General features: G+C 53.6%; 5 protein-coding genes and 1 long non-coding RNA gene across 14 annotated transcripts; 1 reads left to right on the forward strand and 5 right to left on the reverse strand.

Moving 5' to 3' along the window:
- Window positions 1-5,677: 5,677 nt before the first annotated feature.
- Window positions 5,678-8,716, reverse strand: LOC308610432 (homeobox protein Hox-B2-like). Its single transcript, XM_081259571.1, has 2 exons — window positions 7,463-8,716; window positions 5,678-6,697 (listed from the first exon to the last, which is right to left on the reverse strand). Exons 1-2 carry the CDS (start codon window positions 7,842-7,844, stop codon window positions 6,033-6,035), a joined length of 1,047 nt encoding a protein of 348 aa, XP_081115697.1. The 5' UTR covers window positions 7,845-8,716; the 3' UTR covers window positions 5,678-6,032.
- On the forward strand, window positions 6,736-16,936 carry LOC308610433. Of its 9 annotated transcripts, XR_014014546.1 has the most exons (6): window positions 8,769-9,617; window positions 11,390-11,468; window positions 12,935-12,993; window positions 13,407-13,469; window positions 16,130-16,343; window positions 16,542-16,936. It is a non-coding gene; the product is annotated as an uncharacterized lncRNA (long non-coding RNA). The 9 variants fall into 9 exon arrangements; XR_014014544.1 differs by lacking the exons at window positions 8,769-9,617; window positions 16,130-16,343; window positions 16,542-16,936 and adding exons at window positions 6,736-6,937; window positions 13,996-14,081 and having other exon boundaries at window positions 13,407-13,457; XR_014014545.1 differs by having other exon boundaries at window positions 16,130-16,936.
- On the reverse strand, window positions 13,401-36,620 carry LOC308610431 (homeobox protein Hox-B3; the record flags this gene model as incomplete). Its single annotated transcript, XM_081259570.1, has 4 exons — window positions 36,454-36,620; window positions 18,592-18,679; window positions 15,079-15,675; window positions 13,401-14,230 (listed from the first exon to the last, which is right to left on the reverse strand). Exons 3-4 carry the CDS (start codon window positions 15,524-15,526, stop codon window positions 13,401-13,403), a joined length of 1,278 nt encoding a protein of 425 aa, XP_081115696.1. The 5' UTR covers window positions 15,527-15,675; window positions 18,592-18,679; window positions 36,454-36,620.
- A 710-nt stretch (window positions 36,621-37,330) lies between these two features.
- Window positions 37,331-41,030, reverse strand: HOXB4 (homeobox B4). Its single transcript, XM_081259576.1, has 2 exons — window positions 40,442-41,030; window positions 37,331-39,614 (listed from the first exon to the last, which is right to left on the reverse strand). Exons 1-2 carry the CDS (start codon window positions 40,896-40,898, stop codon window positions 39,316-39,318), a joined length of 756 nt encoding a protein of 251 aa, XP_081115702.1. The 5' UTR covers window positions 40,899-41,030; the 3' UTR covers window positions 37,331-39,315.
- Window positions 41,031-53,928: 12,898 nt separating this feature from the next.
- On the reverse strand, window positions 53,929-56,454 carry HOXB5 (homeobox B5). The gene is made up of 2 exons (XM_081259569.1): window positions 55,798-56,454; window positions 53,929-55,120 (listed from the first exon to the last, which is right to left on the reverse strand). The coding sequence occupies exons 1-2, from the start codon at window positions 56,357-56,359 to the stop codon at window positions 54,873-54,875; spliced, it is 810 nt and encodes a 269-aa protein (XP_081115695.1). The 5' UTR covers window positions 56,360-56,454; the 3' UTR covers window positions 53,929-54,872.
- A 2,024-nt stretch (window positions 56,455-58,478) lies between these two features.
- On the reverse strand, window positions 58,479-61,024 carry HOXB6 (homeobox B6). The gene is made up of 2 exons (XM_081259575.1): window positions 60,338-61,024; window positions 58,479-59,311 (listed from the first exon to the last, which is right to left on the reverse strand). Exons 1-2 carry the CDS (start codon window positions 60,750-60,752, stop codon window positions 59,052-59,054), a joined length of 675 nt encoding a protein of 224 aa, XP_081115701.1. The 5' UTR covers window positions 60,753-61,024; the 3' UTR covers window positions 58,479-59,051.
- Window positions 61,025-67,448: the final 6,424 nt, after the last annotated feature.

Consider the following 67,448-nt stretch of genomic DNA (forward strand, 5'->3'; position numbering starts at 1 on the left):
GTTGGGTATTAGCCAGAACTTCCTGACCTTCCAAATTTTGGAGAAAAGTTTTCTAGATGTTTTCTCTCTTCCCTTGAAGGGTTTAGCTTAGAAACTGTCCTTCCAAAGGTAGGGGTTGAACCTGACTTCTGTGATGTCAGAATAGGATATAAACTTTCACCTGGAGGGAAAAGTAAGTCAGAGAGTCGGGATCTTTCTAAAAGGAAAGATTAGAGAAACATGAAGAATTGAAATAACTTTCTACTTAATTGGGTCTATCCAGGTATGGTGGTTGCGGCCAAAATACCCACGGTGGAGAACTTACTGAACACCCATCAAGTTGAATTTGTATCTGAATGACTGTCCAGACTGTGATTTTTCTGTGGTGGTTGGGAATTAGAGAAGGATTTAGGAAGACACTTTTACTGTTGACTCTCTCCTCAGAGGAGGAAGCAGTTTGTTAGATCTCCTTCAGGCACCAAATATCTGCCTCACCACTGAGTGTGGAGAGGGATGGGGGTGGGGGAGCAGGAGGGCAGAGCTGGGCTGCAGAGGTCAGTGGAGGATTTGGGCCACACCAGCCATAGCAGGTGAAGGGAATGATGTAGGGCCCGAGAGTCTCCTTTCTGCAAACTGAGGACATGTACTTGATAGACCATATTTCAGGAAGAGGTACAGTGGGGCCAGCGAGTGTTTGTCAGAGACCTGGAGGAAAGGTGGGCAGGGGGTTCAGCAGAGCTCTTTAGGGAGACCCAGAATTTGTACCTATGCTCTGATACCCTAGCAACCAGATAAAACCTGACTACAGGGGACTCTTTTTTTGTTTGTTTTTTGTTTTTGCGGTACGCAGGCCTCTCACCGTCGCGGCCTCTCCCGTTGCAGAGCACAGGCTCCGGATGCGCAGGCCCAGCGGCCATGGCCCACGGGCCCAGCCGCTCCACAGCATGTGGGATCCTCCCGGACCGGGGCACGAACCCGCGTCACCTGCATCGGCAGGCAGACTCTCAACCACTGCGCCACCAGGAAGCTTCTACAGGGGACTTTTAAAGTCTAGTATGCTGGGAATTCCCTGGAGGCCCAGCGGTTAGGACTCCATACTTCCGCTACAGAGGGCAGGGGTTCGATCCCTGGTCCTGGTCCGGAAACTAAGATCCCACATGCCTCGTGGAGTGCTCAAAATAAATAAATAAACGTTTTAAAAAATAAATAAAGTCTAATACACCATGGCAAAGAAGTTTGGTGCCTCTTTTTGTATAAAATGTCCTACTCTTTTTCAAACAAGAGTAAACATAACCAAATGTTGGGGAAAGTGGCAGAGAATGAAAGCCAGAGGAAAACATGGCTAGGACACTTTTTTTGTTTTGTTTTCATTTATTTTTATTTTTTAATTAACTGTTTTTAAAAAGAAAAGTTTAATTAAAGACCAAGTTTAGTTCAGAAACAATGTTCATCAGGCAATAAATTAAGCACCCTGTATAGTGGACCAGAAATTCTATTTCTCTGCTGCCTTTACAGGAGTAGCACCACAAAGGTGAAACTGGTAGCATGTAATGCTCGAGTACTTGGTTCACATCTTGCTGAGTGTCGTGTCCCCCGTGCCCAGCTCAGGGCACATAGTGGATTCTCATTAAACACCAGGAGGAAGTGACTCTTGGGTCTTGATGGAAGAGTGAGAGTCAGCCTGCAGGATCCTGAGACTTAAAAGGGCCGACCCTTGAAATCAAGAACACTGTCTAGCTACAGATGGTTCAGAGCTCCCTGTATGATGCTTATTCTCCTCTTTTAGCCCATCAAAATTTGCATTCTTGGTCCTCCTGCTGTGGGAAAATCCAGCATCGCTGAAGTGTTGTCCAAATACTACAAACTGCATCACATTAAATTGAAGGATGTCATTTTTGAAGCCATAGCAAAACTGGTAACACTTTTAACTACTTTATTGGGAATTTTTAGGACACTTCTTAATACTCATATTCATTGAATACCTGGCACCTGGCACACAGCGCTACAACCAATTACATGCTTGTTGAAAAAATTTCTCTCCCTGCTTTTAAATAGGGATTGGGGCATGATTGTTTGTGTAAAGATACAAAATAAAATTTGTTAAAATGGCTGGACCAGATACTTGGGAGGTGGGTTATCATCAAACATCAAGAGTCACCACCTCCATTTAAAAGCACGTGAACCAGCCATGATAAATATTTGATACATTGTTTGTGAAGACTAATGAATATACTTTTGGCGTATACTGATGCAGAGAACATTAGAGGCATTAGGTTCTTCCATTTATTTTATAGTTGGAGAAACTGAGGTCTGGGAAGGGGAAGGGACTTACCCAGGCATAAGTTAAAAAAAAAATTTTAATGACTCATGGTTATCATGATTGCAAATAATTCCTCAATCTAACGGTCTTTTGCTTTCACCATAATATTAATGGGCCACTCTTCTTAAAAGAATGACTCACCAAGAGCAGGGCAGACTGACCCGCAGCTTCAGGACTGCACTGAAGCCTTCCCGCTCCAACCACAGCCAGTTTATAACCAGTCTGTGCTACATACCACTCAAGAGGAGTCCTGCCCCATCAGGATAGGATGAGTGAGTACAGCCACCTGGCACTGCCCTCTAACCTGCCATCACTGGGGGTGGGTCTGCTGCCTTATCTGGGAAACCATCCTCTTCTCCTTCCTTCTCCATAGCCAGCCTGGAAAACTCAGGTTAAAGAGGATGACCCTAGAGACGAAACAAGGAAAAGGAGCTAATTTGGAACACAGGCATCCTGAATCCTGGCCCCTTATGAATCCTAAATTGCCAGACATTCCTTTGAATTTGAAATTGGTTGGGATAGAAAAGAGGAGTCACTTCCTTTTGGAAATACCTTGCCTCTTTGTTCTGCTCTGGTGGCATCAGAGATGGTGAGTTTCGTGAAACATGGGACAGAAGAAAGAGAGAGAGGCCGTGTGTTGCCTGTAAAAAGAGCTCTAACTCCTCTCTAATAATCAGTCAGGGGAAATGCTGGACCTCCTGATTCCCTGGATTGGTTGCTTCTCACCCCCAGGACACAGAAAGTACCTGGATCTAAACAGGTAGATTGAGCCTTTCGTTGGGCCCTCCACTCACTTTGGCAGGGAGGATCAGGGAATGACGCAGCCTCAGGCAGGAGCTGAAATTCAGTGCCCTTTGGGCCACTGGTTTGGGTTGAAGTAGATTGGAAGGCGTGGTCAGGTAAAGTGGGTCAAAAATTCTTAAGCATGGGAGGAAGGCAGGAAGAAAGGTGGCATTATGATCCAGCAGTACTTCTCAAACTTTAATGTGCATATAGATTACTTGGGGATCTGCTGAATTGAGATTTTGATTCAGAAGATTTGGAGTGGGGCCTAAGATTCTGCATTCCTGACTATCCCACAGATACTGCTGATGCTGCTGGTCCATCAGGTCTCTTAGAGAACTGGAACCTCAGAGGCCCCTGAGTACTGCAGACCAAGCCATGATGCCAGGAGGTGAATTCTCTCCAGCGGAGCAGATCCTGCATTTTTGGCATTGATCAAGGGTGCTCTCCTTTTGACCAAAGAAAGCTGGAAGGTGGGCAATCAGCAAGATCCTTCTGGTATTCTTGCTCTTTGCTATAGCTGAAAGAGCATTTTTAACTAGACCAAATTATCCAGTTTGGCTGTCCACAGAAATCAAAACCCCAGCTGAAATGTCTTTATTTTGTTGGCGTAGAGGTAGCCATGTGCTGTGATTTTAGAGATGTTAAACACTGTCTATGGGCATATTTTATGGAGGAATAAACACACAGCCCAATGAGATGTATAGTGTGGTTTTAATATATTATATGTTCACTTATTTATGGGGAAAATAAACACACAAGCCAATAAGCTGTGTATTATTACTTTAATATATTGAATTTATTTCATACCTATATATTTTATGAGGGAAAATAAACTAATAAGATACATGATATCGTTATTAATAACACATCTAATTGTTCTATATTAATTTATTTATGACAGAAATAAGTGCAATTTAACGTGACATAACATTATTTAATGCAGGAGATGAATTCTATATTAAGACAGTTTAAGGGATTAAATTCCAGCGGAATAAGATGTGTGTGCTTCCCACACTGAGGGACCAGGTTAAAAAAATATGCAAGGGCCTGTCTAGTCCTATATGTCACGACCTATGTTGGCTCCTGGCTTTTCCTGACAGTTGTTGCCTCTCGGTGCCCGGGACTCCAAGTCCCCGTCCTGCTGGTTCAGGGGAAAGTCTGGGAGGCCTGGGAAATAAACTGCTTTTCAAGAACGGCAGCATCTGCTGGGGAGGTAGCCCTGCGGTGTCTGTTTCTGAGCCCGAGAAATATTAAATAAACCTAAGGAGGATGGATGGCTTTCCAGGGCCCTTTAAATCTCCACGTTCCCCGGAACAAACCAGGAGGCAGATGGGGCGATCGATCCTTCTTTCCCGCTTACCGGGTTTGCAAGAAGCCTGGCAAGGTGCGGTGGGGGATAGGAGATAGTGTTGAGATGGCAAATGAACTTCTGGGCAAAGACAGGTAGGTCTGCACTTGGAGAAAGCTCTGGCCGGGCATCAAATCCCAGAGCGAAGGATCAAAAGTCAGATTCGGCTAGGCAAAGCCGGGCCAACAAGATCCGCCTTTCACCCCCTCCCACTCCCACCCCCTCGCGGACTCTCCGTCCATCTCGCGTCCTTAGCATCCGTTGGGCTGATTTTTTAAACAATACAAAAACCAAAAGGAGGCTCCCTGGCTCCCTTTCTTCACTGGCATCTGGATGATCCGGAAAGGCGAAGGTGGGTGCGGGGACGGTCCCCGGGGCTGGCCCCGCGCATCCCGAGGCGGCTGTCATGGCGGCCACAACCTCTTCCCTCGCCCTCCCTGCCGCCCGGCCCCAGCGCCATTTTGAGCATCTTCCTTGCTTCCCTGTCTGCCTCCCGCGTTCCTCGCTCCTCCTTCGCTGCCTGCAGGCCAAGCGCCTCCCAACGCAGCCCGGGCTTCCCGGGGCTTGTCGCCCGGCAGCTCTTCGGACGCTCCTCCCAACTCCAGGAGCCTTAGGGTGACTGAGGGGCCCGAAGAGCATTGGTACCCGGCCCCCGCTACATTTTCCACCCGGTCTCCTTTCTTGTCCACTTGGAGGTCAGCTACCATCCCTGGGCACAGGCCCTGCTTCCCAAGAAACCCCCCGACCGCACTCCACTCCTTGGCCCTGCCCACGACCCCAGGAGTCGGGTCCCCAGGCGTCCTGGGAAAAGCTCCTCCACCCCAATTGGGGGCACTGAGGCGAGAAGCCTAGGACCCCTCCCAATCTAGCTGAACCTCTGCGCCTCCCACCACGACCCCGAAGCCTCTTCTCCTGACACCCACTTCAGTTGGCAGGGCACCCTCTCCCCCTACCTTTATTTTTAAGCAGAGCCAAAGGCTATCTGTTAGGGGGTGGCAACAAACGCCCACTCTCGTCAGAGCTGCGGGTGGAGAGGCGGGCGGCCAAATAGGACCCCTTTTGTACCACCCGGGCTTAGTCGGCCCAGGGCCAGACAAACCTGGCGCTGGCCCTGAGGGAGGGAGGGCCGGCCTAGGGGGTGCGGGGAGGAAAGGGGCTGGGTCCCAACACAAACACTCGTTTTCATATTATAAAGACATTTATTTAATCTATGAAAATAATGTACAATAAATACTTTTCCCTTTTCCTATTATTAAAGAATTTTAATAAATAATCTACGATCTAAAACTTAAAAAAAAGAGGAAAATAGGTTCCTCTAGCTCCTTTTAAGAAAGCACACCCCTGCCCCCGCGCCAGAGTTTAATTATTCCTGAGATTTCGTTGGAAGGACTCTACCAAACGGATTTTTTCTGTGTGATTTTTAAAAGACGCCCGAGTGCCCAATATTTTAAAGAGAGAAGAAAGGAAGTGGATTAAACGGTAATTCAATAATACCTGAATTTTAGCAAAACACATAAAGAAGTCTACACGGCTTGGGGAGGGGGATCCTCGGCAGCCGAGGGGGGCGGGGGTCGAGGGCCGGGAGGAGGAAGCGGGTTATCAGGAGAACTGCAGGTCGATGGCACAGAGGGTGCTGGTGAAGAAGTCCAGCTCTTCCTCGGAGAAGGGAACCGGGCTGTCGAGCGAGCCCTGGAGGCTGGGGGAGAGGCCTCCGGACAGCTGGAGACAGGAGTCGGCCGCGAAGAAGCTGAGGTCGGGCAGGAAAGGTGAATCCTGCCGCTCCGGGAAGGCGTCTTCTGGCAACGGCTCCGACCGCAGCGCGCCGTCCGGCCTCCGCGCGCCCGCGTCCTCCACGCGAGCTGCCAAAGGCCGGGGGCCCGAGGCGCTCGGAGGCCCCGGCGCGACCTCAGGCGGGTGACAGCAGGCTTCCCGCGCCGCCTGCGAGGCGGTGGGGCGGCCCGGGCTGGTCACGGGCTCCTCGGCGGGCTCGCCGGTGTCCTTCGGTGCGCCGGGGCAGGCTGGCTCCCCGTCGGGCGGCTCTCGGTGCTGCGTCTGCCGCTTGTGCTTCATGCGCCTATTCTGGAACCACACTTTGACCTGCCTCTCGGTGAGGTCCAGCAGGGCCGCTATCTCCACGCGGCGCGGCCGGCACAGGTACTTGTTAAAGTGGAATTCCTTCTCCAGCTCCAGCAGCTGCGTGTTGGTGTAAGCAGTGCGCAGCCTGCGCGCCCCGCCGCCCGCGGCCTCCTGCAGGCCCGGCCCATCTGCAGGGAAAGCGGGCTGGGCGTCAACGCGGGCCGTGTCCTTAACCCAACCTCGACTTGGTTGAAATAAAGACTACCCCATCAGCCCAAAACAATATCAGCAGCACCCCCCGCCCTGACCGCTTACCAAAGCGGCTCCCTCCCAAGGCCCTTGCCTTCTTTCCCGTTCCTGTCTCGCCTCCAGACTCGGCCCGGGTCAGGGCACAGCATTCAGAGAGCCGCCCACGAGCCACGCATGGGGTAGGAAGCGGTTCCCTTTCTCCCCCAGAACCTCAGAGCCCCCTCCCAGGTCCTCTGAGTGGACCCCTAATTTCGGCACTTTCCACCTCAGCCTGGGGAGAGGGTTCATAAAGAAAGGTTGTTCCTCACCTTCCCTCCCTAGCTCCCTAGGTCTCAAATTCCCCCTCTTTTCCTAGAGCTGGGGTAGATGGGACCGAATCTTTTCCTGCCTCCAGATTCGACCCCAGCCAACAACACTCCTCCACACAGATAAAGGTGAAACCTCAATCAAAAGCTTTTCTTCTAGCAGAAAAAAAATGCTCTTCCCCAACCAGCTTCCAAAATCTGCTGTAGAAAGAAAAAAAAAAAAAAGTGCAGGCAGCGGCCAGGCCTGAACCCCAGCGGTCTTTTCTGCTTCCTCGTCCCTGGAATCGACGGGGGCAAGGCACCCCAACAGGCTCGCCAGCTTTTCTCCCTCCCCCATCGCTCCTTCTCCCCGCTTTCTTTCTAGCTGCCCCTCACCCCATCCCTACCGCGCTTACCGACCTGCGGGCGATCCGACCCCGGAGGCCGGGACGGAGGAGGCGGCCGGGGGAGACGTGGCGGATTGGCTGGGTTTCTTGGCGGATTTCTTCTCTTTCATCCAGGGGAACTCAGGGGCCAGGGGGGCGGCGGGGAACGGCGGCGGCGGCGGAGCGGGCCCATCTTCAGCTCGCTTTTGGCTCCCGGGTCTCTGAAGGGTGGAGGCGCCGGGCTGGAGGCTGGGGAAGGTTTGCTCGAAAGGAGGAGGAGGAGGAGGAATTAATGTCGACTCCTTGATTGATGAAGTTTGAAATGTCTCCAAGACAGCGGGGAAGGAAGTCAGACACTCGGCGAGCGATGGCTGGCTGTTTATAAACCCAATCTCCCTCTCAAATTCAAAATTCATGGCTTTCAATGGTGGGGGAGGGGGCCTGCTGGGGGGGCGTCAGGAGGGAGGATCGGAAGGGACCCCCCCTCCTGCCCCCCCCCAGGTCTGTGTGATGGAGCGATTTTGGGAGGGGAAGATTTTGCTTTTTTTTTTTTAATTTTGGGCCTTTATAATTGTATATTGCTGATAAATACAAGCGTATGGGGACTCTCTCTATTAAACCCAGGACTCCGGCGAAATTGCAGGGAATTCATGGTCACGGGACCGGCCTTGGCCAATCGCTTGTCTGGGCCTGGTGGAAAACAGAGAGCGTTATTTGCTTTAATTGATTCAAAAACCCTAGAGGACCATGACCTGGACACCATGAGCCCCCCAGTCCTACACTCCCTCTCCCCATGCCTCCCTTTCTCCAGAAAAGCTAAAGGAACCTTTTCCTCATCCCCTTCAGAGGATGGGAGGTTCTGGAATCACAGGAAACAAGAGAACCTAAGGGAGAAATCGTCCTCTTCTGCAAATATTTTTAGTAGAGTAAATTAAAGCTTTCTTTACAAGGCCAGCAGCATTCTCTTCCCCTCCTCTCCCCCCAAAAGGAAGCTGAGTGAGGATCTCAATGTGAGAGGAAGAGTTAGTAAAAAGAGGCTTTCGCCTTTGGGAAAGGTGGGTGTTACCGTGCAGTAAGGAAGAGATTTGCACGCATCAGCAGCATCCCCCACCCACCCCCCAAAAGCAACAGATAAATCTTGGGAAATCGACAAGCACCCCTAGGCTGACACAGAGGGGTGAGAGAGATAGTGAGGGGCCCTTTTGCACCTCTGGCCTACATAGCTCTGTGGTCTCAGTTGCCTTCTCTGCCCAGCGTTTGCAGCACTACCCCTGCCCCTATGTCTACCTGCCTCCTCACCTGGAGGCATGTGCACTCCTCTATGACACCCCCAACAGACAGGGTCTAAGATGCATATGCACCCACCCACTCAAGCCTCAAGCCTGTATCTGCATCTATATCCAGCAACAGGAACAAGAACCAAGGTAGCCACCGATGTAACTTAGAGAACTCACAAACCTCAGGTCAATGTATGTATGGGCTGGAGGTGGGGCTTTTCCCCCTAGGAATCCCCCTGCCATTTTTGCCATTGTATTAATTAATATCCCTGACAAGGTGGAATTCCCTGAACATTGAGGGGGTGAAACAATAATGACCACTGAGATGATATTCCATTTCTGGCCCCTGGAGGGAATTGTTGTTTATTTCTTTTCAAAGGATCAAGATAGTATGAATTTAGGGAGTGCTGTAATTTACTGGAGGGAAGGGATACAAGACTTAGGGCCCCAAGCAATCGGTGGGAAACTAGATCTCAAAACAGAAAATGAAAAGTCGATCTGGGGTAAAATTTTTAAATACGTGGGTCAGAGGGACCGAGAGGAGATGAGGCGATCAATCTTAGCCCCCTGACAGCTCCCTCGGATGGCATCAAAGAATTTGGCTCTTTGGGAAAGCAGAGGGAACAGCCGAAATTCCACATCCCTTTAAAAGGCCTGGGGATGGGGGGTGTTAGCAAAAGAGAAGGGTGATTCTGGGAGAGCAGGGAAACAGATGGGAAATGGGGACAGAGGAAGGGCGCTGGGTTGGGTGGAAAGTTTGTCTGGAGAACTCCCACGGCTCTGGCCTCCCCTCCCCCTCCTTGCTTGCTGCCTCCTAGCAAGGAGAAGGCTGGTTAGCAGAGAAATGGCAACTCGGCCGGGAGCTGGAACTAGAAACTTTCTGTCAGTGTAACAGACACGATCTGGGTGGTGGTGAGTATTCATCCGCGTGGGTGGTGGGTGGTGGTGAGTATTCATCCACGTGGGTGGTGGGTGGGGGTGAGTATTCATCCGCGTGGGTGGTGGGTGAGTAAAAAAAGACAGAGAAATCTGAGGAAAAGGGTGGGGTGGAGGAGAGCCAGGAGGAAAAAAGGGGAGCTGGAGGCGAGGGCTGCAGGGCAGGGGGTGGCAAGCTCTGGAGGGTTCAGATCCAAGAGAGCTGGTCCGAAAAACTGGGCAAACTCGCCAGAGACGGTTAGTTGTGTCCAACTCAGCTCCAAATAAAGTAATTTTTGCTACTTGGAGGAGGGGATGGGGGTGGGAGTGGGGAGTAGGCAGAGAAGAATCTGAAGAGTAGCTGTCTGGAAGTCATGCAGTGAGGCCTGAGAGGGCTCTCCCTCCGGCCACCCCCTTGAAAAGCCCTGCAAGTTTTTTCACAGCCTCCCCAGCTGGCTGCAGGGTTGAGCGCTTCTCTCCGCAACAACTCCGGCTGTCCCTGCAGGAAATACGGCTCTCTCTAACCCTGCTGACAGATTTTATGGCCAGATTAGAGAACAGCAGAAAACTTGGGTGTTAAAAGGGACCAAGAGAACCTTCCTTCCCCGAGACACCGCTTCCCTGCCCCCTTGTTGTGCTGTGAATCTTACAGCACAGATATTTCCCCCTTGACCAGATATTTTCCCCTTCCCCCTGCTTAGCTAGGGCCTGAAATACCTCAGAGGGAAGGGTAGGGGACACCAAGCCAAGGCAGCCCTTATTTTTCTTGTTTGCAATTACAATTTCAAGCCAAAGCTCTGTTTTTCAAACTTGAGCTAAACTCTCTGACTTGGCCTGCCTCTCTCCTGCTAGATAAATAATCTATCCCCTCTACCCCCGGAGCCAAACATGGCTCTTCATCTAGTTACATCATTCAGAAAATGTTACTCAGGGAAGAGGAAGAGAGAGAGAAAGACAGACAGAAAGAAAAACCCTTGAGCATTATTTGATCCCAATCAAACTTTGCACGCTCTTATGCCTTTAAATTATAGCCTGACCCAATGCTAAATTGCTTGCTGCTTAGGTGAGCCTAGTCCAGTTAAAATCCTACTTGGTGGCGGTGGGGGGGGGAGTGTAGAATTCAGGTTGCTTTTTTATTGTTATTTATTGTTGCATAAAGACTGTAATTACTAACCTTGGACTGCCAGGATGCAACATAAAAATGAAAATCAGCTCTCGCTTTAAGGCTGAGGGCCTGGAACGATTCTCACCGACACGCCCCCCCCCATCACTATCAACAAATATATGCTCCTAATTAAGCAATGTGGGCGCATCGCGTACAAGTAGAATTATGCAACTCTTCAGCAAGCAGCCATCGCTTCTCTTTCAACGAATTAGCTCCATATTTCAGCCACCCTGTCTCCTCGCTCTTATCGGCTCCAGCAATGCGGCAGTGACATTTCATCTTTGACAGACTCTCTCTATCCTCGCTCCAATGTGATAAAAGTTTTATGGAACCACGACTAAGAAATGAAGTTTTCCCAAGGATCGTGGAAACAGAGCAGCACATTAGCCTGGGGACCATTTTATTTACGCTTGGATCCAACAGCTTCTCCTACCCTTTTCCTCTCCCCTTTCCCTGGCAGTGGAAATCAAACATGCCTCCTCTCCCTTCGCCCTGAGTTTTATTTAGTGATTTAATTTCACTTTAGTTTTAAGGTTTGACCTTAGAAGTCTAGGCCTCAGATTTTTTTTTTTAGATTAATCATTTTCCTTTGTTTTCATTTTAGACCCAATGGTGGTTGGGCTTCGGGTCACGTGACGACTTCTTTGTCGCTCCGGAAGAGAACTGTGAAGTTTAGGTTGCGTGTAAGAAGCAGTAATGGGCCAGGTTTTTGTTGTTGTCCATGGGGTGGCGGGGGGGGGGGTGGAGGGGGTGGGGGGGCGGTGAGGAAGTTGTGGCCAAAGAAGCAAAAAGACAAAAGACCAATCAATGAGAAAAACTGAGAGGCAAAGAAGCCAAACAGAAAGATGGAGAGGGAGCGCCCAAGTCTCCTTTCCCCCCAAACTTGTTACTTAAATCTTAGCTAAAGAACTTGGCAGAATGCTCCAAGCTTGTGTGAGAAAAACCAAATAAACCTGAGACACAGATGGGGGAGGTAGGGGCCTGAGCAGTGGACTAAAAAGGCCAGGACAGGGTCTTCACCATTCTTCCCTTGAGGGAAATCTGGCAGTCAGCAGCCTGCTGCTCTGCTATCTAAATTGGACCACCAGGACAAGATAAAATTGATAACAGAAAGTTTATTCAAGAATTGTTTGACAGACAACCCTTTTAAGTAAGGAAAAAAGTAACTACAGAAGAACAAAGAAAGTTCCAAGAGGGAATTAACTCTAATTCTACAAATTCAGGACTATACAGTGACAATTAGGAGCTGAGTTCATGCCTTTTAGAACTAATTACACTTGCTCATAAGTACGAGTTTAACATAAATCTACAGCTCTTTTCTAGAGTACAATATAACTAAAATAGCTGGTTTTACATGACAGGGAACACAACAGCCTTTATAACAAGTAAATACTAAAAAAAGTACAATTTTTTCCTTTTTCCTCATATAAATACATAATGTAGGGGGATAAATAATACAAAAAGGAAAATATTTTAACAGGCTATAACCAATAAATATATATGAAAATGTTCACTAGAACACACACTTTTTGAGCAATGCTGGACTCCTGCAGGCCCAGGCATCTCTCACAGTTGTTTTTATATCCATTAAAATGTAAACTCTAAGTGCAACAAAAGTGTCCTGTCCCGGTTGAGCAAGGCACACAGGCCCAGCTGCAGACCCCGCCTGGGACAGACAGTTTGTTAAAATATACCCTGTTTTCACGTTAAGTCAAGAGAGCAACGGAAGAAAAGAAAAGTGTAGAACCTCGCGTCACCGACTGCTTTCTGTGGAGAGAGGGGGATGGACCTGGAGCTGAGATGCGAAGCAGCAGAATGGGCAAAACTTCAGTCCTGACAACTTGCCTGCCCTCACCTCCCAGCTTTGCCATAAAAGAAAAAAATATATATATATATATTTATAATATAGACAGCTCTGACTTTCAGGATCTCTCACCATCCCTGAGCCCTCTGAAGACTGTAATTGATGGGGGCGGGGTATAGACATTAATGTCCTAGAGCAGGAAAAGTGTGGGACTAGAAATGGAGGGAGTGCCCAATCAACCTCAAATCGATTTGACAGAAATTTGAGGATTCAGGGAAGTGGGAGGGGTACGTGCTTTGTGCCCTTGATTTTGAAATGTGTTTAAATTTTTCTTTTTTAAAAAAGGAGAATTGCCAGGAAAAAAAAAATCAAGATTTGGGGGAATTACCCAACGTAGACGGAAGGTAAGTTGGTTGGTTGGCTGGTGATGGCCTAGCCATCTTGTCTGTTTTTTAAAATGTGCTTCTCTGCCTTGTTTCCCTATCTCCTCTTTCTCTACCCCACTCTCGAGGGTGGAATTCCAACTGGGTATTGCTGGAGGCCTAGGATTGATAGGGGCATCTCCAATCTGCTGTAGATTCCTTTCCAGTGGGTTGGCAGGCAGACTTAACAAGAGCTGCAGGACTTAAAAAGCAACTTCTCAGGCCAGGAGAAGGGGAAGGAACTCCAGGCCCTTTCTTCCCGGGAAGCCTGGCTGCCACCTCCCTGCCTCCTCTTTCAGACCTCCAGGCTGTCCCGCAGAACTCCACGGCCCCCACCCTTCCTGGGTCTCCCGCACCCCAGGACCGGCCCCTCAGCCCTCCCTCTCCCATCACAGGTGTGTTAACTTGGGCGCTTCTTGGATTCTACCCTGAGGAGGAGGCGCATGGTGAGAGGAGAGGTCTGTGTAGGTGGGGTGGGGGTCGCAGGGTCCGTGGTGCTGGCTGGGGGCCATAGGAGGCGCCCCGTTGTAGTCCAGGTTCCCCGAGGGGTGGTGGGAAAGGTGGCTGAGGCCGTAGAGGGAGGGGCCGGCAGGGGGCGGCAGCGGATCCGCGTAGCCGCCCCCGCCCACGTACACCGGGCTACCCTGCATGGTGGGCGTCCCGTAGGCGCCCCCGTTGGCTTGGAGGACATGAGGCTCATAATCGGGCGCCGGGGTCGGGGGGTACTTCTGAGGGGCGCCGCAGCCTTTGAGAGGGGGCTGGTAGTTGGAGGGCAGCGCATAGGCATTCTGGTGGGCTTTGCCGAAGGCGGGCGGGGACGGGCTCTCGTAGCTGGGGGTCATGGAATGCAAGGCGTTCATGAAGCCGGCGGTGGACTGCATGGGCTGCGGGGGGCTGCCAGCGGGGGAGGGGCCCCCCGAAGACGAGGCCAGGCCCTTGGCCTTCTGGTCCTTCTTGTACTTCATGCGCCGGTTCTGGAACCAGATCTTGATTTGCCGCTCGCTGAGGTTCAGCAGGTTGGCCATCTCCACGCGGCGCGGCCGGCACAGGTAGCGGTTGAAGTGGAACTCCTTCTCCAGCTCCACCAGCTGCGCGCTAGTGTACGCCGTCCGCGCCCGTTTGGACGCCGCCGACCCAGGGGGGCTCTTGTCCCCTCCCCCGCCGCCGCCACTGCCTCCTCCGCCGCCGCCGCCGCCGCCGCCGCCGCCGCAGCCCTCTGCTGGATCCGAGGGGGAGGGGTGGGAAGGGGAGAAAATGAAATAAAAGATAATTACTGAACACGCCGAAATTGAATGCATCGTTTCTTAATAAATCCAGGCCTGGACTCGGAGCACCCGCCGCCCTCCCCTTCGCGTCCCCGCCTCCTCCTCTCCACTGCCCCCCCACCCGCCCGTCGCATTAGCGGACACTCTATAATAGTGGCATTTATTAAGAGACCTGTTCGCCTCTCGCTGCCCCAGCTTATGAAAATTTGATCATGTCACGCAGACAGAGCCGCATGGTCATTTATTTAGGGCTGGATTTTCTCGCGCACGCTTCCACCCCCTTATCCCCAGTTCCAGGTGTGGAAGACACTCCTCCCACCCCCACCCCGCCCGGTCCTGTGGACCCGGCAGGTGCCTGAGGAGAATCCCGGGGGGAGTCTGGACATTCTGGGCAGGGCGCGGAAATGTGGGGCGAGGAGGCTGTAGTGCCTGGAGGCCGGGACCCCGGGCCGCCCGAGCGACTGTGATTAATGCCCACAGTAATCATCCTTAATAATAATCAATCGTTGACGACTCTGCGTCTGCTGGCAGCGTCTGACTCTGCGGCCTTGCGAAGGGCTGAGGCCGAGCACCTGGACTTCTGGACCTCTCAGAAGCTCAGGTGGAGGGGGCTGGAGGGAGAGGGTGTTGGCGGGGTCAGGGGTCATCAGGTGGTCGGGGGTACGGGGAAATGCGCCGCTAACGCCGCCACCTGATATTGTTCCCAGGCCGCCGCCTGGGCGCCTAGGGGCTGGTGCTAGAATAACAGTGACATTCCTGGCCCGGACAAACGCTGACGACGAGGAAGCCAGAGAGCCGGTACCTGTGCCGGGGGAGATGTTTTTCAGCTTGGACGTTTGCCTCGACTCTTTCATCCAGGGGAATATCTGTTTGGTGAGGGTAGAGTTGGAGCCGGGACCGCACTTTGGGGGGCCGCTTTTGCTGGGGCCGCCCCCGTTACTGCTGTTGCTAGTGGTACTGGTGGGTGCAGCGCTGGGCGGGGGTGAGCCGGGCGGGGCGGGCAGGGGCTCGGGGGCCAGGCCGGGCCTCATGCAGCTGCCGTTGAGCTCCTTGCTCTTGGCGTGCGGGGCGGCGTTGCCCAGGGACTGCAGCGAGCACGCTGAGCGCTGGTAGTCACCCTCCAGGTGCGTGGCGGCCTGGAAGGGGGGTTGAGGGGGACCGTCGTAGCCGAAGCCATTGCTGCCAGGGTACGAGGAGTAGCCTCCGAAGAGTGCGGCCGCAGCGTTGTCGTAGTAGGTGGCTTTCTGCATCGCTGGGCGAGGCCCGGGCGGTGGGTGGCAACTTGCAAGGGCCTGATACCCTCACGACCGGACATTGGCACCCCTGGGGTCACGTGGCTCGTCGGACCCCCCTCCCCTTTCTGCCCCCCTCCTCCCGGGGTCTGTTCGTAGCGGTTGACCTGCGGGGTGAGAGAAGAGACACAGGGGGGGAAGAGGACTGGGGCTCAAATCCATCTTAGGAACTGAAAAGGGAACTGACATCAATAGGGTTTTTCTTCTCCCCCACCCAACATCTTCACAGCAGATGCTGAGGCCACTTCCTTGACCTGAAATGGATTTTTCTTATTGCAACGCTTTAATTTTAAAAGAAAAAGCCCACCAGTTTTCATTTCCACTCAAAAAATAAGGACTCTACGCCTTTGGGGACTGTCTAGATACAGAATCTTACTATTGCAAGGGACATTGCTTCTCTCCTGCCTGCACACTAGCCCCTGACCTCTCCTCTTCCCTCTCTCTACACCACCCCCCCAATCTGGGATAGGTGTGTGGTGGGGGGGTTGCAGACTCCACAATAAAAGCATCATCAACACTGTCCTCTGAGCTGAGAGGCCTCCTGTCTTTGCCTCCATCTAGGTTCCTTTCATCCAGAGTCTAGCCTGGAGAAAAAACTGAGTATCTCTGAAAGAGGCAGGAGGGAGAAGCAAGTTGAGCAGGGAACCTTCTGGTGTGAGGGATACTCTCCTTCCCCTCCCACCTCACGAAGACTGCAGCCTGACCTAGAAACTTCCTGAAGATTTTTAAGCTGCAGAGCCAGTGGCACTGAGCCTCCTCCATGGCCTTGCTGCAGGTACCAGCACCTCCAGTCTGAGTCTATTCTAGCCAAGTCTGGGACCCCACAGCCATCAGCCCCCATGGGGCCCCCAAATGGAACAGGATTGTTTTCCTGGCGGGGCTGGTTGGTGCTGTGACCATTTGGCCCAGGTCTCCCCCCACCCTCTTTTTTTTTTCATCAGGCTTAATTTTTTCCCCACCCTTTTCTTGACAGTCTGTTTCCTTTGATTTTTCTAAAGAAGACAAGAAGAAAGAAACTGGATAACTGCTGGACTTTTCTACTGAGAGATGGGAAAGTGCTTTCTAAAACAAAAATTTTCCCTAGGAAAAAAGAAAGTAAACAAAGCAATTTGAACAGTATTATTCTCTGGGTTGGAAACTGGGTGCCCCTGTTTACTGAAGTTCTCTGAGGCCAAAAAAAAATGATTATTTTAATGCAGGCTTTTAAAAGTGTGCTGGAAAAATAAAGGTTCAAGCTGTCATAGGATTTTGTGTATTTCTTCTGAAACTTCTGACTGCATCCCCCCATCTATCTTCCCAACCCCTCACCATCACTTTTCATAAAATCTTCAGACTGACCCTCTCTTCTGACATATGAGTTTGGACTACTTAAATCTCATTCAGCCCAGCTGGTCAACTCCAGAGAATACTAAAAATAGGAAAATAAAACAAAAAGGAGTGCAGGTGAAGGAAATCCCTCCCACACATAAACCCCCTTCTTAATGGCACAGATTTATACTCAAAAGGGAGCCGGGTAGCCCTGAGTTCTGATTGGGTTCTGGGAAGAATTTGTTTCTGGGAAACACGCATCGGTCTGCAAAGCAGCAGGTCCTTCCAGGGAGGAGAACTGGAGTTCAATTGACCAGGCCGACCCAACTCCTTTATTATTATTACCATTAGCCTCTGATGATTTAACCAAAATTAGCTTCGGAGCAGCCCTGGATGAAGGGGGAATTAATTAACAGGCATCAGTTTGTTATTAATAGGAGAATGAAATAAAACTGTTGGAGGGGGTTGGCTGGCTGGGCCCTGGCTTTATTTAGTCTAAATGATTGTTACAGCAGTAATGATGATGATGATGATGATGGTGATGATAAAACAATAATTTGACTAGACGCCTGGGGCTGAAATTCCTGTCGCTCCCCCTGCAATAAACTCGCAAACCATCGCAGGACGGAGGCCAGGAGAGTGTGGGAAGCAAGAAGCCAGAGACGTGATAGGAAAGAATGGAGACTCCGCTGGCGGCGAGAAAGGGCTGGGAAGGTTTGCGGACAGAGTTAGCCCCTGGCTGCCGCCGCCGGGCTGTCTCGGCTGCTGCTGCCGCGGTGGCTGGCGATGAGCTATGTTGTCCCAAGGAGGCGAAGAGAAAGCGTTCAGGACATGGAAACGGTTAGCAGCGGCCAGGTTCCAAGCACACCCGGCCGAGGGCCGAGCCCTAGAGCGGCAGCAAGTTTGGGCGCTGGAGGTAACCGAATTAAAAGGCATCTTAGCAACTCCGCACCGGGACTTTGCCGGGCCGGACTCGGCTGGAGGGCGCAGAGGCCTGGCGGATGGGACAGTGAGAAGAGGGAAAGGTGCCGAGGGCATCGGAGATCTGGGGATCCAGGAAAACGGGGGGTGGGGAGCAGCTCTACCAAGCCAAACATGTCTATTTCCCTTGCCTCCATGTTGGAAAAATCCAGGCTCCATATGGCTTCTCGGGAGAAAGGGAGGGAGGGAAGGAGACGTGGCTCCCGGCTTCCCCCCAGGGTCTCGCTGAAGAAGGGCGGTGAGCCACCCCAAGAAACCCACCTTTCCAGGCCCCCCCCCGAAATCCTGGGAGAGTAACAATAGCTGGGAAGCCCTGGGAGAGGGGATAGGCCACCTTCCAGGACTTAAAAAAAAATAGAAGGAAGAAAAATAAAACAACAAAAAAGGAAAAGAGAAAAAGATGAGGCTCTTCTTAGCAGCGGGGCAAAAATTCAGCCCTGATCTGACTGCTGAAAGAAAAGAGAAGAGAAAAGGAGAGAAGCAGGAAGAGAGAGGGAGAGGGAGAGAGGGAGGGAGGGAGGGAGGGAGGGAGGGAGAGAGAGAGGGAGAGGGAGAGAGAGAGAGAGAGAGAGAGAGAGAGAGAGAGAGAGAGAGAGAGGGAGAGTCGCTGCGTGGAAGGAAGCTTAAAGCTTGTGAACTCTTCTTGAACCGAGATTGGAGTCATATGGGCCATAAATCATTGAGACATACTCTCCGCCATTCACAAACTGATAGCCTATTTCAGTCCAGCTTACCTTAGCCACCGATGAGGGGAGAACAGGCAGACATAATATATATTCACATCGAGCCCCAGCGCGAGCGGCAGGCGAGAAATCTCCCCTCCTTGAAGGCAAAGGAAAAAAAGACCACTGTTTAAAGCGGCGTCGCCCCCTCCCCAATAGCCACCCCGGCTGGGGAGCCTGAGGGGCAGACCGGCCGGAGGAGCCGCGCGGCGTCCGCTTCAATTCACTCGGCTTAGGAGCGGGGGTGCGCAGGAGGGAGGGGGTGGGGAGCGGGGGAAAAAAATAGAAGAAGACCAAAAGGTGCTCGGGCGGCTCAGCTCGCTGAGAATCCAGCTCCGGGCTCCGGCGCGGCCAAGCCGCCCCAGTGTGGTTGCCCTATAAGACTGGTACGCCCTACTCTCCGTAACAATGGCCTCTGCTTTTGCACAGGGAAAAAAAACCACACAGACACACACACACACTCACTCACTCACTCACACACACACAAGCTCACACACACCCCCACCTCTCCCCCTTTAGCAGGCTTAGATGCCTGATAAGGAAGGAAGGTGATGGTGGTGATGGGAGAGGGGGGACATTTTGAAAACCCCCCCTCAGTTAAAAAAAAAAAAAGAGTGAGAAAGGAAAGGAGGTAGAGGTTTTGAGTTTTGTTTTTGTTTTTTAAGGACAGGTAAATTTTTAAATTCAGATTTTGGCGGGGGAGGAAGAGGAGCGCAAAGATAAGGCAAAGCCCGTGGAGTTCACAGCTCCCCCCAGCACCACTAGTAAACCCTTCCTCTAATTGGAGAAGTAGCTTGGGAGGCCCTGGGGGGGGGCGTTTCCTGGGTGCCCCTCTGCATTCATTCGCAGTGGGAACACTGGGACTTCTTTTTTTTTTTTAAGTAGCTTCACTCTTGCGGGACTGGTGGCTGCATCTCTGGCCCTCTGGCTGTCTCCCTCCTTCCGAGTCTCCCAGAGTCTCCCAGTCTCTGTTTCTTCTCTCCCCCACACCCTCTCTATTCCTCCTCTCTCCCGGCAAATCTCCTGGCCCAGTTTCCAACCTGTGGGGGGGGGTGGGGAGCCAGACCTCTCTTTTCTTTTTAACAGACCACCCCCCCCAATTTGAGAGCAGACAACAAGCGGTGAGTGATTATTTTAAAAATCCAGACCATCTTGGAGGGGGAGGGGGGTTGAGGAGAGGGTGACAAAAGGAGGACCTTGTGTTCAGCTTGAGTTCCAGACACGGCTGCCAATAGAGAGGCTGTAAGAACTGCATGAAGAAGTTTCTGTCGAGATTCTCACCTCTGGATAGGCAGAAGCGGCTAAGAGGTGATAAGGGCATTTGTACTTCTAAGAAGATGAGAAGAACCAGCAAAATGGCTTAATTTTAAATGCACTGGCAGAAGAGATGGAGGATAGTTGTTTATATTATTATTATTCAGAACAAACCTGTTAATTTCTCTTAGCTCTACAAGATTTAGGACTCTTGGAACAGGTGAGGAAGACTACAAAAGCTCAACTTTTCTTCGGGCGTGTTTTAGAAGGGCAGGAAAAGGCGAGGAGGCCTGTAGGAGGAAGACAGGGGGCAAGAATGTAGGTGTCTGCAGATTTGGGGTGGGGGTGGGGAAGAGCCGGTCCTGGAGGAGGAAAAGGACAAAAAGAGCACCAGGACTTTTCCAAAAGCAGGAGTGTCTGCAACTCTGCCGAACTGCTGACTCGGGCTTAGAGGATAAAATAGAAGGCCGACAGTCTCTCTATTCTACAAAAGCAGCTTGGAAAACTTGTTCTCTTAACTTCTCCGTAGACAGAGGCAGCCACTACCTTGTGACCTCCTGGTTAGAATCCTTGGCTTTTGCCTTCTCCCATCTGGATGCACCAGGAGAGAAGGGACTGGGAGAACAAAGGTGAGAGATGGTTTCCAGCTATTGTCTCCCCTCCAGGAGAGGGTGGCTGTGTCTGGCAAAGCTTCCCTCACACCCCATAGCTCCCCACTCACAGGCTTTTCTTTGGGCTGAGAAAGGGTCCTACTGTCTACTCTCATAGGGGGTGGTCCCTGGCTTCCTCCGGCCCCCACTTCTTTCAGGCCCACTAAGTCAGGCTTCGTGGGCTGGAGCAGCCAGTTTCCTGGGGCCCTGCTGAATGGGGGTGCAGGAGGGGACCCATGGCCTCCCTACCCTCCAGCAAGGAACTGCATGAAGAGTCTCCCACTGTGATGTCCTGAGGATCCTGCCGCCTGCCTAGAGAGTTGGTGGCTGAGGGAAGTGTGGTGGGGAGGTGAGGACGGAAGGTGGAAGCCATTTTCTGTATTTATTAGTAGCATCAAGAAAAGAAAGCCCAAGCCAGAACCAGTGCTGGTGCTCAAGCCAGGACCCTCAGAGAAAGCAGTCAGGGCTACAAAGAATCTGTCCTGAGATCTCTGGATGCCGGTTAGAGACCTGCTGGATTGGACCTTATGTAGCTTTGGGCCTGGTGGGTCAGGGACTCGCCCATGGCGGCTTCTAGAGGCTAGAGAACAGCACCTTTGGGTCTTTTCCTCCCCAAATTAAAAAGGCAAGAGTGTACCTCAGACCCTCCAACTCTCCTAGCTGTTGCTACCACTAGCTAGAGAAGGTCACTGTGAAATTAAGAGAAGAGGAGGACCTGTTCACTTGTGGGACTGCACAGCTTTGCCCCAAGGAATAAAAAGAGAGCCCATGGGGCACACAACTAGCTGCAGGCCTGCAGGAGGATCGGCCTAAAGCTGAGCTGAGGGGAGAGGAGTTTTCCAGAGACAGCAGTGGACCCCTCCCCACTGGGAGCTTCAACTCATGTGGTCCCTTCTGGCTACACAAGGAGGTGGGGTGCAGTGGGGTAGGAGCAAAAAGGAGGGCTGGGAGCAAGAGAGCTAACCTGGAGAAGAGTTTCAGAGCACACGTACCCCCAAATGTGGTAGGAAATGGGGTGGGGGCTTCTTAAGGAATTCTGAGAGCAGAGCCCATTCGAAATGCTTGCGACGCAATTAGATCCCCGTTCGGTTTCTTTCCTGCCTTTTTTATCCCCTCCTCGGCGAGTTCTGGCTGGCCAATTGCCCCTGTTTGGGGCTGGGAAGGTGGCGGGTAGAACTGGCAGCCCCAGGACACCCATTTCGTTTGCGGTGTTGCTGCAGGCTAGGGACCTTCCAAACTTCAGGGGATAGGGCAGGGGCAGTAAGGAGCCTGGGCAGGGACCTTGGGGTGGGAAACACCAGAGGGGTCTGAGGGAAGACTTGGAGGTCTGGAAAAAGGAGGAGAGAGGGATTCATCACCCCTGACAGTGAAGTCGTGATTTAGGCGCAGACTAGACAGAGAAGAGGGAACGATCTCTTCCTGGATTCAAGGAGGGAAACTTGAGCAACTTACCATGTGTGAGAGACAGAGAGGGAGAGAAAATGAAAAAGAAAAATTGAGAGAAAGATTAAGACACAGATAACTTAGTGTAATCCATTAAGGGCAGAAATTAATAATAAAGGCAAAAATCAGAGCAAATGTCCCCCTTCATAGACATTCTTTCCTCTCGGATTCAGTTTCCCCAGAGCTAGACCCTCGCTCCCGCACTCCCCTCCCCCACTCCTAATCTGTACCCAGTACCAGGGGACGGGCCCTCAAAACCCCCTTGAGGGATCACTGGGCGCCCATCCTTCTTCAGGGATCATGTCTCTCCCCCCAAAAACCATCAAAGAGCAAACGAAAATTCTCCTCTCAATAAGGACAAACTGGCTGGCTCCCTTAAAATTGATTTCTGATATCAGCCTTGGGATGACCAAGGATTCCCCACTCCCCCAAGCCCCCAGCTCAGCCAGCCCCAAATTCGCCTGGCCCGCCGGGCTCCCTGAGAACCCGAAACCTGGGAGTCGGGGGGCGGGGTGGGGTGGCGGCAAGGCTTTTAACGATCTCTTTCTTTCTGGTCCTGTCTGGGTTCCCGGTCCCACACTCTTCCAGCTTCACTGCCCAACTCTGTGGCCGCGGCAGAGTCGTGAAAAGTTCACACACACCCCCGAATCTCCATCGCTTTTAAATATTAATAAAGATTTCCAAGCTGGGTGTTGTAAAATGGGAATTGTTACTGCCAATCGCTCTTGGTATTTGGATCCCCAACTCCCACCTCTCTAAGGTGCCCGAGCGGGGAGGGAACAAAGGGGCTGAGGAAACGAGAAGATTCCGCGCCTGGGCGGAGGCCCGTGTAGACCCGGCTCAGTAGAAGCTGAGATTGAAAGAAGAAAACGGCCGCTGAGATTGGAGAAGAAAAATCCGAGCTGAACTCTCCCCTCACCCCAGGCGTGGGAGGGCGAAAAGGGGGCAGGACAAAACAGGGCAGGCACGAGGGTCTGCAAAGTCTGCTCGGTGACCAAGGAGGCCGCGCCAGTGGCTGATGGGGCTTAAGGCCAAGTCGGGAGTTGGGAGCTGGCGGCGCCTGGATGGGAATGAGCCCGACTGAATCGGGGGTCCCGCCTCATCTAGAAGCTCTGTCCTGCCCTGGCAAACCCCACCTCGGCGGATGTCGAGACAAAGGTGGGCAGAGTGGAGAAGACAAGAAGGAGAAGGGAGAATCTTGGACAGCTTGGGGCGGGGTGGGAGTGGGGTGGGGGTGGGGGTTGCTGGGGAAGGAACAGAGAAGCAGACAAGAGAGGAACAGGGCCCAGCCCAGCCCGCTGCGAGGGACTGCGCAGGTCTCTCCCGACAGATTGGATGTCTCTCCCAGTGACCTCTGTTTAGCAGACAATAACTCACCGGATTAATGACCAATCAGCAGAAGGCCTCCCGAATCGCCTCCGAATATAAAAAGTCAGAATAGGATAGGGCCAGAATCTGGGCCTGCCGGCCCTTCTGGTTTTTTCTTTCTCTCTCTCTCAAGTAGGGTTTGGGGTGAGGCTCTAAGAAATGGATTATCTGGCCAGAGACTCTGATTTCCAGAACCCCAAAGATGAATTTGTTTCTCATCTCTTCCCACTTCCTTCACCAGAATTCATATCCTTGACCACACTTCCCAAGGCAACCTGGAAGCCTCCCCTCCTCTGCTGGCCTCCTCATATCCCTGATCCTACAAGAAATCTCCCTTCTCACAACCATGCAACTTCTGAGAAAGCCCCCATCTCTTTTGAATCTTATTTTATTTTTTCCCAGTTAGGAGAAGAGATGGAAAATAAGAGCAAGAATAGGACAGGGGTCATCCACCTTGCAGGCCTTCTGTCCTGGCTGCCCTGGGAGGAGACCTGGTATAGTGCTGTGGTAGCCTGCGTGTGTCCTCTCCCAAGAAGAGGGGGCCCAAAGGCCCAGGGGTCAGGATCAGGCTGGAAGTAGTGGTGGTGGTGGCCTGCTGTCATAGAATCTAAATTCTGAAACCACAACTCAGTCCCTGGGCTATACTGCCAACAACTCCAGCCTCAGCTCCCATGCCTGGTGGGGAAAGTGCCTTGCTCTGAGAGGCTGAGCCCCTCCTTCCTTAGCACCCCCTCCAAATGCCAATCCCAGCCCAACCCACCCAGCCAGCCCCTCCCACTGCCTTCCATCTCCATTGCTCTAGGCCTGGGCTTCTCCTCTGCTGAGAATAAGGACACCTTCAGGAGGAGGAATGGTCCAGATTCCAATGGATTGCTTAGAGCCAGTCTGAGTAACCATGCACTGCTCTGGGCATATGCAAACTCCCTGTATATTGCAAATATGCATGCAGTGACCTATACCCAGATGCCCACAGAACTCCAGGACACAAAAAGGAGCTGCTCCCAAGCACTAGAGAGTTACTCAAGGTCAGAACTGGGAAGACCTCAGGGAGTGTCCTGTCCAACCCTGCCACTGTCAACGATAGAGAAACTGAGGTCCAGAGCCAGGAAGTGGTTTGTCTAAAGTCATACTTGGGATAGGCTTGGAAGTCAGGAGGCTTGGATTCTAGGTGGTCCAGATTGGCTGTGTGCTCTGAAGCAGAGAATTCACTGGGCCTCAGTTGTCCCCTTCTGTAAAGCCAGATCCTGTGTGGAGGGGAGGGCTTGGGCTAAATGATCTTCCAAGGTCCCTTTTTTGGGCTGAAAGTTTGTGGTTCTCTGTGTACTGATGTAAAAGTGAGTGACAATTAGCAGTAATAAACTGAGTTCAGACAATAATGGGCACCATCTTGGCCAAAGGCAGACTATCTCCTCTCGGAATTTAAATGCTTACAGCCCCGCAACTGAGTACCAGCCACACTCCTGGTCCTCCTTGTCCCCTCAGAGCCTGGTGCACTGGTTTTTACTGCTCTTCTGTGTCACGGGTGGATTATTCTTCAAATCAAGAGTGCTATTTTTGGACACAGCAACCTGAGCAGTAAATAATTAATTTGTGTAATTAGAAGAGGAAGGCTTAAACCTGACAATTTTTAACCAGGAGTCAATGCACCCATTGTACCAGCCTGGCCTTCTCACCCGACCAACCCCCAACACTGCCCACACACCTACCAGCTTCCCCAACTGCCTCCCTCAACTGGGAGACCAGCATTCCCAAGACTGCCAGCAGGGTTCATGGAGTCAGACTGTGCTCCCTCCCCAACAAAGTTCCATTCTCTGCCTTCTCCCCTGCAGAAATTGGTCTGCCTGCAGCTGCCCCTACAGCTTGCTTTCCCGACCCCCTAAAGCTGTGCTGGGCTCCAGGTCCAGGCTCTCTGCTCTTGGGACACATGTAATCTACCTCCCCTGCTCAAGATGCCCTAACAATTCAGGGAGTTTGCATTTCAAGAAACTCCCATTAATATCAATTTACTTCACTGAAACCTCGGGTTCTTCATCAAGTTGATGATTTATGATAAAATCAATTAAATTACAGCCACTTAGGGCCCAGCCGCTTCCTCTCAGATTTCATTGGTGCGGGGCCCAAGTGTCTGGTGGAAAAATGCAAGTTTAGCTGGAGGCGAGGAAAGATAATTCTGCGGCTGAGAAAATTTAATGCAAAACAATTTCCAGGCAAAGCCGGGCGTCTGGACAGAAATGCAAGAGCCACCAGTTGGCCTGCGGAAATAACTATCTGGGGGTCAAAATATTTTTCTCCCCACCTCCATCATCCTGCATGGCTCCTTTGCTGTGTTCCCCTTTTTGCTCACCTGTCCCCTCCCAGAGACTTTGGGGGAGTTTGAGCAGTACTGGTGGAACCCAAGCCAGCCTCAAACCAACATCCCCTACCACTGCAGGCCTTTTTCTCCCCTCCCCCTTCCCCTCCCCCATCCCCACCTCCCCCTCCTCCCCTCCCCCTCCCCTCCTCCCCCTCCTCCTCCCCACCCAGCTGTGCTCACTAATTCCTCAGCCTCCCATGGCAAAGTTAAAGGTTCAAAGTGAGTATCGGGCAGCGTGGGCAGATGGCACGCAGGGGTCAGGGACCAGGCCGGGTGGGCGCTGTTGCGCGTGGCTGTGGGAGGAAAGAAAGCACAGGCTGAAGGAGCACTACTCCATGGCAAGGACACAAGGCGGCAAAGTGTGTCCAGAGCTACCCCTTGCCAGGGTACCAAGACCTGAGAACACCGAGTCCCCCCTCCGGCTCCCTGTGTGCTCACTTGTAAAGCGATGCTGTACCCAACAAACCCCAACCCGAACACAATGTGCACTCACACAATACATAAAACACATCTACGTGTGTGTGCTTTCACACTCTCCTTATACCTCACATTCTGTCCCGGCAAAGGGACAGTTCCCACCATCTCCCCACATCTGGGAAAATAAATCCCAGCGAATCAACCTGGCACTGCCTTCCACTCCAAGGAGAGAGGCTTCTCCCGCCTCTGCTCTCTTTGGTTTTTGGTTTCCAGAGCAGGCAGGGAGTAAACACATCTTCAATGAAGCCATAAATCACCCCCTCTCCTACCTTCTCAGTTTAACACCCGGCCTCAGCGCAACCCCTTGTAGTTTCAGCTTCAAATAACCCGCGAGGTGCTATTAGGTTCTGGCCATAGGTGGCGACTGGACTGTGGGAGCAGGGCCCAGCCAGCCCCCGCCCCAGCAGATGCCCCTCACATTTGCCGCACAAGCCCGAGCTCCCAACTCCCGCGGAAAACCGTCTGCAGCCTCCAACCGTCTGCAGCCCTTCCTGAGCGAGAGCGCTCCCCAGGCCCTAAGCCGGTCCTGTCCACACCCCACATTCCTCCACACCTCCCCGCACCCTCCGCCCGCACCGCCTCTTTAACTCGCCCCCATCTCTGTCTTCCAATGTTGCGATCGTCCTCCTTCCCGACCCGGGGGCGGGGGTTTCAGGCACCCCCCGCTCTCCACCCGGAGCCCGGCCCGGCGCCCGCTCGGCACCGACACCTACCTGTGCGGCTCCGCTAGGGCGCGGGCAGCGGCGAGGGGCCGGCCGGGCCCGGATCCCGGGGCGCCAGCGGGGGCTGGGCGGCCGGCCGCATCTCGGTCCCGCCGGCCGGCGCGGGGAGAGGCCCGGAAGCGCGCCCCCAGCCCGCCGCCGCCGCCGCCGCCGCCGCCGCTTTGTTCGGCCTTCGAAGCGGCGCGCGGCCGGCCCGCGTGGGGCTGCGGGAGGCTGGCGGGCCCGGCGCGGAGCGGGGTCGCGGTTTCGCTGCGCGAGCGGGCCGAGCGGCCGGGCGGGAGGAGCCGCGTCTGCCGGGGGCACCGCGAGGCGAGGCGCGGGGAGCCGGGGGCGCCATGGCGGAAGGCGGGCGCGCAGCGGCTCTTCAATGTCACCGGCGAAATGGGTTCCATATGTCCGGCTCGGCGGAGGAGGGAGGGGAAGGGAGAGCGTTGTGGGCAGGACAGGACAGGAGGATGGGGGGCGCGATGGAGGGAGCCCAGCGGCGGCCAGGGGGTGATGGGAGGATTGGAGAGGCGAGAAAGGTTTGCGTTTTCCATTTTCCCTGGAGTTGTCTAAAGCTGCTTAGGCTGGTGGGAACTTTCCCTTTTCTTTCCAGAAAGATCGGGGAGGGAGGAGATAAGCGAGGGTAGCATCCGTTTGTTCAGACGGGGGTGGGGGTGGGGTTCAAGGGAGGAGATGTGGATTGGAGGTAAAAGGGAAAGTTCTCAGGCTGCTAGAAGATCAACTTCTTCTCCCTGTCCCCGAAGAGGGAAAGTAGAGACCAAACCCAGGAGGGGGAGAGAGGCCACGGAGGGATTCCCTGGGTCTGGGTGTGAGAGACCGACACCAGCCACCAGCCCACCCACCCAACCCCACCCCACCCCAGGGATTCAGTTTTGGGAGATTCCAACCTTTAAGTTATTGAAGATGGTGGTGGAAGAGGAGTTTGAAGTGCCCAAGACATCTTGGCCATTCCAGACACTTCAGTTCCTGCCCCAGCTGCCTCACACCTGATCTAGCACCCCCAGGGCCTACTCTAGTCCCCTTGTCTCTGGGATGGCCTCGGCTTTGGGCAGCTGCTGGTAAGAAAGCACAGAGTCTGGAGGAGCTTCCAGACCCTGTAGCCCTCTCCTCAGTCTGTGCCCACCCGCCCCTCCTCCAAGGGGATGGGCTCTTTCTCTGCATTTCTGTCTCTATTTGTTTTTCTCTCCTCTCTTCTCTTTTCCCTTCCCTTCCTTTCCTTTCCCTCTCTCTCTCTCTCTCTCTCTCTGCCTTTTCTAACCTTCTCTGTGGTCTCTGTCCCTTTCTCACAGTCCCTTTGTCTTCTCACACTCTGCTTCTCCCTTTGTCTTAAGTGAATTTGAATTGTGCCTTGCTAAGGACTTAGGAGTGTCTCCAGAAGTCACTTCTGCCCTCACTTACTAGGCTGCCCCTCTGGGCAGTGTGGCGCCCTTGGCCTCAGAACCCTGTCCTTTTGGCGGAGGCGGGGGGAAACCCATCCTTCTGCTGTGGAGACATCTTCTTCTACAAAGAAGGGGGCAAAGTGAGTGGTTTCCTTTCCACCTCCCTTCTCACTTAACTCTGGTTTTGTGAGTGTGTTTGTTGTACCCATCCAAGTTGTGGGATGTCTTCTGCCAGGACAGCCTCCCTGCCCCTCTGAGTGGCCTTTGTCTGCATTCTCCCTGTCATCCCTTCCTTGGCCTCTGCCTTGACTTCCCCCCTCAGAAAGGGATCCTGCTGCTTGTTCTCTCTCTGGACCCTCTCTTTTTACTTCAAACTCTCTCTCCTCATCTTTCTATCTAATTCCTCTGCTCATTAAAGCACTAGCAGCCCAGTTTCTTAAAGGCACAGGGATAAACACTATAATGATATAGGGAAAGTGGACACCAGCAGCGTCTGGGGAGAAGACAGAGTCAGCGGCTTTCCTAAAGCCCCTTCCATCAAATACATTCTATCCCATCTCCTGCACAGCAAACAAGCAAATGGGGTGCGTGTGTGTGCAGAACTGGTAAGAAGCAGGGTGCTTCGTAGCTAAATGAAACAAATGCATATATTAAAAAAAACAACAAACTTACTGATTTGAAGGGTAGGCCTATATGCCTGGATGGAGGGCATCAGGCCTCACATAGGGAGATTTAGCAAGGGGCCAGCGATTGACTAAAAGATAATGGGGGAGAGGGATGGTCTCTCTGCTTTTGTCTCCTGGGCAGAGTCTGCGTGTGAGTTGGGGAAAGGAAAGAGGAGGGGGTATCCCGAGGGCCAGAAGAGACAAAGACCTGAACGGGGCTGAGAGGATGGAGAGGAAAAGCGGGGGGACCAGGCCTCCACGTCACAGGCAGAGGCAGCGGGAGGAGGGGAGGTGGAGAAGGGGGAGGAGCTGGAATCACAGGGGCAGGGGCCTGTGAGACTGGCTCCCAGCTCTCCCCACTGGCTCTGGCCTGTCCCAAGAAGCACATCCTTCAGCTTTCTCCTGCTATTCCCCATCCTCCAAAACAGGTTGAATTCAGAAGCTACTAACACCCACCATTCCACCCTTCATGTCCCTTTCCTCTTCAAGGAAGAGTTAATCCTTTCCCCCTCTCTCTGGCATTCTAAGACTTGGGCCTAAATTCTGGAGCACTGGATGGGGGGTGAACTCACCCCCTCCACATTTACCCCCCTTCACTTTCCAGGTGAGGGAGAAGGAAATCCTTGCTTCCCACACTGAGTGTGTGTGGTATTCTTCAACACCCAAGGACGGGGGCCTGAAGGGTGTGGAGCCTGCTATCCCTCAGGTCTCTCCGCTGCCTCCTCCGACCCTTCCCACCCGCCCCGTGATCTCCAGCCCTGTCAAAGCTGCCCCTGAATCCAGACTCTCCCCAGGCCCTTTGAGCGAGGCCGGGTAATGTCCCCACCCATCCCAGCCTAGGGTCTTGGCCTTTTCCTTCTCTTTCTCCCTAAACCCTTTTCAACCCAGACTCCCAAATTAGGAGGCCTCACCTACCACCCACCTAAGAGCTGCCCGTTAACAAGAAGAGGGCTCAGCGCCCACTTGGAGCAGGGCATGGGAGTGAGCTCCTGGAGGCCAGCACTGGGGCCTAAGCCGCCACTCCACGACGCAGCTGATGCCATGAATAATTAACACCTGGGCGCGGCATCACTAATTTTCCTGCTCAGAGGTTTACGCTAGCAGGCAGAGTTAAGTGTCACAGATAATAGTGGCTATAAAGTCCGTTGGCCAGGCTCCAGCCAGGGAAGGAGAAGTTAACAGCCCCGACCGAACTTGGCAAAGGCTCTGTCCCTCATCATAACAACTTTGGGGTGCAGCACATAATCTCCCCAAAAGCCGCCTCTGGCTTTGCTCTCTACCAGCAGACCCTTCCCTACTGGGGAGGTACTGAGACCTCCATATGAAATCAGAGGGGAAAGTTACCAGCTCTCCCCCTCCCAATCTGTACCCCATTTGCTCCCTTTTTGGATGGGGCTTTAGTGAGAGGAACCTACCCCATGTCCTGAAACACTCTCCAACTTTCTGAGACCACCTGATTCTTGGAACATTTCTTTTCTAGAACAACTTAGAGAACTTTTCCCTCCTTTAGCCCCAGACACATATAGTCCCTCACTGCTGAGGAAACTTTCTTTGTTTCAGGAGGTCGAAGGAAGGCTACTGGGGTGTGAATTCACTTCCTTGTTTTGTTAGAGAGGAGGGTGGGAAGCCAAAGCTTTCAGCTTCCCTCCCTGCCCTTCAGCCTCTGCCTGCATTGTCTCCCCCAGTTTGGGTAGCTCCTTCCCCACCCTCAGCTCCCTGTCATATATTCAATACATCAGTCCTATAGGTCAAGCTTTAATACTATAACTGAATCCCTCCAGCCCCCTCCAGTTGCAAAGGACCTCTACTTGGTCCCCCTCGACTACAAAAATCTTTGCCTTCAACTTCAGTAATTTTTTCCCCTGCCTCCACCTCTCTTGCCCCCAGGTTCCTTCTGCCTTCAGAGTTGGGTTCTTTACCCCCAGCCGGCGTCAGAGCAACCAGACTCCTGGAGGGGAACTGCTGAAAAATGAAGCTCTGTCTGCTGCTGCAGGAATGTTGGCTCTATCAGGCTCACAAACATAATTTTTATATTAGGTCGTGGTCTTTGACTGGGTTTATATGCCAATGAGGCATTTCTGGTTTACCAAATTTATACAGATCTCACCTTAACTGATAATCACAGATGCTGCAATTTAAGACCTCCAGCTATAGAGCTTTCATATTAACTGCTGATATATTACTGAAAATCGTCTGAAATAACCAACTTCTGGGAGCGGAGCAGAGAGAGAGGACGTGCCTCCGAGAGTGACTCTCTCCCGGCCACAGAAATAGCCCAGCTTCCACATAATTTTCTGTGAGAAATGATTTATCGAAGACATGGCCATAAACAACACAACTCACTCACAAACACACGCAGATGCGCGCGCGCGCGCACACACACACACACAAACACACACACACACTCACACACACACAATGGCTGGCATGCCGGCCGAGAAGCTGACACCCATATTGCTATAAATCAAGAAAAAGGTTGGAGGAGAGGGAGAGGGAGAGAGATAGAGAAGAGGAATATTCCTAAAATCTCTATGCAATGCCTCAATGGGTATAAACACACAGAGGACCGTGTGAAGAGAAATGGCAGGAAATGAAGATGGCTATTTGTCACATTTTACGACAATAACATTAATAACAAACAATAAATTTACATGGACATATAAGACGCGGTAGGTAGTGAGAAACCCCTTCTACTTACAATACCCCAGCCCGCGGTGTGGCTCCGGCTGCGGGGCTGTTTTATTGCTGCCTCCCTCTCTTTTTCTCTCTCTCTCCCTCTCTCTCCCCCTCTCTCTTTTTTTTCTCGGGGTACAGGCTTGTTTTTCAAAGGACAGTTGAATTGCACGTCAGAAACAGGGAGACCGAGCCTGCGATTTTCCTGACGAATACATATCTATTCTGCAACCTCGGCATTAATTATTTAATGAATCACGTGACCAGGAGGGGGAAGGGGGTCTTTCGGTTTCAGGCTCAAAGGACCACTATGACCTTCCCCTTCAGGAGGAGAAATTTTCCTGCAAACTAGGTTCCCCCCAACCCACAAATGGAATAGTAGCTAGTTCTCTCTCCCACATTCACATCTGTATCTGCTGTATCTACATTCCCTAACCAGCCCCCCCAGAACACACACTTACCCACAGCCCACCTCTCCTCTCTCCCTTCTCCTCCTGCTTCTGCTTAGTTCGTGGAGGTGCAGAAATAGTCTGCAGGGGCTTCTGGGGGGTGGGGTGGGATGGGCGCAGAGTCCTTCTCCAAGCCCCTGCATTTCTCAGCAACCAGTTCCTCTCTCTGCATCCCCCAACTCTATTCTCTCCCTCACTCCTAGGGTATTTTAGTGGGACCCACTCCCCCTCTTCCTTAAATAACCAACAAAATTTCTAAAGAGACCAGCTATAAGTCCAGATTGTATATGTATAAAGAATGGGGCTTCTGGCTTTAATTCTCTTTTTAAAAAGATCTTTTGTGGTACCTTTTGAAAGGGCAGAAAAGGGACAGGGCGAAGAGATGACTCGGGAGCTTCAAGAGTTGAGAGTAACCACAAGGGGGACTTGTTTTCGTTGTGTTGTTACTATTACAGGGAACCAAATTCTACTGACTGAGGATACGTTCTAGAGACAAAAGACCTGGACTAAGTTTCCTACACAAAAGAAGTGGACACTCAGTCTCTCTGTACCTATGTCACATCCTGTCTCACCCTTCCCCACCCCCCAACACACCAGTGAAGACAGCTGGAGATTTGAACTGGAGGGGAGGAGAGGGAAAGGGAAGAAAGAGGCTTTGAAGTTGGCCTGACAGCCCCGTCCCCATTTCCCAGGTGTTAGTACCCCTTGCTTCCAAGCAGCAGACAATGGAGACAGATCAATAGGAAAAAGATGGGGGGGTCGCATATTAAAGTGTTAAACACTAGTGATGATAGGAAAAATCCAGTCCCTTGGCCTAGAGAGAGAAATGTACGCAGACTTCTTCATCTCAGATATGAACAAAACAAAACAAAATATGCCCCCAAACCTTCACATACAGCAGCTTGGCGCCAGGAAGAGCAGACCACTTACGACCAGAATCCCAGAACCGGAGGATTTGGCCACGGTGTGGGATGGGGTTGCAAAGGGAAGCAGGGAAGACATTCCTGAAGGAGCCCCTCGCCCACACTCCCAGCCTTATCTTCAGCAGCTCTGGGGCAGCCGCGGCGGCCGGTGGACCGGGAAGAACAGACGCGTTTTGGGGAGGGGGGCATGGGGCCGAGGGGCCGCCAGCGGTTTGTTTGGAGGGGTCTGAACCGAAAGCGACTGGATGGGGAGAAGGTTGAGGACCCAGGTGCCCTAACCACCCCCGAAGAAACCGCCACCCCTGGGTGGTGTCCGGTCCAGCGGTAGCGGCAGCGCAGCCCCGGCCTCGGGCACTGGGCTGGCCTGGTCCCCTCGGAATCCCTCTCCCAGCCCTCGGGTGGGGGCGCCGGCGGGCCTGGGCTCTGTAGGGGGGTGGTCGGCTTTGACTGTGCAGATACAAAACCCAGGCTGGTATTGAATTCAGCCCCGCGCCGGGCTCCAATGAGGGCAACTCCCTGCATGGTCCTGGCCAGAAATCCATTAAAACTGGTCCCCCAAAGAAAAGCAGTTCACTAAAGCCTAAAAGAAAAATACTAGGGCGTGGGGAGTGAGGGGGTGGGGGAGAGAAAAGAGGAGAGAGAATATGCTGGAGCATGGGAAGACAGCAGTCTCTGAAACGGAGAAATTATTTTTAAGGACGAGCAAAAGAAAAGCCAGTGACACGAAGGCACGCCGGGCAGGTCCTATTAAAATGCCCACACTCTTCGGATCCTGGGAATGTCCATGTTCAAATAAACAAGCGCCCGGGCGTGAGCAGAGTGCTTTCTTGCTGCCGATAAAGTGAACGTTTATACTGTGAGAAAGGCGAGATTGATTTACGAATCTGAACGCGCCTGTTTTATGGCCGATCACAAATCCGTCAGCGCTCAACTCACGCTGGGAAACTTCCCAACTCCGCTTTCCAACCAGACCCCCCTCCCGGGCCGCTGCTTCCCAGGGAGACCCACCACGGGCGCTGGGGCTGCCCTGGCAGCGACAGGCTCTGGCAGGACCCGGCAGCCCTACTCTGCCCGGACCGGTGCAAGTAGGAGCCAGGGTGGTGAGGGCCCAGGAACTGGAGGAAGAGAGGTCCAAAGATTCGGAGAATAGAGGTGGCCACTAGAATTGTAGAAGGTGAGCCCAAGGGGCTGGGGAGCGTGCCCGCAGCACTCAGCTCTGCAGAGGCTGGGGCCTGGGAGTGAGGGAGGGGGAAGGTCCCTCAGTTCCCACCTGTGGGGCTGAAACCCTCAAAGGAACCCCAACCTTCTCTTTCTATTGTTTCCCTTTGGTGGACCTCCAATCCTCACCTTGCAGAAAGCAGGTGGTAAAGACTCAGGTGACTAGATCTTTATCACCTGAGCCTCTAGAGGGCTCACAACTGGTTATCTGCCCTTATGAGTTATGGGTGCACATCGCCCCAAATATTTTCATCCCAGGAGCAGTCCAGCTTGCCTTTCTGCTCGCTCCCTTTTCTTACCAAGGCCTCCAGCCCCTGCATTTATTAAACCTCCCAGGGACAAAGGAGAGGATACCAACCAACGCCAGTTATTTCTTGCCTGAGACAGTCCCCAAGACATAGGAGACAATTTACAAAATGCAAACCAACACCCCACATATATCCCAGCAAGTTTCTTTCTCTCCTAGTCTTAACTCAAGGGAACACTTCCTTCTTCCCAGCTGGAGTCTGTCTGTGTGTCTGTCTCTCTCTCTCTTTGTCTCTATCCCCTCCTAAGAGGATGGCTGTTGGTGTAGATTTTTAAGATACAGCAAGTAGAATATAGATTTGAAAAGGCTCTGTGTTCAGAGTTCACTTCTTAGCAAATCCTCCACACATCTCTTGAAAGTTGCTGGAAACTTTGGTTAACATGGCACAGCTGCCCCTGGCAATGGTCAGAACAGCCTGCACTGACCCTTCTCCCATCTCTCTTGCTCCTCTGGTGGGGAGGTACTCCGTGGGCTCTGTGAGTAGCTGGGGTGGGATTGGGGAGTGGGGAAGGGGGTGAGAGTGATTATAGAAATAGCTTCCTAAACAAAGGGACTTCAGAAAACGGGTTAAGATTTTGTGGATTTGGATAACAGACCTCGAGAGACAGTAACCACAATGGGGGCTCTCTGTCTCCTTGGGACCCAGGGGTTTGTCCCCCTAGCCCTCTGAAGCCCCTGGACCGCTCATATCTGCCTCCCTTTGTCTTTCTTCCCTCAGCTCCCTCCAACGAAACAGGAAAGAAGGAGGGATGCACTGGACATGGATGGCAGGGTGAGTCTGCCTGAGGGAAGGAGCTCTGCACAGAGAGAGACCAGCACCCTGCTTCCCTCCCCCGGCTGAGCTAAAAAAAATTTTTGTTCCTTTTCTCCCCAATGGACAGTAACAGAAAAACAATCCAGAAATTTCAAGATAGCAAAGAAGGCGGGGGCTGGTGGGGGGTGGAGAAGATGGACATACAACAGCCCAAGGACCCCTCCCTGCGGAGGTGTGACTTTCTCTTCTGGGCAGGAGGCAAGAGCCAACACAATGTCCAGTCTCAGAGAGGTCAAGGGGTTTCCGAGGTCATTTTGTGGTTCTAATACTGAGCTAATCGCCTAGAAAACGTGGCCTCTCCATGAACTCTCTCTCCTGCCAGCCTCCTACTTCCAAAGCCTCAGTGAGCCCCAGGGAAAAAAGGCCAGCACATTCCGGTCTGAGGCACTGAGCCCCACTGGCTCCCTCACCTTCAGAAGTGGGGCCCCAGAGGGGAGAACAGAGGCCCCAGACCAAGAGAGCAAAAGGAAACCAAACTAAACTCTGAGCCTCCAGGAAGAAGGAAGGAAGCAGAATGGAAGCAAAGGAAGATTCCAGCATCAACGAACCTTGCCTGTGAACAGAACAGTTTCCTGCTCCAGAGAGTTGCAAATATTTGTCTAGAATCCCAACCTAGACACAAAAAGAAAAACGGAAGACATCCACCTATGCCCCGCTCTGAGGTTAGGGCATTCCATCCAAAACTTGCATTCCATTTTTCCAGGAGGTGGCAGTGACAACTGCTCACTGGTAAACAGACCTGTGGGACACCAGCCCCCAGTGTAGACAAGCAGAGTCACGGAACCCACGGGCCACATGTGCACCTCACTCGCCACACACACACACACACACACACACACACATATGCTGGGGCTCCCAAGGCCCTCCTGCATTTTCTAAAACCATAAAGCACTTCTGAGCTGCCTCATAAACAACCTTTTCTGGGGTTTTTCTGGTGCCTAACACCTCAGTCCCAATCAATTCAAACACTCTCCAGGTGTCAGTCCCTGACCCAAGCATCTGTCATCATAAAAGGCATCAAACCTGACCAACCGTCCACCATAAAAACCCCCGCAAAGATAGTTGAAAAAGAAAAAGAAGGAGGCGAGAGAGTGTTTCTTCTTTCCCTAGTAAAAAGAGCTCATAAAACGATTAAAAAAAAAAAAAAGCCAGCCCAGGCGGGGGCTTTGTTACCTTTGAGCCTCTCGCCTCCTCTCGCCTGAACTCCGCGGATCCCATTCATGACGAACGGCTTCTTCCAAACTGAGAGAAAAAAGTTTTCAGCTTTATGGTTCCAAATTTTTTCCCCCTTGCAGATCCGGGAGTGGCGGCTAACACTTTTTTCCCCCAACAGCCGGTCTGCGGAGATTTGCTGTTGAATAATAACAAAGGAGAGAGGATACGTATTTAAAGAAAAGAAGTGATTAATGGTTTTCTGTATAATTCTCACATTTTTCTTAGCTCTTGTCTACACAGAATGGCTGTGAACTTTAAGCTCCATAGAAATCTTTTTTATTCTATTCATACCTTCCTAAGAGCAGCTTTGATTTGGTTCTGTAGAGACATGGGGGGGCATATGCTTTTTAAGAACTATTTTCCCCTCTAGAAGGGAAGGGCCGCCGCATCCCTTGGCAGCTAAACATCACGCCGCGATTCCACCGAAAACAAAGCTCGCCACTCTCAACCTCCAGGTCCGGCCGATTTGCTACGAGTCTCCCCGCAGCATTGAAACGAGCGGTTCAAACGCCCCTTCCCGCGCGGTGGACCCCGGCCCGGTCTCTCCCGGGCCCTACCCAGCCTCAGACGCCCGGGAGCTGCACACCGGAAGAATGCAAAAGAAATAACAGTAAAACGCGCTGGTGGAATTGGTTATTTTTATTTTCTGAAGGGAGATGGGACCGAAAAACGACTTTTAAATGCATCTGCTCTCCCGAGCCCTGAGCTTTTGGGAGGCGGGATGGCTGTACCCGGAGCCACCACCGGACCAGAGCCCCGAGGCCGGAGCCCCCAGACCTTAGAACTTCTCTTGGGCTCAGCCCCAAAGCGGCCCAAGCCTGACAGAGCTTCTGAGGGTCACCTACACCCCTCCCTTCCCCCACTCCATTCTAGGGGTGACTGGGACCTCAGAGACAGAAAGCTATTTGGTCCCCAGTCATACTTTCGGTACTTTCTATGAGAAAGAAAATGAAAATTAATACAGGAGCAGGGCTTCACAAAAGAGGCCATTTGTCTTCTTGATTATCTATTTGCTTGTCAGAGTTTGAGCTATGGCACCGGCTAGCTCCTATGTAATATAAAAATACTCTGAAAACCTGCAAACACCCAGAAACATCTGTGCAAAAAATTAGACTCATTAAAGCCTTAAACACCTCAGAGGAAAACGATACCTTCTTACGCGGGAGGAAAGAGGCCGGCCGCTCAGAATCCTCTCTCGGAACTTTAATAAGCAAAGAGCCGTCTGTCTAGAAGGAGACAGCTTTAACCGCATTTTATTTGCTTATGACAAATAAATCACTATATGAAAGCCTTTGTCATACTTAAGCCTCTTGTGTTCTACAATGAAACATTTTCCCCCCATTAGGGATTGGAGTCAGCCCTCCCAGTCCTTTCAATCCATTTTTGGACTAGAGGGGAAAAATTAAAAGCCCCAAACAAAACACACCCACCCCAAAAGGAAAACAAACCAGCCACCACAATTTGGAGTCCTCTGAGATACAAATTCCCATCGGATCCTTTGAAAAAATTCCTCAGCCACATAAATGTGCAGTCGAATGGACCGGGGTGCCTAAAATATACTCTGGGAGGCATTTATCTGCATCTTTACATCAAGGTTTCAACAAAAACACGCCGTGCTGGTCACAAGAAACCAAACATTTATTTCTATTGTCACTCTGTACAGGACACACATTTTCACGCCAACAAAGGGTTCTAGACTCAGGCAGCCCCAGAACTAAGAAGGGTCCTGGTTTGGAATGTCAGAAAGAGCATAGGAGAGAGGACGCACATGACATAAAATAATTAATAATAATAATAATAATAATAATCAATGCAACAATGATAAACTATGGGAGAGGTTTCTGTAACCTCATCTCCCAGGTGGGAAGGGCATTTTATTTCCTAGTTTCACATTCACTTTCAGTCTAGAACAGGCCTCCACTGTACAACTCCAGATTGGCCAGAGGGTTGTGCCCAGCTCCCAGAACGCAACTGGCCCCTCACCCCGCCAGACACGGCTTGACCTTCCAGAGGAAGGCCCTCCTGGTCTCTGGGTCCTCTCTTTCTCTTGGACTCAGTTTCCCTGCCCTGCTCCTGCGTAGCCGAGGCACGCATCCCCCTGCCCGCCTCCGCTTGTCCCCTTCCTGTGGTCCGTACCCCAGCCCCGCAGTGCAAGGGGGTGAGCGGCCAGCGTCCCCATGAACGGGCACGGCGGGGGAGAGAGGCTGTGTGCATGTGTTTGTTACCGTGGCCAAAACACTGCGCAATCTGGCAGTCAGAGGATGCTTTCGCTGGGTTTCAGGAATGAGGGACAAAGAAAAAATATCCAGACTGTCTTCCAGCAGCGGCAGCAGCAGAGGCGGCGGCGGCGGCGGCCGAGCCGGGCCTCATTTGTTAGCGGGGTGTCGAGGTAATGGTCGCCACCGAGGCCCGTCCTCTCCTCGGCAGAGTAAACAAGACAGATGGGCCTGGGCCTGGCGTGATTAAAGATGAAACGTGGATCCATCTTCACCAAAGCTGAAAATGAGGAGTGCAGCCTCCTCCTATTTCTCTTTCTGTCTTTTTCTTTCTTCCTTCTTCTTTTTTTTAAGGAAGAAAGCAAGAGACTTGAACCTTGCTTCTGGGGGGCCTCGCCCGGCTCCATAGTGTCATTTCTATAAATAAAGCTTCCCCTCCCCCCTCCTCTGCATTTATTCGTGTAAATAGACAAAGTGGGGGGAGGGCAGGTAGGCTTTTTCGGACCCAGGCCTCAGGGTCCCCTCCCGCGTCTCCCCCAACCGCACCCCCCCGCGCTCGCAACCCACCCCCGCCCCGAGGTTCGCGGCTCCCACGTGGGGGACACTAGAGCGCGGGGGGGCCTCCGTTGGGCCGGCCAGGGGGCCCTCCGGCTGCGCCTGCGGTGCCACCCGAGCGGATCTTGGTGTTGGGCAACTTGTGGTCTTTTTTCCACTTCATTCGCCGGTTCTGGAACCAAATCTTAATCTGGCGTTCGGACAGGCAGAGCGCGTGGGCGATCTCCACCCTCCGGCGCCGCGTCAGGTAGCGGTTGTAGTGAAACTCCTTCTCCAGCTCCAAGACCTGCTGGCGAGTGTAGGCGGTCCGAGAGCGCTTGGGCTCCCCGCCGGCGTAATTGGGGTTTACTGGACACACACAAAGAGAGGGAGAAAGAGAAAGTTTTACTGCCCCGAAAGGGAGGAGGGAGAGCCCTTTCTTCCAGCTAACGCAGTGTCTCCCTCCCTCCCTCTCCCGCCACCTCTTCTTCCTCCAGAGGGGGTGGGGATGAAAGAGAAAGCGGGACCCCAGGAAGAGAAAGAGACCTCTAAGTTTTGGAGGACTGTGTGGTCACGACGTTGTTGTTTGGGTGTCTGGGGGGGAGTGAGGAATCTTCACAAGGTTTTAATCGCTCCTCTGTCCCCGCACGTGGCCTGGGGCCCGGGATGGGAGAATGAGGGGTGAAAGAGGGAGGGGGCTTCATTAAACCTTTCTTCTGTTAGTTCCCACCCTCTCTGCTCAGATTCCAAGCACTGCCTGCCCCCAGGAAAAACTTTTGCCCACCTCTCAAGCCAAGGAGCCAGACTAGAGGAAAGAAAGGGAAAAAAAATACAGGGAGTTGACTCAACTCTCAGCTTAAATACAGATTACCTCCTCCCCCCTTCTCCTCCCCCCCTTACACCCCTCCCCAATTTCCAATTTCACTGAGACTGCATCTCCCTGGCGAAAAAGTCGCTGGTGAGAATGGCAAAGAGGATGGGGAACCGACTTCAAAGGCGCGGGGCCCACCAGGCCATAAAAATTTATGGGGGATGTAATTATGTGGCTCTGAAAACAGGCGACCGTAAATCTCCGGCAATGGCGAGTTTATAGCGGGGACAGTTGGCTTCCCCTAGCTCCCCCCCGCCCATGCCTCGAGGTCCCTTTGGTGTAAAGCGCCGGGGGTGGGAGGGGGAAGGGGTGCCCACGCACTCACCCGTGCTCACGTGAACTTTGCGCATCCAGGGGTAGACGACGGGCTCTTTGCACGCGGAGTGGGACGGGCTGGGGTGCAGGGGGTTCTGAGCGCAGGGAGGCGGCGGGGGGCTGCTGCTGACCGCCTCGCAGCGCTGGCCGGGCTCCGGGAGGAGGGCCCCAGAGGGCGGCGGAGCGGGAGCCCGAGGGGACAGCCCGGGCGGTGGCGGGGGCGGCGGGGGCGGTGGCGGAGGCGGCGGGGGCCCAGGGTCCCGGCAGGCCGCGTAGCGCTGCACGGTGCACGCGGAGCGCCGCCCGAAGCCCGCCTCCGGCTGGAAGCTGCTCTCTCGCCTCTGGCCGCCGGCGTAGTACCCCGGCGAGTGGTCGCTGGGTAGGTAATCGCTCTGTGAATATTCCTCGCACGGAGGGAACTTGGGGTCGACATAGTTTGAGTTGATCAAAAAAGAACTCATAGCCATTAATTTCTGGGAATTGTCCACAAAATATACTAAAATTTATTCCGACCCCTGACTCGTTTTCCTGTTTCCGAAAGCCCTCCTACTTACTGTCAAGTGAACAAAGTTAGGGGCCCACGTGATCCTCGGAGCCAATGGCCGCCCCGCCTGCGATTCCCGGATAAGGAAATCTGCTCACCCGGACCCTACTCCAGCCAAAGAGGTTTATTTCCCCTTCTTCTCTTTCCCCCCCCTCCCCACCCAACACCAGGATTTACATAGGGCTCCTGCGGGGCGACCGCCTCCTCGCTTCTCCTCACCCGGATCGGGGAGAGGGAGGGAGATGCAGAGCGAGTGAGCAGGTTGCCACCCGAGGGCCTGTTGGGGCGCTGGGCGGAGCGCAATCCCTGGATCCCCTCAGAAGCTGGGGCTTCGGGTGTGGCCCCTCCTGTCCTGCCTCACCTCCCCCAGGCCTTCCTTAGGGCCCCAGCCCCTCCTCACGACGTGGCGAGCGGGAGCTCCTGCACCCGGCGTCTGTGCGGGGGAGTTAAGTGAGGGGCGGACTAGGGGCTCCGCCTGAGAGGGGAACCCACACGGGGGAGAGGCACTGAGCGTGGGCCTTTTCTCTGCAGCCGCACGGGGAGGGGTAGGGAGTGAGAGAGGAGGCATCGGCGCAACCAGGCGGGTGCACGGAGGGACTTGTCAGAGATGAATGGAACCGCGGGGCGGATCGATAGGAAATTCATGCACTAATTCGGGGAGACCTCGCCTTCCAAATCGCATTTAGCTGCGCTATTAGTTTGGCTGTGTCAGTCAGTCCGTCTCTTTCCCTCTCCTATCCACTCCTCCCCGTACCCCACGCGGCCCAAGCCGGGAGAAACGACTTGGTTTCCCACACTAAACATGAGCACTAGAGTAAAAAACCTCCAACTTTTGAGAGCACGTTGAATAGAAATTTGCTAATTCCAAAAGCACCGGAGCAACGCTAACCGGGCGTCGAGACGTTGTAATTGCCGCTAATGCGGCCGCCTGCGCAGCGAGCAGAAATCTCACAACCTTGTGATGCTGAAGATAGGAGACAGGGGTGATCCCCACGCATCGTGTGTTTCCAGGGCATCTTGTTCTGAACCCAAAAGGAAAGGCGACCTCTGCATCCGTTTGAAAAGCAAATTTCCTTTGCCTTCGCACACTGAAGGCAAGTCATTTTTACCGTATTTTCAGTGAAGCCTCCCTAAGCCCAAAATAGGGAATAGGTGGGCTGGAGGGAGAGGATAAAATAAAAACATCAGCAACAATATTAACCTTTTAAGAGAAGTGAAAAAGGACCAAGGCTCCCAAGGGCAGGCAGGGGGAGATTTCAGGTAGATGATTCCTCCATCTCTAAGCAGTTGAGGGAGAAAAAGAAAGAGAAAGAAGAAGGAAGGAGTCTTCGTGTGGTCAGTCACCGGATGGTCCTCATTTAGGAAAAAAAAAATGAGCGGAGTGTTTATGTCAACTACATATTCCCCTAGATACGAATTTGTGACCACAAAATTCCTTACACAAATTCGGATCTACAGGGTATATACAGAAGACAGATAGATCTTCTTGGCCCAGAAATTTTCCAGTTCTCCTACTTCCCACGCGTCCTTCGTTTGGGGTGTGGTTTGAGTGCTTCGATTTTATTTCGTTTTGTTCAAGTTCTGAGGTCTGGGAGCAGGAAAAGTCACTGCGGTTCCATTCCTGGGATTACAAGGTTTTCAACTCTCTTCCTCTTCTATTAAGAGAGAAATAGAAGCTGCCGGTCCCGCAAAGGGACGCGAACCTTGGGGCCGCTGCGCAACTCGGCGGCGCATGAATTATGAGATGTAAACATTAGCTAAGCACAAAAGGAGGAAGGGTCATCCTGAGGCTGCAGCGTAGTCAGAATCAGGCCCTTCTGGGTGCCCTCGCGCCCCTCCCCTCCCCCCCAGGACTTCTTTTTTTTTTTTTAAAAAGAAACAAAACCCCAATCGGCAACTCCGTGCTCCTTGCAGCCTTTAGTTTTCGATCAAACGAATATCTAGATATTTTCCAAGGCGCCTCTCAGCAAAAGGAAGAGGGAGAGGCGGCTGGGTGTGAAGGGGGGGGGTCATAAAAGTCCTTTTAGAAAAATTCAATGGTAAAAAGAGAGAGAAACAGCTGTAAAGAAAAATGCTGGGAGACCAAGCAGATGGGGCCCCGGATATTTAATGATGGGCAATTCCGTTTACAACCTGAGAAAAAGATCAAAGGCGTTTCATTTCCGAATGAAGGGCAATGAGGAACCATAAAAGATGCAGCCAGATGATATTCCGGCCCCTCCCAACCTCCCATACCTCCTGGGGCCAGAAAAGGGGGATAATAGGTAAAGTGTGAGGAGGAACCCCATTTCCCCCACCTCCCTAGCTCCCCCGGCAGGCTCTCTCAGTTTAAACTTGCTCATTCAGCCACCTGCTAGGGTTGCTGGCAGTGGGACCAAAATGGGGATCTGGGAAACCTGGGGGATCTGGAATTTCTGAAGGGACTTCCTGAGGCTGCCAGTAACCACTGAATTTACTAAGCTGGGAGACTGAGGACGGAGCTTAAGGGAACTGCGTCCTAGACTGTGAAAGCTGAGGGCCTTCACAGGGTGAGGAGAAGGGTTCACAGAAGACTCTTCTGCACCCAGACTCCCCATGCATCTCTCTAGGTCTGAATACTTGCATCCCTAGCGAACAAATCAGAACAATGTCAATTTCTTTAACAAGTACATCAACAAAACAAAAAGCAGCCCTCTAACCACCATACTCTAAAGGTCTCTGCCCATCCCTAGTCCTGGGACCCTTGCAGGTGGATAGGAGGAGAGTTTCCACCTACCAGCAACTAAGCCCAGAGACACTCTGATTTTCTATCCCAAATCTAGATTACCAAGGTTGGCTTCCGGGCCTGATTTCTAACACCAACACTCTCCCAGCCAGGCTGGACTCACCTATATTTGAAAAATCACACACACGCGCGCACACACACACACACACACTAATATTGTAGTTATCTTTGCCAAGAGAGGGTCCAATAAGTAATCTCAGAACCCCATTTAGGCACCCAGGGAGACCGGCACCTGACCCTGGATCCACAGACAAAATGTGTGGATCGGACCACCAACAGCCCCCCAGCGTCAAGCAGGGGCTTTTCCAAGTCTTGTCAAGGGCCACTTTAGTTAGGGGCTCCACGACCCTTTCCAGCTGGCCAGGCCCCTCCCCCACCCCATACCTCCTGTCCTTCTCAGCTCGCCTCCCTGAAACCCGTCCAACTCGAACGCTTTTCGGAATTTGGGGAGGGCCAATGCGCTGGCCACCGGGCCTCTCTGCTGCTCTACACTTTCTCAAGAGATGCGGTCCAGGTGCCCCAAGCACCCCAAGAGAGAGGGATGGGAAGCAGAGCCCGCGGGGCTGTGTGGGGCTGATTCTGGGGACAGAGCGCTGCGCGCTGAGAGCCGCCACCTGCCCATCCCACCGAGGCGCCGCACCCCCCACCCCAGCCAGTCCCACCGCGATGGACGGAGGACTTGGTTTATCAGCGACTTCCGAGACGGGGTTCAGAGCAGGAGGCTGCCTCTCCCTCCACCTCCAAAGAGCACTAACATTGATACGCATAATAAGAAGAACGAACCAAGGCTCCACCCGCGTTCAGAGCCACCTCCCCGGCGCTCCCGGTGGCTCGCTGGCCCGCCGGCCGCCTTTTCCCTGCAGCCACAGGTTGCTGGAGTGACCTCTCGCAGCTCAGCCCCTCCGCCGTCCCGGGCGTGCCCAGCCCGCGCCGCATCGGCTACCTTTTGTCGGCGGGGAGGGAGCGACTGAGCGAGGGAGGCAGACCCTGAGGCCAGGAGGGCGAGCCCCGGCGGCCCGCACCGCCAGCGGCGAGGAGGAGCGCCAGGCCCGGAGGGGCGCGGGCGGGAGTACTCACCGGGCCGCTCCCCGCGCCCTCCAGACCGCCAACCCGCCCGCGGGCCCGCGCGGCCCCCGACGAGCTCGCTCTCGTCCACTATTGTGTGTTCGGAAAACCGAACCGCGGCGGCGGGCAGGGGAGCTCAGGGCCCCCTTGGTGGCCGGAACAAGACTTTTTTTTTTTTTTTTTTGGTGTGTTTTTGTTTTTGAAGCGCAAGTTTTCGTATTAATCTCATACTTTGGCAGTCTTTGTTAAACAACTAGGCGCGTCACCAGGCTCTCGAACATTTTAATAATTTTTAGACGCCGTGACCTGCGGTTCACCCCTCTAGGGCCTCCCCCACGAGCAGGCAGTTACTATAATACGCTCGCGCAGTTCGCTCGGTCATATTGAATTTTGTGCAGGTCATTACTTGGGAGAAAAATGACAGAGCAAGGAATTTGATTCAGCTCATCCTCTCCAGCTCTTTTTGCCAGAAACTTCTCTCCCCTTCCCCCAACCCCCACCCCCAAAAAGTCCCATTCGGATAGGACTCAGCCCGGCCCCGCCTCTTCTTTGATATTCCATCATTCCTATATTTTTTGTCAGCTCTCGTTCGGGGGCCAAGAGGGAAAGGGTAGAGCTCCACGGGAGTTCCCTTTGCGGCCTGTGATGGAGGCTGGACCTGGAGAAGTGGAAATGTGGAAATGTGGGGGTCTGGGTCCCAGAGAGCAGGCCTCAGCCAGAGCCCCCTTCCCTCCTTCCTCCCCTATAAATGGCTGCACTGACAAGGCCTGTATTCCCACCCAAATGCAAACTCCATCTGCTTTGTTCTACCCCTCAATGCCAGAGAGACCCCCATTTCTGCCAAAACTTTAGAGGCTCCAGGGCCCCAGGAATGACCCCTCTACCTCCTGGTGCTGAGATTTGGTTCACAGGCCAGCATGTTTGGGGAAGACAGAATCCTGAGAGAGGGGCTGGACTGCACTGGTCAAAGCTGGGGCATTGGCTTTCAGAGGCTTTAATTCTCCTTTAAAAATCAAACAGTATCCTCCCCATCTGCATTTTTATTTAAAACTACTTCTTGTCTGTACGGTAACTCCTTTGCCTACCCCCAGCACCACCACGAGGAGGTTGAGGAGGAAATCAGAGAGGTGTTAAAAATACTCAAGAGATTTTCTTTGGTTTGTCCCTCCAGGATCAGAAATAGGTGACGGGCCAGCAACACATTTCCCCCTTTATCCAGCCTCCAAGGAACCAGCAGAAGTAGATCAGGTGACTCCCCCTCCACCCAGTTCAAGTCAGTCTACGGGGAGTGTCTGCAAGGGGGTATCTCCCTAGTGCGGGGAGGCCGGAAGAGAGCATCCCAAGGTACCCAGCTTGGCCTGGGATGCCAGAGGACTCATCTTTCTCATTCTGAGGCCCCTCCAGCCCAGGACCTTGGGCTGCTCCAGTCTATTCCACAAAACTATCAACTTGCTAACATACTGTCCTGGAATGGAGGGAAAAGAGACTGAGGAGGAACAGAAAGAGGCAGATTCTCCAGTTCAGGTTTTGACCTCTACCTGCTCTGGACTCTAGGAATTCCCTGTGGCCTGACTCCCCAGAAAAACTTGCCTGAAGGCCAAGTAGAAATGAGGACCCACACCCAATTGGTTTAATTTAAAAAAAATTGGGGTCAAATTGATTTGAAATTTGACATTAAACTGTGGTCTCTTCTAGCCATATTTCCAAATGCATCTTTATAAAAACTCCCAGGTCATCTTTTTTTCTGGCGGGACAAACACCCAGAGAGTACCTCCTATATTAAATGCTTAGAAGAGAATACGATGACATCTCATTAGGCAGCAGACAGTCACTTAAAGACCCCAAATAAGCATATGCCCTGGTGTTATAATTAGTCTCTCTAAGCATTTTACTTATGAGCTAAGCTTAATGCACGGATTCAAGGTTCATTTCAGGTTGCCAGTTACAAAGATCTCTGTGAGTCCATTCAGTATTCTTCCTTCTCATTTTCCCTCCCTCCTTGAAATAGGAAGAGAGGGATTCTGGAAGAACATACAAGTGTAGGTTTGGGAGAGAGTGAGAGAATTAACAAGCTAATCTTCTTTCAATATCTAAGTGCTTAAACCCAAGCAATCGGGAAAGAGGGATGGGAGTTTTTAAACTCCCTCCAGTCCTGGCCCATGGTTACTGGACTCCAACTGCCTGGACCCCATCTGGGGGTAATGCCTGAAAAAACAGGCCTGCCTGGAGGGAGGAGGAGCTGGGGGATCCAGCTGTTTGGCCCCTTTAGGGGAAGCCTGGTGGGGCGGATGTGGGCTGGAGTCAGGTCTTCACCTTGGAAGACTTCTTTGGCCCCACCAAACGTCCTGCAAGGACGTGTGGGTAATTGGATTTTTAAAATGTGTGCGGCTGGGTAGGTTTTAATTAAATTTTATATGGTGACTCAAAGGTTGTCTTTGGGAGAGAAAATTGCGCAGAGGATTGGCCCTGCCCAGAGCGCTTTCTTTTGTGCAGCTCCCCAACCCACCAGAGCCAGTCTGGGGAGAAGGGTTTCTTCCTCCCTCAGTTTCTCCTTCCCCAGATCTGCCTCTCCCCTCTCCAGTTCCGCTCCCGCACTCCCCGAGCCCACAAGTCTTCCTTACCTCGAGCATCCCTTGCTCGCTTTCTTCTCTCTTCACACACACACACACACACACACACACACACACACGCTGCCTCCTCCCCTCTTCCACCCCGCCCCAGCCGCTAGACGCCGCTGCGGCCGGCTCACGCACGCTGTAAACTTTTGACCCTCCAACTTGGCGACCCCTCGGGCAATAACACTGGCCTCACGGCCCAGGGTCTCATTCTGCTGCGCCGGCTGCAGAAACCCAAGCGCAAAACGTGCTCCCTGCCCTTCCTCCCCCGCCCCCACTAAGGGCCTTAGGCCTGGAGGAGTCAGTCTTTCGATTATTCAATAACTCCTCCTCGGGAAAAGATGCTGACTCCACTTCCGGCTTTTTTCACCGCTTCCCGCATTTTCACCGTTCTCTCCTGTTTAGATGCCTGGAAGAGCTTTTGACGACCCGCCCCTCTCCATTCTTGTCCCCCAGAACGGGGCCGCAGTTGCCGTTGACATGAGTGGGGACATATGGGAAGCCACAGAATGGGCTGAACTGGAGAAGGGTGTTTCTGGGGTGAAACGTGGAGAGAGCTTGGAGCAAGGGTTCCTTGGCAGAGGAGGGGGCCACAGGCCCCCAGAAGGCCGAAGAGAGAGCTCAGCGTCCAGGCTTTGCGAGGCCCAGCGGGCCCGGGGCCACCTTGCGCGGCCGCTCGCGGGCGCCTTGGAGGCTCCAGCCTGGCTGTGAACTTGGTCTGAGGCGGACTCTACTGGCAGCTCGGGGACGTTACAGCCTCAGCCACTGCCTCTCGGCCAGAGCAGCGGCCGCGCGGCGACCTGCGCTGTTTCGGTTTCCTTTGCTCCCAAACATCGCTTCCCAAGCCCCCGCTTCTCATAGAGAAGGATTTTGTTCCTCCTCTCCTTGGGGCCCTTGGGGGTCGGAAAACAGAAAAGAGGGAGTTCGAGAGTCACACAGAGAGAAGAAGAGACTGGAGCAAGCAGAAGCTCCGATATACAGGGATTACGCTCCATCGTGTCTCCAAGCCCCAAAGAGGAGATGTTCCCACATGCAGGGACTTTCCCCCTTCGGCTCCCCTAAACGCTTCTTTTCAGGCTGAATCCCCTCCTCTCCACCTGGCCCTCCTGGGTCGTCTCTTGGCTAGGCAAGCGGTGTTCGGGCCTGCGAAGTACCTTTCCTCTCTAGACACATTCGTCCCTACCCCACTGGGCTCAGAGGTCAGGGATCGCTGCAGCCAAAGTCAGCCGCCGCGCTCAGAGGCTGCAGCGGGGCCGCAGCTATGGGGGCTCAGCCCGAATCCACTCGGAGAGAAAGACCAGGGCGTGGCTGTGCAGCTAGGGAGGAAAAGCTAGAAGATGCGAAGACGAGATTTAGGGAGAGAAGAGACAGGACAGAGGACGCCTAAATCATAGAGGAAGGAGAAAGAAGGGGGAGAGAAAGGGATTGAAAGTTATAAAGGTGCTGATATTCGGGGTCCGACAGGTCCAGAACTGCCCGAAGTCCAATATCCTCTCCTGTCTGCTAAATCCCCCACTTCCTCTGGGAGCCCGAAATCTGGGTCTCAAGCAATTCGCCAAAAGGAGGGGGAAAATCGGTCTAAACCTGTGGGCCTGCCCCCAAGCCGGCAGGCAGCGATGGAGGTGGCGGCGGTGCGGCCAGCGGCACGTAATGTATGCGGCAGCGGCTGGAGCCCCAAGTAGGCCGGCGCTCCGGCCCTGTCTGCTGACCTCTGCGTGATCCCGGACTCTATGAATTATTGATGAGATATGAGCGTTGATTTCCCCTTTCAGGATGCAAACTCCATTATATTGTTAAAATGGCGATTTAATCGTTGAGAATAGCTTTGGTGTGGGTTTTTTCCCCAAACTCATTTGCGCCTCCTTCCTTTTCATTTAAGTCTCTTAATTAAATCCTTTAACATATTTTAATCACTTTTTGGAGGGAGGGGTAGGAGGAAGGGGAAGGACATCAGTACCACCACCAACAAACACTGAAAACAAGCCAGAAAACCATAAAAAGCTTCTACCTTGGGGAAGTTGAAAGGAAGGTGGGGAGGGGGTGTTAACCCCTCTAGAAAGGTCGTGCTGGGAACAACCACCAGAGGATACATCCATCCGAGTTAGTTTGTTGGGGCAAACTAACTCTGACAAGGGAGTGTTGGGCCTGGGAGGTGTCTAATTCCACCCCGGAGGAGACCTGTGCGTGGAGTCCGACTGTGGAGAGTAAGTCAGGCTTTACCCTCCTTGCTGAGAAGTCGAGGGACATGGAGCTTGGGGAAGACACGTGTTTCTTGAGGGGAGCGATTCTCCAATCTGAAACCCGGGGCACGGCTTACCGAGAAATGTCCATTCTCTTTACGGCCCCCATTTCTCCCCTCCCCCACCCCAAGCAGCTCGGTTTCCAGGCGGTGTCTGGGTTAATTAATATGGATGTGTAACAGCGCTGCAGCAATCGATAAATCCCGCTGTGGGTAGATCCCAGCCTCGAAATCCGATTACCCTGAGAAACTCCAAAAAATGGAAACAGTGACCAGTGGGCTCTCCGCTAAAAGAGGGGAAATGTTCTTGCTAAGCCCCGTTCTCCTCGGTTGGCCGGGTTGGTCCCCAAGCTGGGAAACCGGTGCAGGCAAGCGCCTTCTCTGCTGTGTCCCGAAAGGGACTGAGTCTGGGGGACTGTGCTGAACGGTTCACTTCTCCCTTGCTCTGAATCCTTGGCTTCCACCTCAGCATCCAAACCCCAAGGATAAAGGAACCAGCCCAAGAAAGGAGCTTCCACGTGGATCCGGCCCCCGTACCCTGGCCCCCCAAACCCCAGTGAATACTTCTCACAGCCAGGGAAGAGTTAAGTGTCCCTGTTGCAGTTACCGAGAGGAAGCCGATGAAATATGGGCGCTTGGAACTCCAGGCCCGGCTGGCTTTCCTGTTTACATTTCTTTATACTTCCTCGTACTCCGAAACCTCAGAGAAACAAAACAAAAAACCAAACCCCAAAAATAACCAAATAAAACAAAACAAAATTAAATGGTCCATTGAGTGGTGGTCAAGCTGGCCTCAGAGGGAAAAGGGGAAATGTAGCCCTACCCTCCCGCTGCTGACCTCCTCTGCCCTGCCCAGGTGGAGGGTGCCGATGGATGGGCATGAGGATTTGGCTAGTGGGTTCTGGCCTGCAGCTCAGAAAGTTGGGGTCTGGACCCAGCTGGGGAGGGGAATCAGAGGGGAGAGGAGAGAGAGGAACAGCTTTCCCGGAGAGCGTCTTGTGGAAGACTGGAGAGGAGAACACAGGTCTGGGGCAGAGAGAGTTCCTTTGCACCAGAAACCATTGGAAAACTCTCATCCTCTCCCCCAGTACATCCTTGCTGGGGTTCAGGGGAGACAGTTGCCCAGAAAACCTAAAGTGGGGAAGAGGAAAGCCCAGCTAGGGTGGGGTCTTCTCCAGGCAGGATCTGCTCAGAGCCCGAGGAGACCCTTCAAGAGTTCTGGCTGTTGCAGCAGAAGTGGGCACCCCCGCCAGAGCTGATCTTCACCACTCCGGAAAATCTCTCTAGATATGCTCAGCAGATGTCCCTGGGCCGCTGGCCCCAGACATTCTATATCAGAGTTTGCAGGACTGATGCGGGAGGGGGCCAAAAAATCTTTAGTGGCAGGCCTGGTGGTCTGGGGTTTCTGAGAGAGGGTGGCTGGCGGCATCAGAGTGAGACCAGGGGCACAATAGGAGTGGGGTTTCCCAGGAGACCCCAGGTCAGATTCTGTGCCCACTGCACTCTTCCTTTGCATCTCATTCAACTCATTTGCCTTGTCCAGAGCGGAAGGCTGTGGAAGTTATGCCTCCAAAATTTATTGGTATTTTAAATGGTGCTCGACGTCCTTTGGGAACTGACCAGAGTCTCCTTTCCATGGGATACAAATGCCCCATCGTTTCGGGGGAGGTGTGTCTTCACAGTAAGGTGAGGACCCCAAGCTCTCTGTCTTCTTTGCACTCAAAGCCTGTGAAAGGTCTCCTGTAAATCAGGCCTGGGAAGGGAATGCAGAGCTCAGGGAATAGAGAGCAGCTGCAGGACAGAGAGGAAATTAGGAGAGAGTGCAGATGTTCTTTAATGTGAAATGGGGAGAATCTTGTGACCCTCTCCTTGTCCCAAAGATCAGAAGCCCCTTAAGATGCCACATGACCAATTCCAGGGACAAAGGGAGCTGAAGAGGTAAATCCAGAGAGGGTGGGCTGGCAAATGCAGGAGTGACAGGGTGGTTGACCCCCCGTGGGTCTTAAAATTGGGAGGCCAGTTTGGTGAGGGAGAGGCCTCCAGTTTTTAGAAGGAGGATGACTTATCCTTAGAAAATAACGGGCCCCAGGGAGTCAAAGAATAAAATCCTTCTGGTTTGTGGTGCCACAAAACAAAGGGGTCTCTAGGCTCTGGGAGGGAGAGAAGAAGGAGAAAGGAGGGGAGAGGAGAGGAAAAGAGCACCTTTCCAATGTTCTCTCCCATCTCCTAAGTCCCTGACAGTTGGGGCTCTGTGTTCTTCAGCAGGTTTTATTTTTGGAGGCATTGCCAGGGATCTACTTAAACACCTACATCCTCTAGATTAAAAAGAAGCTCTCCCCTTCCCCCCGCTCCTGGCCAGGAATTTGAGGGAAATGCCCCCTCTGTCTGCTCCCTGCTTGGACCTCAGGACCCTACATAGAGCCAAGCCAGAAGGTTGGCCTGGGACCAAAAGGCTGAAGTTGGGTGCAAAGGTGCCATGCTTCCCATCTCTGATAGCCCTAACGAGACCATGGAGAACCAGGGGTACCCCCTTTCACGGGGTTCAAAGATCTAAAAGCCAGAGAGTGTCCCAGTGCAAGGCAGCCCACAGCAGCTGCGTTAGCCTTCCCCGGACTTTTTCTCAGCTCAGATGTATCCAGATAAAAGTGCCCGGCGGCTCGCTCCCACGCACCCCTGACAAATGAATGTCATAAAGTTCCTTTCCTGGGGGTGGGGAGATGTCTGTCTGAAGATACCCAGTAGTGAAGTGGCCCCCCCACACACACGGGGCCCTCCCTTCAGCAGTAAACACCCCTCCTTCTTGCACCCTAAATTTCCAAGGGCACCGAAGGAACCCACGCAAGCTTTTTCCCCACAAAGACTCAGACACTCCGGCAAATAAAACCAGGCACCCCGGACTGCAAAGGCCTTATTGAACGGACCCGAGCGCCCCTCTTCAGACACCCAGCTGGTCAGAAGTTGGTGCAAAACCAGGCTAAATTTCCCCCACTTATCACCCCACAGTCCTGCCGGAGGCAAGGTTCCCTTCCCCCAGTGCCAAGCCCCACAGTTGCGAGGGGTAAAGCAAAAACTGGAAGCGACTTACTGCGGGAGAGCTGGGCCTGGGCTGCTGCCGTACCACCGCCTTCTGGGCTGGGAGAGCGCTCACCCACCTCTGCCCCCTTCCCCACCACTGCGAGCAGTTAAAGTGTCACTTAACATTCTGGAGAATGTGAAATATACCGCGCGGTGTCAACTCCCCAAAACCATAAAACTAACTTTATGGACCTCACGTGACTTTCTCGAGCCAGTGAGGGGTATCTGTCTGACTTCTCCGCGATTTTTACGATCTAACTTCAAGATAAAACCCCTATCCATTTGACATCTAAATGTCATAGCGACTTTTGGGATAGTTTGCCATGGGCAAAGGGGGACAAAGTCAAGGGGGAAGGGGGAAGGAAGGCCCAGTAGAGCCACCAAGACCCTCAGCTGCCTCCTCACCAGCTCCCCCTCCCCCCACAAGTCCTGTAAGAAGTTGGGCCAAGCTGGAAGGGATTGACCGGGTAAGTGTCCAGACTTGACTCTTGTGCTCAGGGTGGAGGCTGACTTGGATGGAGGAGGACTGGCCCCTGGCCCTGAGCCAGACCAGTTGATGGGGGAACCAAGGGTCTTCCAGGAGGGACCCCAGCTCCTAATCAAGAGGGCAGGTCAGTTGGGTCCCTGGAGAGAGGAAGCCCTTCATAAGTGTAGAGAAGACTGAGGGTGAGAGGAAACCTTTGAAATTGAGCTGATTTTTTTTGGGGGGGGGCCTTAGTGGGTGGCAGAGCTGAGCTGGGATTTGGACCAGGGGACAGTGGCGCTGGGCAGGCCTGTATCACCGCCAAAAGGCCAGGAGCCTCCTGCTCAGGACTTAGGCCCAGATTACTTTCTGCTAAGAGGTTTCCAGAGACTTTTTGGCCAGCTGGCGGAAGGCCAGGGTGGAGTCCAGCTCAGCAAAGGCTTGCTTTTTGCCCCAGCCTTGCCCCTTGCCCCAGGCTCATGTGGGGTTTCTGGGTCTCTCAGTCCCCCAGGCATGAAAGCCTGTCCCCTGGCCCAAGTACCGCTGACCAAGCAGAGACATAGGTGGTTGAGAGGGGCTGCTGGTGAGCATCCTGCTTTCCCTTCTCTACACCCCAGATCTATCAAGAATGGTCTAGGGTGTGCCCGGTGATGGGAGAGGCAGGCCCCAGAGAAAAGACAAGTGGAAGGGCAGTGGAGGAGGGGAAACATTTATTTGACTTCAAGGAAAGCTACAAACAAATACCAAAAGCGAATCACTGAGACAGGCCCGCCCGGCAAAGACAGATTTCACATGTAGCACAGCATCCACTCGCTCACTACAAATGGTCTTGGACGTGAAATGGGTAGGGAGGAGAGGATAGGTCTGACCCAGACTATCCCCATATTTACAAGGTTTGGGCCCTCTATGCCAGACCCATGGATTCACAGAGAAATACACAAGACATTTTACACTGAGCGTTATTTTTGTTTCCGGATGCTCCAAGACCAGGCCTTGTGGGGCCTACCCAGGCGGCAGGAACTTAAATCTCAGTATTTACCGGCCCTCTTCTCGACATCACCCCTTTGGTCCTCCCCAGCCCCCTCCCACCCCAGCACCAAGTCTTGGGAGACTTGGTCCTGGGAGTGGGGAGGGGGGAGGAAGAGGAAGGTGGACGGAGACACAGTCATGGACTCCGGTCTCCGAGGCCAGCTCAGCTGGGCCCGGTGCTGCGGCACTATCGGACCTCAACTGCTGCCCTTTTTAGAGAAGTTTCTAGCTGAAACTCAAAACACAGCGATCATCCTTTTATAAATAAGTTAGCAGAGCACAGATGGGGAGGGGAAAGTTCACATTAAACATGCGAGTTTCTTTTTTTCCTGGGGGAAGGAGTGCAACCACAGACACGAACGTTCAGAAACACTGGCGGATCTGGGGTGAGCAGAGGGGAGTGGGGAGCATGGTGGGAAAATAATAATTATCATTATTATTACAATAATAACAAGATTAACCAGTCCAAGAGAGAGGGAACCACAGGAAGACTTAAGACCAAACGAAAAATCGTAGCACAAGGCCCGGGTGAGGCAGGCTCGTGGGAACCGGTCCCCAGCGGGCAGCGGCAGCGCGGGGAGGCTTGGAGGGGCCGGGGCTGGGAGCAGCACGGGCTCTTGGGCCGCCCGGGGCTCCTCCCGGCGGGCTCAGGGCTGGAAGGCGCTGCCGGCTGTAGCCAGGCTCATACTTTTCAGTTTGTTGTCTTTCTTCCACTTCATGCGCCGGTTCTGGAACCAGATCTTGATCTGGCGCTCGGACAGGCAGAGCGCGTGGGCGATCTCGATGCGCCGCCGCCGCGTCAGGTAGCGGTTGAAGTGGAACTCCTTCTCCAGCTCCAGGGTCTGGTAGCGGGTATAAGCGGTCCGGGCCCTTTTCCCGTCCGGCCCGGTCATATCTGGAGCAGAGAGAGCAGCGAGGCAACGTTATTCCGGTTAAGGGAGGGGGCCCTGGGTGGGAGGGGGGCGTGGAGCAGGACCCAGGCGTCCCCGGCACCCAGCTCACCGCAGCTCCAATTCTCCCCACTCCAGATGCCCGCATCTGAGCTCGCTTTCTGCACCCCTTTCTCCTGCAGCCCCCACTTCTGCTGGCAGTGAATGCGCCCGGCTTTGTCTCTTGCTCCCTCCCTGTGCCTCACCCTTCGCTGGGCTCAGGCGGTCGCTCACCCCGGGAGGGAGGAGGACGGTTGCACTTTTGCCCTGGAAGGCTCGTTTTACTGCTCGCCCCTCCTCTGCTCGAAACAGTCTCAAAATTTCGGGGGCAAAGCAGGACCCTTCCCCACGTTACATAAACCTCACCCTTCATCCTAAAGCTAGTTCAAGCTGGGCAAATAAAACCTAAGGCGAATCTGGGAACAAATTATTAAAAATACTCCTCCCCAAACCCCCGCTAAAGACCTTCTTTGACTCTGTCCCCCCGAGCTGAGCTTGTGAGGACCCTCTTAGAGACTTCTCCCCCTCTGGAGGGAAGAAATCTATATTTGAGGAAAAGCCAAGTTCTCCTCGCCGCCCCCCCCCCACAAACGCGGAGAAGGAAAGCCGAGAAGACAAAAAGGGGAGCGAGAGCGAGAATTACCATGGCTGATGTGAAGCTTCCTCATCCAGGGGAATATCTGCGGAGTCTGCCCCTCGGGCGCGGCTGTGGAGGTGGCCATGGGCTCTGGCTGCGCCCGAGCTAGGCTTGGGCTGCTTAGCTGGCTCACCGCTTCCTCGGGCTCCGAGGACACGCTGGCCTCGTCTATTTCGGTGAAATTGGCGCTGGAGCTGGCCGGGGTCGCCTGGTCGGAGGGGGACGAAGCAGAGGGCTTGGCGCCGTGGCTGTCGCCGTTGGTGCAGGGCAGGGACTCGGGCGAGGACAGGGAGCAGCTCGACGCCGCTTGCCTGAAGCGGGGCTCCTGGGAGGGCGCAGGGAAGGCGCGCGAGCTCTCTCCCACCGCCCCAAAGTGGCTGGAGGAGGCCGAGGAGCGGTTGACGCTGAGGTCCATCCCATTGTAATTGTAGCCGTAAGAGCCGGTGTGCATGGCAGCGGGATCCCTGTAAGAGCCGCTCAGAGAGCTGCCACTGCCATAATTTAGCAACTGATAGTCCGGGCCATTTGGATAACGCCCCGAGAAGGAGTTTACAAAGTACGAGCTCATTTGGGTGATTTTGGAGGGCTTGATTTGTGGATCGTGGTCGTTATAACCCTGTGCTTCACGATTTATGATGTATTAATGAATTATAGCGATGCACTGTACTTCGTTTTGCTATGTATGCGGCCAAATATGGGGGGGGTGGAAGGGGGATGGGGGGGCGTTAGGGAATCACGTGCTTTTGTTGACCAGTCGTAAATTCTCGCTGATGACCTCAAGAGGTAATTCATGCTCTATGGTTACAAATAATGACGATCCGAGAATCGTTAGGGCCGATTCAATGCGAGCCTCCGAGAGAGGGGGAAAAAGGAGAAGGGGGAGAAACAGGGAGAAGGTTGGCGGCGGCCTCTGAGCAGAGCGCGCCACCTCCCGGCGAACGGCGGGAGCGCGGGCCGCAGACCGCCATGGCGGCGACAGCTGCCTCCTTGCCGGCTCCGTGCAACCGCTGGGCTCGAAAGAAACCCGGCCTAGGCTCACCCACAGGGTTGAATCTTTTAGAGGAGAAACCCGATCGAGCCTTTACCCGCTTTCTCGGGAGTGGAGTTCGTCTGTCCATCGGTCCTTCTTCCTGTCATTATTATTATTATTATTATTATTATTATTATAACAACTCTGGATAAGATGACCAAAGATTGAGTTGCTCTTCCCTTACTCGGGCTTTGCAAGTCTCCGAGTTGGGGACGGAAATGCGGGAGAGGTTGGAAGATGTGTGTGAAAAACAATGATTGCAAAGGCTTTCCCCTGTGAGCTCAGCCTGGCCTGCTTCCTGACCGGGATGCAGTGGCCCATCCACAGCATCCAGGCCGAGCCGGTAAGGCTAAGCTGAGGGTTCGAAGGAGAAGCCTTCGCTTCTCCTTGTTCCCTCAGAAGTTTGAAATCCTCCTCCTGACCTCCTCCTCATCCTTAGCCCCGGACGGAAGAAGGGCAGAGCAAGACGGGGACCCCAAAGGAAGAGGCCGGCTGGGGCTAAGTGGCCCAGTTGCGAGAAACACGGTGGAGGCGACCGCGTCGGGGCTGGGGTTTGGGTGTAAACGTGGTCCTGAGAGTTCGGGACCAAGGCAGAATCCTTTCGCCTTCTCACCAGCTGCCCTCTATTGCCTTGGGATGCCCCACTTGAGACCCCTTGCTGGCGTCTGGGTAGTTTCAGAATTTGCCCAGCGGCCCACTCCTTCCCTGGAAAAGGGTTCCGAGGACCCGCGGCCCCTTGCTGAGCGCGCTGGGCGGCCAAAGACCGCCACAGCTGGGCCCCTTCTGCCAGGCGGCTATTTTCTTTAAAAATAAAAAAGGGAGAGAGAGGGAGGAGGAAGAAAGTAAAACAGTCTCCGCAGCTTTTCGCCTGGGCGAGGGTGAGGGTGGGGGTGAGGGTGGGGGTGGGGAGAGAATGGGTCGGGGTTTGGTTGATGGGATGAGACCGAACCGCCCCATCACCTGGCCTCCTGCCCTCAGGTCTCCAAAGAGCAGGGGAAAGTCTTGCGCTTCGCCCGGCGCCTGCCGGCGGCTTCACATTCCCCTACTTGTCGCTGAGCTACTACTTGAGGCAGGAACGGGTGCCGGGAGCCTTCAGCTGAGGGCAAAGAGATAGATACCCGGTGGCCCCAATTTAGGCCAGGAGCTGAGGGCCAAGGCCGGCGGAGACCAGGCCATGTGGGCAGGCCAAAGACCACGGGCCTTGGGGATCCTGCGGACAGGACAGCGCTGCTGAGGCACTGAGACCCGCCTGGCTCAGTCTCTGCAAGAGCTCCGGGCTAGAGGGCCTCGGTGGCGTCCCTCGTGCCACGGACAAACGAGGAAATGCTAGAGACTAAGAGGGAAACGGCCCTTCTCCGTCCCCCAATTCCGCACCAGGAGAGGCTGTTGTGAGCCTCAGCACCGGCGAGGCGAGGCGCTGGAGCCTGGGCCAAACCGCTGCAGCCTTTATCGCAACTGTAACTTCCGAGCCGCGTCTGGCCCTCTGGGGCCGACCAGGGCTTCTGCCTCTGCTGCGGAGTTTCCGGCACGGGGACGCAGGGGTGGCGGTGGGGGTGGGGGAGTGGCAGGGGAGGAGCAGAGGTGACCCAGCAGCGAGGTTTTACGTCTTTATTATTATTATTATTATCATTATTAATAATATTAATATTATTACCGAAGTATTTCACGTCCAGAGCTAAGACAAGACTACAAACACAACACATAGAAAATTAATAAAATAGAACTTTGTTTTCTTCTGAGGCTCCTCTTCTTACTTCTAGGTAGTATGTGCTCCTTCCAGTGGCTTTGGGGAGGGGCTGGGAGAGAGGTCTGGGGTCAGGGAGTCTTCGAGGCCCCCGCCGAGGGGACTGCGAATCTACCATTGAACCGTGCACGGGGGACATGGACGACATGAGACGCGACACGGACAAGAGCATTTTGCTCTGCTTCCAGGAAACATCAAGTGAGTCCGGCCCTCAGTTCTCACGGGGGAGCCTCTTTGGGCTGAGGAGGTTCCACGGGGATGGAGGGGGCGCTGGGGTGCTGGCTGGGCTCAGGCAGCGCGGCCTCCCAGCGCCCAGCGAGAGCTCTGCGGGCGGGGGCGTCCCGGAGAGCAGTGGCCCTGCCAGTCGCGCGCTGGAGAGCAGGTCCCCAGGCTCCCCCGCCCGCAGAGCCTTCTCGGGGCTCTCCGATGCCCTCGGCTCCCCAAAGGCCTCTCCCTTTCGCGTCCCCCCGCCCCCTTCCAGCGCCTTCATTCGGCTGGTTTTTCTTCTTCCTCCTCGGCACTGAGCTGAGACGCGCTGAGCAGTTTGCTCTCCTTTTTCCACTTCATGCGCCGGTTCTGGAACCAGATCTTGATCTGCCTTTCCGTCAGGCACAGGGCGTGCGCGATCTCGATGCGCCGCCGCCGCGTCAGGTAGCGATTGTAGTGAAACTCCTTCTCCAGCTCCAGCGTCTGGTAGCGCGTGTAGGTCTGGCGGCCTCGCCGGCCACTGGGCCCAAAGGAGGAACCTGTTACGCAGAGAGGAGATGCTGAGGCCTGGGGTCACCAGGGCCACAGCCCCCCTCCCCCATTCGACCCTCGAACGGGGACTCTAGCCGGTCCCGGGATGCCCTCCACTCTCCCTGTTTCCCTGCCCCCTCCCTTCCTCACTCCTCCAGCGCCCCCTCCAGATTCCCTCCAGGTCTCCTAGACTTATGCCTTCTGTCTAGATTCTTGGTGGGGCGATGGGAGGAGCAGTTTTAAATCCCACCTGAGCCTAGGGGGAGGGGCTGGGAAAGCACTGGCCAGGTGTGTCTCTTCCCGGCCGCATCTTTTCTTTCCATCCATCTGGCTCCCCCCCCCCAGTCCTGTGATAGATTCCGGCCCTTAATCCGTAATGACGTAGATCGATCCGTAAGCGGCATTAAGGGCTCCTCACTTTCGTGTCCCGTTAATGGACATCAAATGGGGACTTAAGGCCGACAAATAATCCAACCTGAGATCCCGGCGCCTGCTTCTCCTTCTGTTCCCCTCCGCCCGCTCCCTCTCTTTCTTCTCCTTATTCTCCCTCCCTCCTCTGACTACCACTCCTTTCCTGGTGCCTCATCTTTCCCCAGCCCCCGACCCCCAGGGAAAACCAGTCCGGGACAGACTCAACCCTCCCTCGCCAGCGTCACGCCGCCCCTCTTCCCGTGACGCACTCCGTTTTTAATGGACAGTCTTGGGGTGGGGGATCGGACCAGAGCTGGGGGCGACAGGGAGAGCCCAGCCAGTGACTGCGGCCCCTGCCCGCCTCCCTGACCCAGGATCCCGGCTGCGGCCTGGCGCTCCGGGAGAACCCACTCGTTCCCCCCGACTCGGAGTGCATCTGGGACTTTGCAAACTTTGCAACTCCTGAGGGCGGGAGGGCAGCGCGGGAGACCGGTGCAGGCGCCCGGTCTTCCCTAAGCTCCGACCCGAGACGCTCTCTCTGGAGGAGAAGGGGGTGCTCTCTAGCTCTGTCTCCGGGAGGGGGGCCCGTAGGGGTCGCGGAGGCCGCAGCAAGTCTCACTCACTGTTGCATGAATTCATCCGCTGCATCCAGGGGTAGACCGGGGTGGAGCACTTCTGCTCCTCCGTCTCGCCGAACACGCTCTTGTCCTGCGCGCAGTCGGACTTCCGCGGCTCCGGGTGGAACGGGGGCGGCTCGTCGGCACCCGAAAGCGCGCAGGCCGACTCCTTCTCGCGGTAGAAGGCCGGCGCCGGCCCGTAGTCGCAGGGCGCCGCCCGGCCGTAGCCGCTGCCGGCCGGCGGGTAATAGGAGGAAGCTGCAAAGCCCTTGTCCTGCCCGGGCCCGGGCCCGTAGGGCGTGGGGTAGTGCCTCAGCGGGTCCGCATAGCCCGACGAGTAGAGCGGGAGCTGGCCCAGGAAGGACTCCTGCCCGCTGGCCAGAGTGACGGGGAAGGTGGAGTTCACGAAATAGGAACTCATTGGGAGGGGAGGCGCGCGTGGCCGCTGCTGCTCCGCCGGGTTTATGATTTGTTGTGTTTTATAGTCCGAGCGCCGCGCCTATTAGTAGTATATCTGAGATTGGGTTTTAGCTGAGGGGGGATGGCGAGGTGCCAGTGAGGGCCAGAAGGAAATACAACCATCTGATCCAACACTGACCAATGGCAGAGGCAGGAATTGTCAAATAGCACCCAGGAGGAGCGCAGCCCGCGCTAGGGACCCGCGCACAAACCTATCAACCTTTTTTTTTCCCCTCCTTCTTCTCCTGCTTTCTCTCTCTCTCTCCCCAACAGCACAACGCGTCCTGTTCCACCTACGCAGGGTCTGCGAAAGAGGCGTCTGTGCCTTTGAGGGAGGAGGGAGCCCTTGGATTGATACCACCCCATCCCCCAGTGATCAAATAAATACATCCCTCCCCTCCCCACGCAGAATAGGAAAAAGTTAATTGTGTTTTCAGAGAAGTTAACCCCTGCTTTGCTTGGGGTTAGGCAAGGCAGGGGTTATTCCCTCCAGGGAAGGTGGGTAAATGTCTGAATCTTGAATCTCAATCTCCTTAGAAGAGAACTAAAGGAGAAGGCTGGTTTCTCGGGGTTTGTACTAGTAGAAGGGGAGAAGAGTTCTCCACTGATCAGCATTGTTTTCAGAAAGCGAGAAGCAAAGAAGAAGAAACCCTCTCCTTCCCAGGTTTTGAAAAACGTTTTTCCTGTTTCTCAGATCTACTCCATCTCCTCCAAGCCTGGGTTTATTATTCCTGCTTCTCTGCAACTCTTATGGTCTGAGAGACAGGCCAGAGCCTGCTGCCCAGAGGACCCAGAAGGCCGGGAAATGGGAGCAGGGTCTGAGGCTAAGCTTCTCCCTCTGGCTGTGCAGCTAGGCTAGGAGCTTCTGGGAAGGCTACCGCTGCCGCTGCCCAAGACATCTTGCCTGGTTCTAGTATGTACTGCTTGCTCTTGGCACAGGAAGGGGCACCGGGAAGAGGGGGATAGGGAGAGGAGGGGTGAAATGCATCCTCCAACCTAGGTTGTCTGATCCCTATCCTGCCTGCAACCCTCCCTCCACCCCACCTCCTACCCCAAAAGACATTAGAATATACTGGGCTATAGATTCTTAGGAATCAAAGGTGTTTCAGTAAGTCTGGGTTCAGGGAAGAAATTGTTCCCCCCTCCGGTTCTGGGTCCTCAAACCCTCCTGATATTGGAGACAATCAGAGACCACTGGGAAGAGAGGAGCCCTTGCTCCTTTTCCAGGTCTCTCCAGAAGCTGGCAGTTCTTTTTAAAATTAATCCTTTCTCAAGACTTGGTTTTTGTTTAGTTTTATAAGGAGGGAGGGGGGTTGGGTCCTCCTGGGGTTGCAGCAGGCAGCTTACAACTATCATTCTATCATTCCGTATCCCCTCTCCAGATGCTCACTAGCCTTCTGTTTGTCTCTCAGCATCTCTACAATCCCTACCACGTCTCATGTTTGTATCACCAGCTTGCTGCCTACAAGCTTTGGTGTGAGAGAGTGTGTACATCTCTGACTCTCTCTCTCTCTCATCTAAGGAAAATGAGCATTGGAGGCAGGCTGGAAGACTCAGCCATGGTGTATTTTCAACATTCCAATGTGCACGTGGAGACCGGGCATGAAGGGTGGCAGCCTTTGGACCTGGGGCCAGGAATGGGCCAGGGTGGGGGACAAAAGCTGATGGTGAAGGGGCTGGGCTGACCCTTCTCTGACTTGTTCTTTGGGCTCCTTTTTATGAGACAGTTCTGCCCACTGAAGATGGCACAAGACATTAGGAAAAGAGGTAGAGGGCTGAAGTTGGTGACCAAGGGTGGGAACTTGGTTGCTTGCAAAGTGGCCTCCAAGGCTCCCTGAACTCAGGACAACTTCTGGGCTGCAACTTCATGGCTAAGTGGCTATTCCCAGTTGTCCCATCAACCACTTCATAGCCCAACTCTTTAGGGGGTTTTGTCAAGATTTACGAAAATAAACTCAAGCTTCCTAATGATGGAGAGTCATAAGTGCTCGAATCCAGCTGTGGTTAGGCCCACTCCTGGAGAGGAATGGGGAACATTTGGGCTGGAGGAGCAAGGTGGGGAGAGTGCCTTGTGTACCTTCCTCCTCCTTGCTACTGAGGCGGGGCCTTGGGCCTCAGCCCTCTGTGCCTCTTCTCTGGCCACAATGTCCTCATCTAGGACTGGATGGTGTGGGCTTTTCCATGAAGCCTGGATAACATAAGATTTGGTGAGGGAGGAAGTCTTCCCCTGTGATAGAAACACGAGGATAATCGCCTTATCCTTAGAGTCATAGCCCCAAATTAACCTCACCTCTGCAGGTTGCCTGTCGTGAGATGGAGCCGCAAAGGCAGAGCCTGGGCGCCTGGAGTCCGGCATGAAAGGAAATAGCGCCTCATCGCTCTTATCTAAGCCCAGAGGTATTTATGAGCGTTTATTCGTCTGATCCGTTTGTTTGGGAGAAAGAGCAGGCAGGCAGGGCCGGGCCAGAGGCCGCCTGGCTTCTGGAGCCAGATCTCTATGAATCTGTCTGTGGTTCGGTCCACTGCCGTCTGTCTGTCTCCAAGGGGGAATATGTAAATACACAGTGGGCACAGCCATCGGCAGGTCTGGGGTGTCTCCCCCTGCTCAACGAGGAAGTGTGTGTATGGAGAGGTGGATATAAATGTGTACTAAGTCTTGAGTACACGACAGAAGGGTTGCATAGAAATCCCACAGGCAGGATTTATAATTGTAATTTTCTGAGCTGTGACCCTGTGGTCCTGTGGACGTACACACATTCCAGCTCCCAGGGAAAAGTCTAAGCTGTGTTCAGCTCTGGAGTAAAATTCTCCTGCACCGGTAATCTCAGGGAGGATATTTGCCAGTAGGTGTGTGGAGGGGAGGGGATTGAGACATTGTCCAGGCTTCCCACTTCCTCTCAGCTGCAAAGCTCCCCCCACCCCCAGCTCTTAGGACTGTGGGCACCTTCCCCCACCCCACTCCCAACTGTGATTGGGGTGGGGTGAATTCAAGCATCTCAACCCAGTTCTTCCCCTAGACTCTGTGATTCTGTGGTTTTGGGGAACACAAATGTTCCCAGAGGGAGCAGTGTGGCCTCTCCCACTCTTTGAGAGCTGTTCAGAGAGAACATTGCCTTAAAATTGGCCGGTCTAAAGCACAGTACAAAGACATTTCCATTATGCAAATGAACGGCATCTTCTCTGATGGAGCGGGGAGCAGTGGCAGCTCAGCTCCCTCTCCCCAGGTCCTTGGGCACCCTAAGAGCCCTTAAGGGTTTCAATCCTCTATACCAGCCGCCTTACCCTCCCCATCTGTCCTTCGGATTGTCCACAAGAAAAAAACCTCCGAGGGGCCCAAAACCTTCAGAGAGCGCTCCCTCGGGGCCTCCGGCACTGGGCCGGGCCTTCTAGCCGCCAGAAAGTCACTCTCTGCTGAAGAGCTGAAAGGGCTGCTCCTGCGGCCCAGACTCGCGAGGCGCCAAAGGCTCCGGGCCGCAGCCCCCGCGTTTGCCCCCAGTACCGCTGGGGCCCTCGACCTCGGCAGCTCCGGGCCAGACCCTAGTAACACCTCGGCCTGCCTGGCACCGTAGGCAATTTCCTGGAGCCCCCGCCCAGGAACTGGGCCCACAGCACCTTGAAAGGAGCGGCCAGAGCTTCCTCCTGCGGCTTGAAAGCCCGAGCTAATCAGTAACCCGTGAAACAGGGGCCAATATTCAAACTCGGCGGCAGCGGCGCGTACCCCCGCCCTCGCCACCCGCTTCTGGGAAAGCAGTCGGCTTAAGTGGGTATGAAGGGTCCGGCAGGAACGGAAATTACAATGGTTGGGTTCCTTACTGATTGATCCCCACTCCCACTCCCCGTTTTTTCCCAAATCATATTTGTGTTGATTTCGCTTGAAATGATCGGGAATAGGGAAGGTGACCCACACTCACTTGCAAGACACCAGCAGTTTCCAGAAAACTCGGCTCAATTCCTTCACCACAGGCTCAAATGGCCAAGAAACTGTCAAGACCCACCACCAAACCCGGAGAACACAGACTCGGTTTGTCTTTTGACAACCGAGTGGAACTGCCCGGGCCAGCGCCTCCCCTGCGGGACCCCTCCCTTAGCCGAAAAGAAAACCAAATAAACCTTGAACAGCCTTGGCCTCGGATCTCCCTAGCGGCCCTGGTGATCCCCTCTTGAGCTTGGAGGGGTATAGCAGGGAGAGGGCTCTCGACTCTGATCCCCCAATCCTTTGATTCAGGGCCCCCTGCCCGCGGGATGAAGTATTAGTCCTTTTAAAATATGCCCTAGAATAAGCCGCTTCCCTCAGCCAGCCGCCAGGTTTGGAGCTGGGATGAGGCTGACAAGGGGGAGGGGACACTTGTTCTCCAATTCACACGCGGGCAGGCGGGAACCAAGATCCAGCGGAAAGCGTCAATCTGGGCCGACGTCCCCAGAATCCCGCCGAACCAGAGCGGCGGGGGCTCCAGTCGTCGGGCATGGTTCAGGCAGTGTCGCGGGGCATTCGGTGCCGAAGCCGCATGTCTCCAAACGGACGGTAGATGGCAGCAAACCGCATAATTTGGGTCAGAGCAAACTAAGGGATGATTTATACCCCGCCAAGACTACAGGAGAAAAAGACCTTTAGTCTGGGTGGGTTTGGGGAATTTTTCCTTTGAGAATAGGCTCTTAGTGCCGTGGGTGCTGGCCGAGAACTTCTCTCGCTACGCAGCCGAGGAGTCCCTTCAGGCACCCATTCCGGGCCTGCTTCGAGGGCATCTACCTGTGCCTCCAGGGGCCCCCCCTCCAGCGCCACAAGTGGCTGCTTCTCTCTTCTCAAGCTCAGGATTGAGAGGGCCAATATCCCCCTACACACATCCAGACCCCCAAACCCCTGGGCAACCAGAGGCCCGAGGCTGAATGCTCTGCATCTGGTCTTTAAAAAGAGGAAGGCAATCACCTATTCCTGCAAACCCAACTAAATCACAGTCTCTCCTGCCCTCCGCGCCCTAAGTCCCTTATCTGTCGTCTGGCAGCTTCCCCAGAAGCCCTCTCTATTTTTAAGTCCTAACCTAGCGACTTGTGCCTTTTTCAACCCCACCAGCGGTTCTTCTCCCCCCTACCCCCGCCCCCGGAGGCCTGGCTGGGGAATGAAATCAGGCGCCGGAGGGACAGGATTAGCTGTCTGAGCTCAGTGCCAGGCAGCTTTCTGGTCCGGACACCATGAGGTCCCCTAATGGGATTTTCCTTTAATTTTATTCTTCTCTTTTTTGTTTTTGATTCTCTCTTTTGTTTACATGCCTAAAACAACGTGTTAAACAGCTTCTTCACAATCACCACATTTGGATCTAGGAAAGTTTGAAATGTTTCCACATCAAGACACACACGGCAATTTTCTCCTCCATCGAAATCCATACCAATAAAACACAAGTAATAGAACCAATATTGCACAGAAATCAACACGCTGTAACCTACCGCCTTAAAAACCACAAAATTGTCTCCCTGCAGAGCGAGGCTGCCTCCTGCGGGAGTGGCGAAAGACCTGGGCATTTTCAGGCACGCTTCCTGGGAGGTCTCCCTCGATTTGGGTGCCTCCACCCACAGCCCTTTAATTTCAGAAATATCTCCGAAGGGAGATAATGAGTATTTCTCTGTGAATTGTTCTTTCTGTGTCTCTCTAGACGCCGCCTCGCCCTCGCTGGCCTCTGCGGAGATTCCAGGCCCCCCAGAGACCAGGACGTCCCTCAGCGCCACCGCCCCTCGTGCCAGTGCTGCCGGGAAACCACCGATACCCGATACCCGATACCCGCACCGGGCAAGAGAACTGCGCGGGGGCAATTGGGGGAGGCCGGAACAAGAGAAGGATGGTGGAGGGGGAGGGGGCGCAAACCCACAGAGGCCGTCGCAACCGGCTTCTGCCGGCGTCCCGAAGCCCAGACAGCCCCATCCTCTCTTTTGCAGTCCTCTCACTTAAACCTCTCCTCCCAGCTTAAAAAGGCGACTTAGAGCTCGCCTCCGTGGCCCCTTTCGGTTCCTCCTCCCGTCTCCCTGCCCTGCTCCCCCTCCAGGAAGCAGCCACCCCTCTCTCGGCCACCGAATGTCCTGAGAAGCTTCTCTCTGCAGCGCCCTAAGGTGGGGTTCAGCCCCGTCTAGGTGGGGGGGAAGAGAGAGACAAACCCAAGCCCCACCCCTATAAAATCGATACAAAAGAATGAGAAGAAATTGTAGAATCTCCCTTACCTTTGCAGAGCTTGGGATTTCTTTCCTCCGATTGAAGGGGGTGGAGAGAAAGGAAAGAAAAAAGAGAGAGAGAGAGAGAGAGAGAGAGCGTTCGGTTTCTTCTTCATCTTCCAGATAATATTGTCCCAACCTGAGAGCCGTTGCTTCCCCTTCTCTGACTTGGGAAGAGAGGGTGTTCGCTTTTCTGGTATTTGCATAGAAAATGGAGTAAGTTCTGGCTTTGAAAAATGGTATCAGGCTGCAGTCCTGGGCAGATTGTCCATTTACCCTCCATGATGACTAAAATCCCAGATCAGCAAGCAAATTAACTTAGAAATTAAAATTATTTTTGGTTTTCTCTTTTGTGTAATTCCCACCCCTCCTTCCCTCTCTCTCTCTCTCTCTCCCTCTCTCTTCTTTCCTCTCCCCCTCGCTTTTCCTCTCTCTCTTTTGCTTTATCGAGCTGATACTGAAG

The sequence above is a fragment of the Mesoplodon bidens genome, assembly GCF_964165515.1.
Source record: "Mesoplodon bidens genome assembly, contig: HAP1_SCAFFOLD_1074, whole genome shotgun sequence".
NCBI lineage: Eukaryota > Metazoa > Chordata > Mammalia > Artiodactyla > Ziphiidae > Mesoplodon > Mesoplodon bidens.

What these genes read in the sequence shown, in the direction of transcription:
- LOC308610432 (XM_081259571.1), bottom strand. Translation starts at nt 7,844, where the DNA reads ATGAATTTTGAATTTGAGAGGGAGATTGGGTTTATAAACAGCCAGCCA. An exon ending in CGGGGTCGGATCGCCCGCAG is followed by an intron (nt 6,698 to 7,462) that starts GTCGGTAAGCGC and finishes CTTTCCCTGCAG; the next exon opens with ATGGGCCGGGCCTGCAGGAG.
- HOXB4 (XM_081259576.1), bottom strand. Translation starts at nt 40,898, where the DNA reads ATGGCTATGAGTTCTTTTTTGATCAACTCAAACTATGTCGACCCCAAG. An exon ending in CAAAGTTCACGTGAGCACGG is followed by an intron (nt 39,615 to 40,441) that starts GTGAGTGCGTGG and finishes GTGTGTGTCCAG; the next exon opens with TAAACCCCAATTACGCCGGC.
- HOXB5 (XM_081259569.1), bottom strand. Translation starts at nt 56,359, where the DNA reads ATGAGCTCGTACTTTGTAAACTCCTTCTCGGGGCGTTATCCAAATGGC. An exon ending in GAAGCTTCACATCAGCCATG is followed by an intron (nt 55,121 to 55,797) that starts GTAATTCTCGCT and finishes TCTCTGCTCCAG; the next exon opens with ATATGACCGGGCCGGACGGG.
- HOXB6 (XM_081259575.1), bottom strand. Translation starts at nt 60,752, where the DNA reads ATGAGTTCCTATTTCGTGAACTCCACCTTCCCCGTCACTCTGGCCAGC. An exon ending in GCGGATGAATTCATGCAACA is followed by an intron (nt 59,312 to 60,337) that starts GTGAGTGAGACT and finishes TCTGCGTAACAG; the next exon opens with GTTCCTCCTTTGGGCCCAGT.